The 57,136-nt window shown below is 36.0% G+C and overlaps 3 protein-coding genes across 3 annotated transcripts; all 3 read left to right on the top strand.

Annotated features, from left to right (window-relative positions):
- The first annotated feature begins 22,729 nt into the window (after positions 1-22,729).
- On the top strand, positions 22,730-25,626 carry LOC104117491 (F-box/kelch-repeat protein At3g61590). The gene is made up of 2 exons (XM_070182028.1): positions 22,730-23,092; positions 24,172-25,626. Exon 2 carries the CDS (start codon positions 24,194-24,196, stop codon positions 25,409-25,411), a length of 1,218 nt encoding a protein of 405 aa, XP_070038129.1. The 5' UTR covers positions 22,730-23,092; positions 24,172-24,193; the 3' UTR covers positions 25,412-25,626.
- A 12,359-nt stretch (positions 25,627-37,985) lies between these two features.
- Positions 37,986-42,063, top strand: LOC104117490 (uncharacterized protein At5g41620-like). Its single transcript, XM_009628551.4, has 3 exons — positions 37,986-38,732; positions 39,570-39,698; positions 40,366-42,063. The coding sequence occupies exons 1-3, from the start codon at positions 38,373-38,375 to the stop codon at positions 41,836-41,838; spliced, it is 1,962 nt and encodes a 653-aa protein (XP_009626846.1). The 5' UTR covers positions 37,986-38,372; the 3' UTR covers positions 41,839-42,063.
- A 13,211-nt stretch (positions 42,064-55,274) lies between these two features.
- LOC138906404 (uncharacterized) lies at positions 55,275-55,775 on the top strand. The gene has a single exon (XM_070195108.1). It carries the CDS (start codon positions 55,275-55,277, stop codon positions 55,773-55,775), a length of 501 nt encoding a protein of 166 aa, XP_070051209.1.
- Positions 55,776-57,136: the final 1,361 nt, after the last annotated feature.

Genomic DNA, 57,136 nt, shown 5'->3' with positions numbered 1-57,136 from the left:
GCCAGCACAGTGCACTTAAACTGATTCAAGCATCTCACACTCATTTCATCTTCCTTGCATCGCTACATCACTGGTAGGTTCAATTCATCTTCAATTTTTTCAATTTTCTTAATTTTGTTCATAGTTAGTGTAGTTATTTTTAGGCCTAATGTCAAATTCATCATCATGTGTGCTTACAATTGTTTGGGTAACTTCCTGGTTGCTAATTGGGGGATGGGTAAACTGTGCATCATGTTTAATTTGCCAATACCACGTCTAAATTGTGCAAAACCTAAGTTCAGTGCCATCTAATTTTGAATTGTGTGGCCGTACAAGAAATTGTGTGGTCAGCAGATCCTTAGGCGAGAGCAAAGTCTGTGCATTGATTGTGCGGACCACACTCAAAATTGTGCGGTCCGCAGAAACTGAACTGCGACTGCACTCAAAATTATGCGGTTAGCAGAAACTGAACTACAGCCGTAGAAAAATGTGGCCGCAGATCAAAACTTCAGAGAATTGATATTTCTCGGCCTTAAATTGTGTTGCCGCACTCAGAATTGTGCGGACCGCACTACAATTATGCGGGCGTACTTCCAAAATTATGCGGTCCACACAAGCCATTTTGCGGTCGCACTCAAAATTGTGCGGACCGCACTTCCCCCTCCTGCCCACTGTTTTATCTGCACCTATTTTATAGTCTGTGTTTGAACTTTAACTGACTCATGTTGCTATATATTGCAGAAAATGATTAGATCAAGAGGACGTGGCGATACTTCCAAAGGTAGGGGTGCCTCCCGAGGCCGAGGCAGGGGTACCTACCACTCTCCGTGCAAAAAGTGATTAGTAAGAATGCAACAATAGGCTGAGGTAGACAGCGAGAGCCCTCCGAATCAAGTTCATATGCCCCGTCTAGGGAAGCATCGGAGGGAGACTCAGTGCAAAGGCAGCCTGTTGTGCCATCATAGCAATAGCTGCCCCAGGACAGATACCGACTGAGAGATGAGCCTACCTCTTCCAAGAGTACTTCTGAGGGATCAGAATGGAACAGTCAGGCTACGGAGCCCTCCTCTACTCATTCCCCCGCCGCACCAGTCACAGTTGTTGATGATGATGATATTCCAGATGACGGTTGGGGGGTGATACCAGAGTTGCAGGCCTGGATAGGTCAAAGAAGAAGGAAGTTTGGGAAGATAGGTTTGTGAGCCTGACTGCATTCAATAGGTTCCGAGAGTGGTGGCCGCAGAGATCGCTCACTCTTGAGCGGCAGTTTGTGTTGAAAGATCTGGATAGATACAACCCGAATGTGTTAAGACAATTTCGGGAAAGAAAATGGTGGAAATGGTTCACGAAAAGCGTATTGGATGCCAAGGTGCACTTAGTCCGGGAGTTCTACGCCAATGTGGCGCACATCAAGAAAGGGACTAAGGTGACTAAGGTGTAGAATTTGAAAGTACGATTTGATCAGAGCACCTGAACACTTATTTGGGGTTCGAGGATATGGAATCAGTGCAGTATTAAGAGAAGTTCGTACTAGGTGACGCAGCTCGACCTTGGCTAGCTGAGATACTGGCAGCTCCAGGACCACCACCACCATGGATCACAACAGAGGTTCTTATTCTGCGAAACACCCTCAACTTTAAAACAAAAGGGTGGCAAATATTTGTATGCAGTCGCATAGACCCAAGCCGGAATGAAAACAATCTTCCAATCCCCCGGACAGTCTTAGTTGCATCTATCATGGTCGGGTACCCAATTAATGTGGGTGCCATCATGTTGGTCAATATGTCTCTGGTTGTCAGGCAGGGTGAAAGCTCATATCCGTATCCCAACACTATTATAGAGTATCTCACGGATGTGGGGTGGAGCCCAAGAGCTTTGATACGAAGATAAGGGCTAAGCAGCTCTTCTCCTGATACTCTCTGAAGGACCCAAGTAACCCGAAAAACAAGGGTAAGTCGACTACTACCGTAGGCCAGTCTGATGAGCCATCGGTGGTAGTTGCAAATTCTGCTGCTATGCGTTCTACAACATCCATGCCTTCCACAGCAGCCGAGCCTTCCACTGAGACAACTGTCATGCTACCACCTCCATCTTCAGGGCCATCAGCATAAGTATCAGTGCCTTCCTCCTTTACTTATCCACTCTCTGCGCTGCGAGTCTCCTAGACACTGGCGAATCTCAACAACTGGATGCAGACAGCTACTGCAAAGCTGTCTGACTTATCCAGTGCTGTTGTAGCTCAGACCTTTACCTCAGCACCCTAGATTCCTCCGTCATTGGAAGAAACTTTAAAGAAAATATTGGTGAATCAAAAGACCATCATGGGCACCTTGGTGGCACATGGGGGAGAAATTGAGGAGCTTGGGAAGCAGGTGAAGAAGATGGGTAAATCTCAAGATTCGAGAAAATCAGTTGACAAATTGAGACGAGAAGTGACCAAGATAACAACCACTGGGGATCTTCCATTTGACTTACTGATGGAGACAGATCCATCAGTACCAGCAGACCCAACAACATCAGTGGCACCGGCTGGCCAGTCTGAGGAGCCAGACCACGCTACCCACACTGCTGAGGCAGTGCTATAGATGTTCACCAACCCAGCTACTCCCCGAGCAGAGGATGATGAGATCCAGTTGGAGGAGCCTGAGGGAGGTGATGCTGCTATGGATAGCAAGACCACATAAGGAGTCCTCTCTATTCTTTCCCCTCCTTATTTTGATTTTTGTTAAGCATTGAGGACAATGCTTATTCTTATTCAGGGGGGTGGTCTATTTTGATTTGATATGATATTTGACATTGGCCTGTAATAACTATAATACTCTCTTTTAATTTTTATTTTTATTATGTATATATTCTTCTCTCTCTATTGATGTATATATTCTTTTGCCCTTTTTTCGGTTTGTATATTCATTTTTGCTTTCAGTAGTTTGTTTCATAGCTTATTTATTTTGTTTTCTTAGTAGTCTAGCTTCTTATTTACTTTAATAGCTTCTTTTTGATTTAGTAGCTTCTTTTTATGTTTTAGTGATCAATAAGCTTTTGGTTTTCTTAATGCCACGGTTCTTTCCAAAGGTGGTTTTTGTATGAATCGGGTGGCTCTTCCCAACGATGGATAGCGTGATAACTTTCTTAAGGGATTGAGTCCGTTTTTGATGTTTAGGTAAGAACAATAGTAATAATGAATAAGAGGACCTAATTGAGTCGAACTAGAAGAGTCAAGCATGCTTCACTTGGTACCAACACACTTAACTACATGCTTATGATTAAAAATAAGTTCTTGAAAAGATATAGCTCTAGTCAGTGACCTTTGACTCTTGTGTTGACTTAAGCAATCATCGAGTGGTTTAGTTGAACCATTAGTAATTTTCAATCTCGAATATGGTTGTTGTGGGCCCTCTACTCTATCCTCTTGAACAATCCAACTGTGTGAGATGTTTTGTTGCAAGTCTAATTACCCATGCGAATGGTCTAAAACTTTCCCCGAATGTGTTTCTAGGCAAAATTTTAAATTTTGCTTGGCTTGAGAAGTGATTGTAGGCTCTCCCTGACCCGTTTTGAAATTTTTCATAGCCCACCAATGATGTTATCCCTAGTCAACCCTTTTGAGCCTAAAACTTTTTTCATTTGATAATCATGTTACAAGCCTTTACCCATTTTGTAGTGACCCTCTCTTGGCACCCGAGCATTCCTTAACACTCATGAGAAGCAATTGGCTAAAACATGAGAGACGACGAGTTCGAAAGTGGTATCAAGGTACAAAAAAAGAAAAGAAATGAAGAAAAGGAAAGGCAAAGAAAAAAATAAAGAAATAAAGAACAAAAGAAAAATGGAAAAAGAAAGTGAATAAATTGAGGAGTTAAAGGGATTCAAAGAAAAGCAAAAATAAAAGGCATGGAGAAAACAAATAAGTATAAAAATGAATATCATGACCAAGAAAGAGTGATGTCAAGTCTCTCTAGTTCCCCTAAGGAAAAAGAAAATGCCTCAAAAAGTTGGCAAAGCATGACCCAAAAAGAGAAAATGGAGTGCTTAAGGAAAGATGAACATGTTCTATTCCAACATTTCCTACCTTAGTCCAAAAGCCTTCACTACATTCCGAAAAAGTCCTACGTGATTTCAAGTCGAGTGAACTTACATTAGTGGTGATTTACATGAGGTGCAAGAATATGGTACTTAGAGTCGTACTTGTGACATTCTTTTGAGAGAGATGAACGATCTTTTCACAAATTCTTGAATTGAGTGCTACATTCTTAAGTGAGATAAGCTAACGGAGAGTAGAGGAGGAGGAGGAGTTTGGGATCCATAGTGACCTACATGAAATAGCAAAGTTCCTCGATGAGTAAAGTCAACTCTTGATGCTCAAGTATCATATTATAACTGTTTGTGCTAAAAACTTTAAAACATTGCCTTGTTGATAATTCATGAGTGTGTGGGTAATTGTTGGTCCCAATTGATGTGTGTTTGATTCACCGTAGATTAGCTCTTATTTTGTGGAGGTGAGAATTACCTTATTTTCTTGAGGACAAGCAAAAGCTTAAGTTTGGGGGAGTTGATAAGTGGGGATTTTGACAACTTATTTGCGCCTTTTGACTTTTATTTTAGTTCAAAAAAATTTAAAGGTATTCCCGAAAACTGATAAAATATGCTTACTTGCAGGAGTATTGGAAAATGAGTCATTACGATGAAATCCAACTCAAGAAGGAGTGCTTTTGAACAAGGACAAAAATCAAACACATAGGCTCAAGTGCGGACCGCAGAATTCTATCTGCGGCCGCAGAATATGAAGAAGAATCAACAGAGGATTCAGTGTAAAGTGCGGACCGCACAATAATTTTGCGGATGCAGAAGTCAAAGTTCAGAGAGTTTCAAATTCAAGCCCAATAAGAATTGCGGACCGCACTATAATTGTGCGGCCGCAGAAATCAAATTTGCGGCCACACCCAAAATTATGCGGACCGCAGAACTCAAGAGATGCGGCCGCAATCCAGAATTGTACGGCCGCAGAATCCACTCCTGTCAAGAGCTAAAGAAAAGTGCGGACCGTACACAGAATTGTGCGGCCGCAGAACCTCTGAAAGGGCAATTTTGTCCAAAAATTCCAACTTTGTATAAATAGACTACTTTCACAAAATTAGGTCAAGTTTTTTAATACCAGAAAGTTTGTAGCCATTTTTCTTTACTTCTTTTGGCAACTTTAGTTTATATTGTTGGTTTTACATTGAATTTTCATCTATTAATCATTCAATATGAGTTTTATTATCTTTTCTTTTTTATTTTCTTCAATATCCACTATGAGTAGCTAATTTTCTAGCTAGGGTTGTGACCCAACCCTAGTGTGGGCTCCTAATGGGTGTTTGATTTAGGGCTTGTTTATGGTTGGGCATGTATTATTTAGCCTAGTTCTTGCTATAATGGTAGAATTAATGGTTGCAATCATTGGTTCAAGCCTATTTGACTTGGTCTCTACTTGAGAAAGAGAGACTTAGTCTAGGAAAACTTGGCTAACAAGAGTTTGGAATGAAATCAAGAGATTGATAGTCCCAATTAAAGGGTTGAACCTAGAGATAGTAAAACTCAACTTGAGCAATTTGTCAATTGTTTAGTTCAATACCCATTTGGACTTGAGAAAGCCAAATTGGGCAAAATCACTCTCTTATCGAGAGGTATTGAGTGGGTATTTGAGTGTTGATTGCTATAATACACCCCGACCAATGAAACTCGCTCTAAAGTCTACAACCTGTTAGGCAAACACCTAGGTGGAAGTCACAGTTCTAGAACTTTTACAAATTTGAAAAACAACAACAAAAACATTCTTCTCTAGTTTCATATTTTTCAATTGCAATCCTTAGCATAATTTTAGAAGTAAAAGCAAAACAAAGTTTGTGGAAGTCCAACTTAGACAATTCACGTGCTTATACCAAATACATACCACTAATCCCATCTACGCTCCATTTGGATTCAATCTCGACTCATAGTTGGTATTATTATTGCAATCGACCGCTTCACAACCCCAATTTGAGGTGTGACTTGGGCGAGATCACAGGGATCGAGCGGTGTGTGTGATCATGGTTCATTTGACCATTTGGCCCATACAATAGATCATTTCCTCGTTAAAGTCGATATCTCTGAGGATATTTCCCCACAGTGTTCGGGGCTTAATGAAGAGTGGCCTCGAATGCTGTTGTGATCATTGCCAACAGTTCGTAGCCGGACTTCAATTCTAAGTTAGTACGATTTACTTGTTACCTCGTTAAAAACCTTTCCAAAAAACCCATTTGGGACAAATCCGGTTCAAGGGAAAAAGAGTGCAACGCGTGCTTTCAGACCTAGGACCTCGTATCATCCTTTGTTGGTCACCTGCTAGTGTTAGTTTGAAATGTAAAAATAAAAGAAATAATAGGGGTCGTACCTTAGCAGTAATATCGCTTTAAATGAGTTATATTCCAGTTGTTCGGTAATTGCTCGCCGTTCATTGTTTTGAGCTTGTAGGACCCTTTTCGGGTAATCTCGATAATTTGGTACGGTCCTTCCCAGTTTGGTCCTAATTTCCCTTCGTCCAGGTTTCGGGTGTTCAGTGTAACTTTACTTAGTACTAAGTCCCTGATATTAAAGTACCGAAGGTTGGCCCTTTGATTATAATATCACTCGATTCGCTATTTTTAGGCGGCCAACCAGACAAGGGCAGCTTCGTGCCTTTCATCTAATAGTTATAGGATCGTACTCATAGCCTCGTTGTTTAACCAAAGAAAATGAGGTGGCCCCGGTCTTGGACTTCGAGGTTGTACGGTATGCCCACAGGACCTCAGGTAGCATTTCCTTCCATTTTCCTTTGGCGTCGATCAACCTCTTTCTGAGGTTTTGGATTATGGTTTTATTGGTAGATTCTGCTTGTCCGTTCCCACTATGGTGGTAAGGAGTGGATAAGATTCTTTTGATCTTATGGTTTTCGAGAAACTTGCTTACTTTTGTGCCAATAAACTATTTCCCATTTTCGCACACAATCTCGGCCAGTATTCTGAATTGACATACGTTGTGGTCCCAGATAAAATTGATGGCTTTTTTTTCTTTGACCTTTTCATATGCCTGTGCTTCCACCCATTTAGAAAAATAGATAGTCGTAAATAAAATAAATTGGGCCTTACCGGGCGCCCGTGGAAGGGGGACAACGATGTCTATCCCCCATTTCATGAATGGCCATGGTGACAAGACCGAATGTAGCGGCTCTCCTGCTCAATGAATCATTAAAGAATGGCTTTGGCATCCATCGCATTTTCGAACGAACTCCTTTGCATTTTTTTCCATGTCGATCTAGTAGTAACCGACTCTGATTATTTTTCGAACCAATGATTCGTCGCCCGGATTATTTCCACAGGTACCTTCGTGGATTTCCCTCAAAACATATTCGGTATCCCCCGATTCCAAATATATCGCGGGCCATCTAACGTTCTTCTGGCTAAGGTTTCATCCTTGGACAAACTAAATCGGGTTGCCTTTGTACGTAGGGCCCTCGATTCTTTTGGGTTCGAGGGCAGTTTTCCGGTCATGAGATATTCCACTTACTTATTCCTTCAGTCCCAAGTTAGGCACATTGAATTGATCTCGCCGTGGCCTTGTTCCACCACCGATCTCATAAGCTGCACAATTTCTTCTGAGTTGATCTCGTTGTCTTCGACCGACGATCCCAAGTTAGCGAGGGCATCAACTTCGTTGTTTTGATCCCGAGGTACATGTTGCAAAGTCCATTTTTTGAACCAACATAATGTCACCTCTAACTTGTCCAAGTATCTCTGCATTCGTTCTTCTCTGACCTCGAATATCCCATTAATTTGGTTTACCACAAGGAGTGAGTCGCACTTGGCTTCGATCACCTGTGCCCCTAAACCTTTAGCTAATTCAAGGCCTGCAATCATGGCCTCATATTCAACCTCGTTGTTAGTCAATTTCACAGTCTTAATAGATTGCCTAATTATATTACATGTCGGTGGCTTTAGTACGATGCCAAGTTCGTACCCTTTTGCGTTTGAGGTGTCGTCCGTGAAGAGTGTCCAGATTCCCGAAAAAGTCCCCGAGTTAATCGATAACTCTCTTTCGACCTTGTGTATTAAAGTCGGCGTAAAGTCGGCCACGTAATCTGCCAAAATTTGTGACTTAATGGCGGTCCGGGGCCGGTATTCAATAACGTAACCACTTACTTCCATGGCCCATTTGGCCAATCAACCTGAGAGTTCGGGCTATGCATAATGTTCCTTAACGGGTAAGTTGTTACAACACATTTGGGGCGACATTGGAAGTATGGTTTTAGTTTCCTGGAGTCGTTTAGCAAGGCGAGCGCCAGTTTTTCTAGATGAGGGTACCTAGTTTCTACCTCACCTAAGGTCTTACTAACATAATAGATCGAAAATTGCGTACCTCGTTCTTCCCGAACTAGGACTCCACATTCCGCTATCTCCGAGACCACCAAGTACAAGTATAGTTGTTTGTCTGTCTTTGGTGTGTGAAGCAGCAACGGGCTCGATAAGTACTTCTTTGGTTCCTCCAAAGCTCGTTGGCATTATGGAGTCCATGAAAAGTTATTCTTCTTTTTCAACAATGCAAAGAATCGGTGGCTCTTGTCGGACAACCTCAAGATAAATTGCTCCAAAGCGGCTATGCGTCCTGTTAGCCTTTGCACGACTTTTATGTTATCTACAACCGTGATATCTTTTATGTCTTTGATCTTGTAGGAGTTGATCTCGATTCCTCGGTTGGATACCATGAACCCGAGGAATTTACCCGATCCAACTCCGAACGCACATTTTTTTGGGTTCAGCTTCATATTGTACCTCTTCAATATGCTGAAGGTTTCCTGAAAATATTTTAAATGGTCCTCTTCTCGCATAGACTTAACCAATATATCATCAATGTAAACTTCCATTGATTTTCCTATTTGTTCTTTGAACATCCGATTTACTAAGCATTGGTACGTGGCACCAGCATTTTTTAATCCAAACGGCATTACATTATAACAGTATGTGCCGTATTTAATGATGAATGAGGTTTTTTCCTGATCATCTGGGTCCATCCGTATTTGGTTGTACCCGGAATAGGCATCGAGAAAACTGAGGATCTTGTGGTCGGCCATGGTATTGATCATACGGTCGATGTTGGGCAAAGGAAAAGAGTCTTTGGGGCATGCTTTATTCAAATCTTTGTAATCTACATACATTCTTAGTTTATTCCCTTTTTAGGGACTACCACTACGTTCGCTAACCAATCCGGGTGTTTAACCTCCCGAATGGGCCCTATTTTAAGGAGTTTAGATACCTCGTCCTTGATGAAAGCATGTTTGACCTCGAACTGGGGCCTCCTCTATTACTTGACCGGATTGATTTGCGGGTCCAGGCATAGTTTATGAGTGATTATCTCCGGTGGGATCCCTGTCATATCAAGATGGGACCAAGCAAAACAATCTATATTAGTTATAAGAAATTGAATAAAAAATTTCCTGAGCTAAGGAGTTAACCTTGTGCCCAAGTATACTTTCTGATCGGGCTGATACTCGACCAATATAACATGTTCCAGCTCTTCGACCGTTGATTTGGTTGCGTCAGATCATCGGGGATTATAAAAGATCGGGGGACCCCGTAATCATCGTCTCCATTAGTCCCCCACTTATCCGATTGGGTCGTGGCCGGTGTCGGTGACTGCTATTTGGCCTTTTGGTTTGCGCCCGAATTTGGTTCCTTCGATGTTGTGAGTACTGATATTGGAATCACTTCTTTGATAGCAAACTTCTCTTTCGCGGCTGGTTGTTCCCCGTACACTGTCTTAATCCCTTCCGGAGTTGGGAATTTTAACACTTGATGAAGAGTTGAGGGCATTACCCTCATGTTGTGGATCCACGGCATTCCGTGAAGGGCGTTGTACCTCATGTCTCCTTTGATCACATAAAACTTGGCATCTCGTATGGTTCCGGTGATATTGACTGGTAACGTTATCTCTCCCTTCGTGGTTTCACATGCCATGTTGAACCCGTTTAGAATTCGTACTGCAGGCACGGTTTTGTCTCGTAGACCGAGCTGTTCCACGACCTTTGATCGAATGATGTTGGCCGAGATACCTGAATCAATCAACACACGTTTAATTCGAGTTTTATTTACGAGTACAGATATTACCAATGCATTATTGTGAGGTTGTATGATCCCTTCTGCATCCACGTCGCTGAAAGATAAAATTCCTTCCGCTACGTAGTCTCGAGTTCGTTTCTCCCTAGTGATGGATACTTTGGTGCGTTTCAACATCGGCCCTTGTGGGATATCGACCCCATCGATGATCATATTTATGACGTGTTGAGGTTCAGTATCTTCTTGTCCTGTCTGTTAGTTAGAATCCCTGTTTCTAAAGTGGTTCTTGGATCGGTCGCTCAAGAATTCTCGAAGGTGCCCGTTGTTGAATAAATGGGCTACTTCTTCTCTCAGTTGTCGACAAAATTCTGTTCTATGACCGTGAGTGCCATGATATTTGCACATTTGGTTAGGGTCCCTTTGAGATGGATCGGATTTTAGAGGTCGAGGCCATTTGGTATCACCGATGTGCCCGATAGCAGATACGATGGCGGCAGCATTGACATTAAAGTTGTATTCCGATAGTCTCGGCGCTTCTTTAGGCCCGATGGACCTGTCGAAGATGTTTTTGGTCATGAGCCCACGGTTGCTTCAACCTTGATCATTTCTCCTGTTGTTTCTTACGGGGTTCCGTCCGGACCCACTGCTCCTCCGATCTCCATTATATGGCAGAAATCGATCCCTGTTTGATTTTGGTTCACGATCGATATCTCTCTTGACTCTGTCAAAGGTTCTGATGGGATAAACAGACTCCGAGGGGGCCCCGAGTTGGTCATCTTCGACTCTGATTTTTGATTGATACTGGTTATATACATCCACCCAGGTAACGGCGTGGTATTCTATCAGATTCTGCTTCAGTTAGTGTGAAGCCACCAAGCTCCGAATATTGAGTCCCTGTGTGAAAGCTTGAACAGCCCAATCATTAGCGACTGGCAGAAAATCTATTTGTTCCATTTGGAAACGGGACACGAATGCTCTAAGCATCTCATTATCCTTCTGTTTAACTTTGAAAAGGTCCGATTTCCTGTTTTCGATTTTGATGGCACCAGCATGTGCTTTCACGAAGGAGTCTGCAAGCATAGAAAATGAATCAATAGAATTAGGAGGTAGGTTTTCATACCATGTCATAGCTCCTTTTGACAGGGTCTCCTCGAATTTTTTTAGTAGAACAGACTCGATCTCGTCTTCTTCCAAGTCGTTCCCTTTGATGGCGCATGTGTAAGAAGTTACATGCTCGTTTGGATCGATTGTTCCGTTATACTTAGGTATTTCGGGCATACGAAATTTCTTGGGGATTGACTTTGGAGCCGCGCTCGGAGGAAAAGGTTTTTGCACGAACTTCCTGTAATCCAGTCCTTTCATTATCGGATGTGCTCCTGGATTTGATCTACCCTGGAATTGTAGGTTTTCACTTTTTTGTTATTCGCTTCGATTTTCTTTTTTCCTGATTCTATCCGCTTTGTCAGCTCCTCGAGCATCTTTATAATCTCAGAATTTGTACTATATTCTTGTTCATTTGACCTTACTATGACCGGTTCCCTTATGCGATCGGGCTCAACCCTGCTCGGCATCTGGCTTTGGCTCTGCAACTGAGCTATCACCACTTGTTGAGCTTGCAGCATTTCGAAGATCGTCCGTAGGCTGATCCCATCTTCTTCATTGTTTTGTGTGTTTCGAGTCGCCGATCGGGCCTCACCACGAATGATATTTTCGGGGTAGGTAGGCAAGTTGACGTCGATCGCCACATGTGAATTAACATCAATCGGATCTGCGATCGAAATTCCCACGGGACCAGCGGGTGGCCCTACATTACCGGGCGCTATGTTGTTATTCTCGCCCTGATGACCGGACTCATTGTCGACATGTAGGGGTGCTAATTGAGAGTTTGACATTTTTAGCCTGAAATCAAAGACAATTCAAAGAGTAAGCGTAAAGTAGTGTGTGTTACAGAGATTTGTATAATATAATCACTATTATCCCTAGCCCCACGGTGGGCGCCAAATTGTTTACTCTCAAAATCGGATAACAATTGAATTTGTTAGTGGTTATAAGGACATGTGGATTAACTTGATACAAAATGATAAATTAGATTATAATTAAAATAAATAGCGATAAAATAATTGTAAACCACAGGAATTGGATGATTCCAATTTAAGAATGCAGTCACCCTTGAGTTGAATATACTTTTATTGACAGAAAAATATCAAAAAGTAGGAGCTTGGAGAATATATTGCTTATCAGTATATGTTACAATGTCCTTAATGGATTGTCAAGTCTCCTTTATATATTGAGGGAGACCTACCATTTAGGGTATTATTTAATTGTACTATAAAAACATAAGTCCTTGATTTTGAAGACCGTTGGTTCCCTTTTTGACTAATTCCATAATTTCTGCCATAATAGTTGGTTAATGGCGAGAATTACGGACCCCTGTCGGATGAGTTGGCAAAGCTTTCTTCGAGGACGTTGGAAAAAGGACCGGTTATGCCTTCGGTAAACTCGAGGGCATATCTGATGGTTTCGATGGCTAACTTCGACAATGATGTGGGTTCGATCATAATCACCATGTGCCGATCTTGGCCGATGATGTTTAGCGTCAGATCGATCTTCGAGCTCGACTTCACCTGATCACAAATATTTTGACCCTGGCCTAATCGGGGAGTTCGAAAGCTCGATCGAATATCGAGCTTGGTTTTACCCGTATACAGTGAGGGGCGGAGGGAGAGTATAACTTACGGGTTCGGTCAAACCCAGTAGCTTTCGTTCAAACTATGTATTTGTCTTAAGAAATTCATTGAATATGTAAAAATTATTAATTTAGAATTTCGAACGCATAAGTTTCAAATCCCGGCTCCGCCTTTATTTACAGAAAGTTCACTAGCCAACTTAGCGACTGCTGTTATGACTGTACGAACTAATAATGCAACCAAGTCTGTATTAGTTGTCCTTTTCTTGTTACCTGTAAATTTAAATCATTATTGATTATAACTAATTAGAAATATTGTACATCTCTAATTTCAATTCAGCAGTCGCAGCCGAATTTTCTATAGGAAGAGAATGGCTTTATTAAGTAAACTCAGAATTAGTATTTCCAAGCAAAAGTTTTGAAAAAAAATAAAGAAGGTGCGGAAAGCCAACTTCTTTGACTTAAAATAGTTGAATCCTCTCTTTCAGTCTCTTCTCTCTTGTGATTATTGTATTTAGAGGTACTTTTAAAAGTAAATCTTTAAATGTATTATATAGATCATAGCTTCCTCTCTCATAAAAAAGTTAAGAAGAACCAAAGAAAAGATGATAGAATATCTGAACTTTTTGCTTATCAATGGCCACTTTACCAATTATCGAATCTTAATGAATTGTACAAATTTGTTCTATGAGATAACTTTGGATTTTCAGAAAAATTAAACAAGCTGAAATTTCCTCGTATCAAAATGCTGGAATACAAGTTTTTGAAATTAGTCAAAATTCAATTAGTATGATTTTCAGAGAATAAAATTGATAAATATTTTGGAAAAAAAACAAGTACTTCATTATGAAGAAACCCTACACAAGAATAATACAAAAGTTGGAGATAAAACAAGTGCTTCATTATGAAGAAACCATTAGAACAAGAACTAAAAAGAAAAGAAAAAAAAAAGAGGGAGAAAGAAATAAGATGGAGTACTATAAACGAAAAATTAAAAGAATGTGTGAAAAACAGTTTGCTTACACTGTTACACATCATGTGGAGCCTGTGAAAGTAATTAATTATATTTTATTCTTTTTAACTAATAAAAAAGTGAATGAATCTTGGTGAGACCCCGCAAATCACGACCACCATAAGGTAATTAGGTTTTTAGCCTTTGGGATATCTTGGTCTGGTCTGCTCTGGCAACCAAACATTCCCTTACACCATATAAGGATTTTATTATATACTCTGCCCCTTAATTTGTTTCCCACATGTTTCTCATCACTTGCTGCTACTTCAACACTTTAACTTTTTCTTTAATGTCAGTCCTATATTCATCAATATGTAGACTATAAGCATTTGGGTGCATTTTATGTTTTGTTCAAACAAAGAACATTCTTCATTTCTTATATTCTTTCCTATCATTCCTAAGTGGGCGTTTGGACATAAGAATTGTGAAATTTCGGGTTTACGCAATGAATTCTCTAATATTCGAAACAAGATATCTTGAATTGTGAAATTTCGGGTTTGTGTTGCACGAAATATCTTGTTTCGAATATTAGAGAATTCATTGTGTAAACAAAAAAAAAAATTTGATTTAAAATGGTATTTGAAAATTAGAGTTGTGTTTGGACATGAATACAATTTGGAGTTGTTTTTGAATTTTTGTGACTGATTTGAAGTGTAAATTTTGAATTTTTTAAAATTTTCGAAAAATTTCAAAATTCAACTTCAAGTAAATTTAAAATTTTCATGGCCAACCACTTAAAAAAAAAGTAAACTTTTTTTGAAAAAAATGTGAAATGTGTTTTAGGGCCAAACTGGCCCTAAGACTCCCCATGTGATGCACCTGTGACCTGCCTATTCCTTTATGCATACCTGGAAAAGTACACTTGAAGAAAAACCATCAACGAAGCTTCGTTTAATGGGAAGAAAAGAAAACAAAGAGGGTCATTCTGTTAGGAACATGGCTCCTTCATTCACTTGCTCATGAGCTCGCAGTTTCGTCAGAAGCGAGGGGGGGGGAGGGGGAGAGGCTCGACTACATGAGGGGAAGCTTTTGTAGAAGCTCTATTCCTTGCTTTACAGAGATAGTTATGAATTGAATAAATGACTAGATTCTCCCAGAACGTTAGCTAAGCTAATCGTTTTAGTTTCCTTCAATTAAATCAATAAGCTTTTAAAAATATTTTTTAGCAGTCATATGTATATATAATTCGAGTTGAATATAGTGATTACAGTTGTACTATTAAATAGGATGGTTAGATCCGCCCATGAGATTGTGATCAAAATCATATAAAGATAGAGATCTTGGCTACCTATTGGTAAGCTAAGTACAAGATTATAAGAATAAATATTGTTTGGCATATTATGCATGGAAAAAAATTGATGAAATTGACAAGACATTGTAACCCTCAATTGATTGCTCTGCAAGTATGATTGCTCTGCAAATATGATTGCAACATTCGACTATAGTATAAAGTCGAGTGGCTGACATTTAGAGTTGTTAAAAGGTCTACCAAGTAAATAATATTATAATTGCCTGTTCTAGATCTGTAATTATTCTTTTTAATATTCATCTTTACAAGTGTCTAAAGCACCCAATTGCATGTCTTGGCCATGAGTATTTTAGCACTTAGTCACTTGCTTAGCATAATGAGACAAATCAAGAATAGTTTTGAAAGTTTATTTAAACTATAAACTATTGAAAGTGAGACATGAGTCATGACACAGAAAGTCTTGGCTGGAAAGAGTTGTTAGTGTTACAAAATTATGGTTGTATTTACTGGGGTTCCCACTACTCACTGCTGCTACTTTCACTTCTCTCTTTTTCCACTTTTTGTTCCCTGAGTTCGTTAATCAATATAATGATATTTTTTTATTTATCATATATTGTTCGGTTCTCGCACCGAAAATTTATTATATTCGGATTCGCGTCGTGTAGGGTTTCATTCTGACTGAAGCGCTCTCTATCAAAATTTTTATACCCAGGGTTCGAATCCGAGTCCTCTGAACAAGGGAAGAGTAACTATATCCGCTGAACCAAATCCTGGTGATCTTCTTCTTCTTTTTATTGTTTGTTGAATGTCATGCGAAAGTTAATGTTTATTTAAGGTCAGTGCCATTTGCAAGGAACCAATGGTCATGTTTATATGCATTATTGTTTTTTAATAATTTTTTGTACGATTATGAGCTCAGCCTTCTTATATATATATATTAATGGACAAAAATGAAAAGGAACTTTTTTTTAATAACCATGGTATCAGTACTAATTTTGTATGTATACCCACTAATAATTCTATGAAACCTCATGTAACACATACCGAATAACTTTATCCACAATTGTCAAGATTTTCATAATATCAAGAATTCCAATATCAAAAGTTTCTGGCGATTGCTTAATTGGACCTTCCCCACACTTCTTTTTTAAGTAAGGGGAAACCCTCCAAGAAGAAAAAAAGAGAGTAGAATATTACATAGAATACAATCTTTACATAGAATACAACCTTTCTAACATTTATTTAAGTTTTCTACAACTGCTTTGATAAAATTAAATATAATACAATTTATTTTAAAATTTACAGCTTTTCATATTCCTAGTATATCTATCTTGAGATTCTATCACCTAAAATGTATCATAATATATCTCTTAAGATTCTCTCTCATCTAAAAGTATCTATCAAATTAAGTTTTCCCTAATTTCTCCATTAATGTATCATATATTGTATATTTCTTGTATAAAGTGTATGTTACATAATTAAAATATACAATAATATATTGTATAATATATAATATAATATACAATATATATATATATATATATATAAAATATACAAACACTGAACTGGAAAAAAACATCATTAATAAATATACTACGCATAGTATACAATATTATATTATAAAAGAACTTGGGGGAAGCAAATAGGGTTTTGTTGACGGAGAGATGAAGAAGAATCAAATTTGGGGAATCCTTTGAGATTTTTGGATGGCGTATAGCATAGGGGTTCTAAAAGAGAGAAAGAATTTTGTAAAAAATTTAATATTAAAAAAGGCATGTTTTTTATGGTAAGAGATACTATGATTTTATCTGATACAAGGGGATATGGTTTGATTGATGTATAATACAAGGGGATATGGTTTGATTGATGTATAATATACGGATGATTAAGGCAAGTGGGTGTTTATAGTGGTAATCAATATTAATAAATTGGAAAAATTTTAGGGACAAATAAGGATACGTTTCAAAATAGTACTCCTCATTAATAGGGAATCTACCATATTTTTAGAGTATATCTTTTATATTTTGTTGTAGAATTTGTAATTCTAATACAAGTTGTAGATTATAAAATATTTTATAAATTCATAAGTGACTACGAAAATTTCCCAATAATTAATATAACACTAGTTCGTACCAATGTATCTGATCATCTTTTTGGTTTTAATACAGATTAGCATTGGATCGCATATTCTGCAAGCTTTATGTTCTATTCCTTTCTTTTGTTTTTTCCAACGGAGGTTTCCTCGCGAACTTTAATATTAGAAAACCTTTGATAGAATTAATAAAACAATTAATTACAAAAGATAAAGAAAAAGAAGTACTAGAGTGCAGACCAAAGGAAAATGGGTCAAATAATTTTATGGGTCTTTATAAACTTATTTTTAATTTCATGACTCTTATGTTTTTTTTTCTCACCTGAGAGATTTAATCTTATACATATGATTAGAATGCCTGAAATCAACTATTAAGCGGTACTAAATTAATGGCCTATATAGTTTTAATATTTCATTTAATTGAGACACCAAAATGTCTTCTTAAATGACCTTTCAAGTATGGGCCACCGGCTTTCACTATAATGATTTTTTATGCTATTGTTACTATTATGCCTGCCGATCTCACAAGTCAGTAAACAGAAAAAAGGCAACAGGAGGAAACAGAAAGGAGATTGTTGTTATTAGCGGACAGCAGTAGCTGTTTTCATGCCTTAACCTTTGATTTAAACAGATAATAATAAAATTAGTAATACTACTACTAATAATAAGTGTTTATCTCGAAAGGATTTAAAACTCTAGATGCATACAACAAATTAACAATGGCCTCCCTCCCTCTCCCCCAACCAAAATAACGGGGTCAAAATAAGTCACCTCAATTTACATTTTAAAAGCTTTGTATCACATTAGGATAAAGTAGCGAAAATTCTAAGGATCCAAATAGCTATAATTATTAAAGATCAACAGTCCGATAAGAATTTTTCATGTAAACTAGAATCTTTTCAATTTGCAATAAAAAATGTGGTTAATGATATACAATAATAATACATTTGTCTCAATCTTAAGAAAGTTGGGATCGACTATTACATCATCATACTCTTCTGTAACAATAAATTTTGTGTGTGATATATATATTTCGGGTTTCTTTTATATACTATATAATGTATAGTCTAAGTTTAAAAAGTGAGTAACTCCTTGTAATGGACATTTATATATGGTTCGAAGTGATGTGATCCTAAATAAGTACGTAGATATATGCTAAAATAAGCTATAAATCTCTGTTGTGACTTTGGTGAGTATGTCTGGCACATAAATAAGGTTTGGATAATAGATTATGAGGAGCATGTCATAGTACTGCCTCTTACTACACATATATGCATCTTTGCTCATGTACTTGCAGAGTAAAATCGAGTTATATATTGCTATGAATAATATTTGTAGAACCATTTGATACGTCTAGTGTTTTGCCTCTCACTCTCTTTTCCTCAGATTTTTCTGTACTATTTTTTAGCACTAATATAGTAGTGCCTCAACAAGTACATAACATCACAATTCACAAACTATTAAGCGATTCCTACTACTACCCTTTAGGGTCCGTTTGGAAAGCCTCGTGTAATTACTTGGTTGTGTAATTACTAGGATAGTAATTACACAGCACATAGTATTGTAATTACAATGACTTGTTTGTTTGTCATGATATAATTATGGTGTAATTACTTGTGTCATGTTTGGTTGTACAAGTGTAATTATATAAATAAATAAATATTTTTTCAGATTAACATGTAAATAATTTTCACTATATGATAAATATTTATATGTATAATAGATATTAAATATTATTATATATTAAAAATACATTTTCTTTTATAAGAAAATATATTAAATAATTATAAAGTAATACATAATATCATAAAAAGTACCACTTTTTTTTTTTAAATATAGATCCATTTTTTCTCTTTCCAATATAATAAACTATCACAATATGAAAACTGAACATGACAAGAAATGGTATTTGTATGCATTAGTTGTGAAGTAGAAGTGATCTGCCCAAATTTATTCTTCTACCCAAATTTCACCCTTCTAAAATTGAAAGGTCAAAAATTCCAATATTATAGCTCAAGGCAGCGTGAAGTTAAGGAAATAAAATAGTTCAATAAGGAATCAACTATCAGGAAAATATGAAATACGAAAGGGAAAAAAATTACCTAGAGTGAAATTGCAGAGACGATGCTGGGAAGAAGTGAAGTAAGAAATGATCTGCTTTTTTTATCTTTTTTGTTTCCTATGAATAGCATAATATTGAAAGAAAAAAAGAAATTGGAAAGGCTCCTTGTAATTGCGCCCAATTCTTTACCCCTCTTGAGAATTGGAGAGTGTAATTACTCCCTTCTAATTATACCTAATTCCTCACTAACCAAGTAATTACTTGGTCAAACATACATGTCAAAGTGTGTAATTACACCCAATTACACCTAATTCCAATTCTCATGTGACTTTCCAAACAGACTCTTACTCCCTCCGGTCCAATTACACCTAATTCCAATTCTCATGTGACTTTCCAAACAGACTCTTACTCCCTCCGGTCCACAATAAGTAATTTTTTAGTTGTTTTCACACAGATTAAGAAATTCATCTTTTAACATTAATTAGTAATGAAATTGATCATATTAACATTTACTATCTCTTCATATAAACACTCTTAACACATACTCCAACACTATTTACTCCCAAGGCAATGTAAGAAAAAAGTAATTAATTCATTCTTGAAATCTAGAAAAATAAAATATTTTGGATTTAAAAAAAAAGCCAAAAAATCAATTATTGATCGAAGGGAGTATTGTTTTGGTGACTTCGGCTGCTAAACAACCGTAACACTTAATAGTGATGGACATTCAATGTGGAGCAAATTCCAAGAAAATCTATTTTTGCTGCTTTGTGAATGATGGGTACAAAATAATTAATCTTTTGTATTATCATAAAACCTAACTAGATTTCAAGATTTTTGTAATTTGAGCTGAAGAATGGACCAGAAAAAGAAGCGTATATGTAGTTTTTGGGTTATCATAGAAATTGTTGTTTCTTTGTAACACAAAAATAATTTAGTATATATATTTTGAATGAAGATAATGTGTGCACCTTCATCAACAACAATAATAATATACCTAACATAATTTCACAAGTGGAGTTCGGGAAGGTTAGTATGTACGCATATCTTATCCTGGAGATAGAAATATTGTTTCCGAAGACTCTCGGCTCAAGAACAAAAAGAAAGCAGTAACAATAAACGGTATCAATATCGATATATAAAAAACAGCGATATAATAAAATAACTGAAGCGAAAGAAATAACAAGTAGGAAGACAATTCTACGAAAAGAAAAAAAGGAAAAAAGACTACAAGACTAATACTACTTCCACTAGGATGACAAATGAATATACCTAGCTACCTACACATCCTCCTATCTAGGAGGATGTTCTCGATAAGATGAAGTTTTTATGTCTTGCCTAATAAATTAACCCAAATATTTCTTAGGCCTATCTCTACATCTCCCCATGCCTACCATAACCAATATTTTACAACTCTTCACGGGGCATCAACGTCTCTCATTTTCACATACCTGTACCATCTTAACCTCACTTCACGCATCTTGTCCTCCACAAGGCCACTCTTACCTTGTCCCGAATAACTCCATGCCTAATCTTATCTCTCCTAGAATGCCCGCACATTCACCTCAGCATCTATTTTCATCTTTTGGAAATAAGAGTTCTTAACTGGCCAACATTCTGCCACATATAACATAGTCGGTCCAACCACTACTTTGTAAAACTTACCATTTAAGTCTATGAGGCATATTCTTATCGCACAAAAATGTCGGATGGAGCTTGCATTTCATCCATCCCGCTCCAATACGACGTGTGACATCCTCGTCAATCTTTCAATTTCGTGGATCATTAATCCAAGGGAACTTTTTTTCTCGGGGAGGACTTAGTTGTCAAGCGACACTACCACGTATATATCACGATTCTCATCACCAAACTTGCATTCCAAGTACTTTGTTTTGATCCTGCACTTGAAATCTTTTGACTTAAGAGTATGCCTCCAAACCTCTAGTCTCACATTAACATCGCCCCGCGTCTCGTCAATCAGGATAATATCGTCTGAATATAACATACATCAAGATATTTCCCGTTGGATATGACGCGTAAATATTTCTATCGTCAAAGCAATAAAAAACGGGTTGGGTGCACCTCCATCAGTTGGCATAATTATGTCTCCATTGACTAAATCAGTAATTTCTTGTACATAATACAACAGGCAGATGTTCTTTAACAAACACTCTCTATATATATATATTTAATTGAATACAACCACACAAAAGCACTATGTAAAAAGTAAAAAAGCAAAACAAACAAGAAAAGAAAGAGAATAACGAAAAACGTATCCTAAAAGAAGTGAGAATTTGAAGATGTGACAAAAGAGTAGTAATGGGACATTAATTAGGTAAAGTAGAGCTATTGGAGGAAAACCCTATAATAAACTAAAAAACGAACCCACAATTTTCATTTTCATGCATATATACAAAAGCAAATAAGAGAAGAAAAGAAGATTGCTTAGTGGGACATAGAGACTATCCTTATGTGTGTTGGTAAAGTATATTCCATAAATATGATGCAAGTAAAATGGAAGTATATAAGAAGCTTATGTATAAGTTACTAGTTTAATACAAAGAAACAAGAAAATTCATAATGGAGAATTTGAAGATTGGAAATACAAGAAATATAAGCGTTTGATATGACACAAGGTTATTTTTTTGTGAAAGATATATTTTTTGGAATATTTTTAGTTTCATAGTGGGATTGGTAAATCTATTTTTTTATTACTGAAAAAAAAAATCCATGATTAATTAGTGAGTGAAAATTTAAAAAGAATGAGAAAATATACATCAAAACTTAATAATATTAATAAGTGTCTTGATGAAACTTTTTAGTACTAAAATTTAATATAAATATCTAAGTGTTAGTTGAAGCAAGTAATATAAAATTAAAAATTAATATAATTATAAGTAAAATAACTTCCACCAAAGGTGAATTGAAATATGGGTTGTGCCCCTCTTGTTGGAAAGTGATGAGAATTAACCTGGATTAAAAAAAAGCTAGAAGATTCAAATTAATCTTTTTATAACACGAAATATCTTATTTTTGTCATTCGTTATACTTTAAGATCATTCATATATTTGTTATTAGCATATTATTTTATATTTTCCTTCAATTTGATAGGCTCCAACGTGAACTAATTGAATTTCACGTGTGAAATTACTTCAGAAAAATAATTTGAATTTATCCCTCACTTTTGAATATGGTCTAAAATTACCCGTTATACTTTAAGTTAGGAGGTTTGTGAGGTTGAATGATAAATACAAGACTATTTGCTAATACTAAGTGTATGAATAACATTAATAACAGATAATAAAATTAAGATTTTCGTAATGAAATGGTATTTTTGATTCATTAACCTTAAAAAACATAGAAACAAGGGAAAGTAAAGAAAAATAAAGAGGGGGAATAGAAGGTTAGAAAATGACATAAAATTTTTGATGTGATGAGTAAGACAGCATTATATCCTTTTAGAGTGGTTTTCTGGATTGTGGCCAAAATCCCAATGTTTTTTCTTCCCCCATTAAAACCCCATCAAATTCCTTAAAAAAACACCTCAACTCTTCCCCCAACCCTCTCTCTTTCTCTCACTTAGTCTATGCCCTATTAAAATACCGCCTTCTGCCGGTAGTTTTTGCTACAAAACATAGGAGGAAGAGAGAAGACATCAAAAAACCCTTTTCTCTGCTTCTCTCTTTCTCTGTCCGTGCTCAAGGGTAGATGTGTTTTGTGCTGTAAAATCCAATCTTTACCATTTGAGGAATAATCTGAGATACCCATTTCGTTTTCTTTGCTGTAAATGCTGTTTTGTTTAGTGGTCATTGCTGTTTTCCTCACTGCTTTACTGGTAAATCTTGAGGATTCTACGCAATCTGGCTGGACTCACTGGTTTTGCAGCTGCTGAAAGTTTTTTTAGCAAAGGTATAATCTTTGATTTCAAGAAAATTTGGTTTCTTTAGAAAAATGGATTTTTGGGGGTAGTGAGATCTATTTATTTGTGTACTCATTTTCTTCTTGTAATTTCACTTCCCAAGGTTTATGATTTATTGTGTTCTATGAATTGTTTTGTACAATTTTGCTTTGTTTGGATTTCTTCAGGACTTCTTTTATCCCTTAGGACAACTTATTCTTGTTGTTATTTATATGCTTTAAGGTTTCAAGTCGAAATCTATGAAAGTGGTGCTGCTTTCTGGATTAGCCAAATCTATTAAGTAGTAGTAAATTGTATATTTTGGGGGATACTGTGTTTTTCTTTTCACATTTTGTCTCTCTCCTCATTAAATGCATTTTAACTTTTAGTCGGAGGTGGGGATTTTATCTTTTTGCTTCTAAGTACTAGGACAAGGATCTTGATCTGTGTATTGCTTGTGCTTTCAGATTAAGAAATGTTATTCTTCATTTATATATCTGCTTCTTTGCCTTTAAATTCCAATCATATCCTATGTATATGAGGCATAAAAAGTTGCACTTACCTGTGTTAGTTTATATAAGTGTCCTTTATTTTGCAATGAAAGATTGAACTAAAAAGAGAAGTTTATCTGTAAACTTCGGGTGAAGATTCTCTCTCTAATATTTTTGATTGGAAATATTCTCCACGTCATTGCATCTTTCTATCTCTTTACTTGTTTTTGTTGGATACAAGTAACTTGGCTGCTCGGGATTGAGGTTTCTTATGTTAAATGAGACATGGTTGAAGTAAAACATCATTGTTGATCTTTCAAAAAAGTAGGTGCATTGAATTTATTCATGCTGCTCTATTGAGCAATAGTGTTTTACCATAGTACAAATATGACATAGGTCTTGCGATACATTTCTTACTTAGCTTTACTGCTTTGCTATTGCTATTAGGTTTTGATGTCAGATAGTCTTGTTATCCTCTGATCTGATGTTAGTATATTTGATCACTTACTTATGCTAAGGATAACTGTGGTTTAGTGAATGAGATGAGGTTAAATTGTTTTAGCTACTACATAATCTCACTCAATTTCTTTTGCTTCTAGAATTTTGTCCCTTTCCATCATCATGGAAGGGGAAACTTCGTGGATCAGTCATTGCCCTGATTACGTTGCACCAGACATGGTTGAGTTTGATTCATTTTCAGAGCTAAATGATGAAGACAACAGAGAAGCTTCCGTGGTTCCTGTGGATTTGATATTGCCTGATGATCTATTGGAACGAATATTGGCCTATCTTCCCATTGCGAGCATTTTTAGGGCGGGTTGTGTGTGCAAAAGATGGTATGAGATAGTGAAGTCAACAAGGTTCTTATGGAACTTCTCTCAGGTGCTGTCCCAAAAACCGTGGTACTTTATGTTTACAAGCTCAGAGGAACCAGTTGGTTATGCCTATGATCCTTCCCTTCGGAAATGGTATGGTGTTGAACTCCCTTGCATCCAGACATCTAATTGGTTCATTGCTTCTTCATGTGGATTAGTTTGCTTCATGGACAATGACAGTAGAAGTGAGCTATATGTTTGCAACCCGATAACCAAATGCTACAAGAGCCTTGACGAGCCTCCTGGTCTCAAGTTCTCTGATTACAGTGCATTGGCTATCTCCGTAAACACGAAAACTTGCTGTTACAGTGTCACCATTATTAAATCTAAGCAAGTACCTGGTAACTTCTTTCAGTGGGATCTCTCAATCCACATATACGACTCTGGAACAATGATGTGGGTAACCCCTTTGACTGAGGTCCTAACTGGGTGGAGAGGTGGGGATGAAAGTGTCATCTGTGATGGTGTTTTGTACTTCTTGATCTACTCGACTGGAGGTGGTGGTCCAGACAATCGGCACGGCCTAATCACTTACAACCTCTCAAGCAGATCATCCCATGGTTTGTTGATAAGGAGTTTCATCCCCGTGCCATGTTCTCTAACCTGTGGTCGATTAATGAACCTCAAGGAGAAGTTAGTAATGGTGGGAGGGATCGGCAAACCAGATCGGCCTGACATAATTAAGGGGATTGGCATATGGGAACTTAATGGCAAGGAATGGCAAGAAATTGCCCGTATGCCACACAAGTATTTTCAAGGTTTTGGAGAATTCGACGATGTTTTTGCCAGCAGTGGTACAGATGATCTCATATACATTCAGAGTTACGGAGCCCCTGCTCTTCTTGTTTTTGATGTGAAGCATAAACAGTGGAGGTGGTCACAGAAATGCCCTGTGACAAAAAGGTTTCCCCTTCAGCTCTTTACTGGTTTCTGCTTCGAGCCAAGGCTTGAAATGGCTCCCTGATTCTGCACTTCAGTGAATGTAATTGGTGCTCCTTAGAATCATATCTTACCTTTTCTCTCATGTCTTTTTGATTTTGTACTCCTTTTGTTATTCTTTTCTTCCCTGCCATCCTCTCGATACAAAGATTTCTGTGTTCTTGAAAGGTTTATACAACATGTACCGGCCGATGAGGCTGCTAATTTATGAAATGAGAATATTATTAATTGTTTTTTGCAGTCTGAGATGTAGATCACACTCATTTGAGCTTCCAAAGGATATGATTATTATGAGTACGTTTGGTTGGTCTGTAGTTTCTGTGATTGCATAAGCTAGAGTTCTCTCTTCTCAGAGGGGATAATGTTTAGGCCTAGTGTGTTTCCTTCTCCTTTCCTATAGTAGCAAGCTTTCCATCACTTTCCATCTTTATGGCAGTATCAAAATAAGATTTTCTGGGATGGGGTGCCTTTCTCTTTCCCTAGACAGTGAAAAGTTGTCTTGCAATTTACAAAGTCAAAACTGGAAGATGGGCTTCCTAACTTGTGACCTCATACTCTGCTCTTCAGCAATATCTTTAGACCTCATTTTCACTTCTTTTACATCTTTCTCACATGAGTCCTCAATTAGGCAGGGTAGATTTAAGATTTGAACTCTATGGGTTTGAGTCTGAGATTCCAACATATCCCAGTTGATATAATGGGTTCGAAATTTATTACTTGTGTACTTTTTAAGTCAAATTTCTAACACATGTATAGGATCTGAGCGGAAGCTAATGGATTTTGATGTACCATATAACACATACACTGAATCGGCCTCTGATTGGAAAGCACATGATTGGCTTGTTTATGGACCATTTTTGATCTTTTAGGGTTGGGACCACATCTAGTTACCAAACTGAGTTTGATGACCATGAGAGTTGGCAGCATGCATTCCACATGGTAATGGGATAAGTGAGCTGTTGTCAAAAGCCATTGGTGATCCTGGTTTCACATGTCCTCAACTACTAAGTTTTCATTGGTTAATGGCTACTCTCTGTATTTTGGTAGTCATACCCATGCCTTGAGTGTGTTTTTGAGTTTTGGTATAGCCATTTTCTTGTTTCTTCATACCAAGAATGAAGAGCATGATTGTGGAAACCCCCTTCACTATATACTGATGGCAAAACGGACCAAATTGCATGGAAAATGAAATTTGACAGTCACATATTCGATGGAATAGTCGACGCGTATCCAAGTTTATCTGGACACTACTGTTATAAGAAAAATAGAGTAAAATTTTGTGTAACATCTTCTATTTCATCAAAAACATCTTCTATTTGTATGACATTTACAAGGTATTTTTTTTAACCTCTAATCTAGAGGATGCACTATATAACTTGAATGTCTTGACCAAACTTCTAAAATCTGCTTATTTTGAAATGTGTTTTTAACAATAGTGCTTTTCAAAAAAATATTTTTGGTGAAAATCAAGTTTATGTTTGGCTAATCAATTTGAAAAGCACTTTTGAACAGCAATTAGTGTTTGACCAAGCTTTTAAAAAGTACTTTTAAGTGTATTTTTCTCAAAATTACTTTTCAAAAAGGTATTTCTGGGAAGAAGCTACTTTTTTCTGCTTTTCAGAAACTTGTTTCTGCTTATACTCAAAAGCATTTTTTTTCCTTCAAAAAATTTGGCCAAACAACTTAGCTTTGGAAAAAAATACCTTTGACAAAAAAACACTTTTGGCCAAGAAAAAAGTTTGGCCAAACAGGCTATAAGAAGAAATTCTTGTTCAAATAATTTCAAGGGGAAGGGTAATTACCATACTATTTATATCTTTTCTGTTTCAGGATTGTTGGTGGTTCTATTTTATGAGTCCATAAGATTTTTGAGGTGCGAACAATATTAATTCTGTCATCGTTTTATATTACTTTCTCTCCAAGCCAATTTATTTTACTCTTTTAGGATCTGCCTAAATAGTTCAAATTCATCATTCAATTATTTAAATTCAGAAATGATGAAATATTTTTTCTGTAGAACCACTTTTACAATCATTGCTTAATTTGTTTTAACTATAAATATACATAAAACAAATAACACCTTATATTTGTCCAAACGAACTCTTTCATATAAAAATGGATGAAGACAGTAGCTTTTATGTTCTCGCATGCATTTGGATGACTTTGTTTAATTTAATATACGAAAAATGATTAAACTATAATAAATCTAGATTAGTTAATTATATTTTTGTAGCATTGTGTTAAAACAAAATAGAATTCCTTTGTTATTTTGTCGTCTTCACACCAAACAATTACACAAATTCCTAGGTGATGTGTCCTATTGTCCACTGAAGTTTGGAACACAACAAACTTAATAAAAACATTACAATTTTTAAATTCATGTTTAGAAAATTACTCCTATACCAAGATAAGAAGCTGGCATTTCAGATCTAAAATCCATGTCAGACGCCCATTTTTATCTTTTATTCGTCTATTCTTTCCACTGGTAGCTTGGGAAGCACCATTAGAAATTAGAATTCATTTAAATCTATATGAGAGTTGAAGAAATAGTAGTTTATGATGATGAAAGTTCTAGACCATGGAAAATTTATGTCGTCTTCTTTTTTCGCCAAGAGAATATTAGTACAATTTATTGAGTTGATAAATTTGTCTTATTCAGTCTGCTAATTGTTTTTAAATGATTTACAAATAGTTGTAACCTGACAATATCACAGGGATTGACAACAAATTGGAATTATAAGCACTTTGAAACGTAACCTTCCCTTAGGCCTAAAGCGAGGCCTCTTTATCCAAATTTTTGTTATTGATTCTGAAATTTATTGTTTATATCTTAATAATATTTACGCAGTTTAGACTGTGTAGATTGTGATAGGATAGCTGATATTCTTCGACCCTTCGCTAGAGAAGTAGATATCTTGGATTTGAACCTTAGGAATGAAAAACTTCTGGTAAGGATATTTTAACCTCTTAGTAGACCTATCTGAAATATTTAAACCAATCGGAAAAAGATGTAAAGTACATCTTTTGGTATAATTATCTGGCCATAGCACAAAAAGGGAAATATAACTAATGAATTAAAAAATTATCTAGTCGAAGAGTTGTCTTGACTTAGAGATGACACACTAGATAAATGTTTTGTCAATTAAATAGTAAGGGGAAAACGAGAACGAAATTAAGTTTGTCTTCTATTATTTTATGTCATCTTCATATATATAACATTGTTAATTAGAAATATTAATTAGAAATACTCAAAACATTAGTTCATTTTTCGGGGGAAGAAACAATTTATGCAAAGCCCAACAAGATTGTAAGACGTTTCAGTCAATCGATCTTCTCTGCTGTATTATTTAGGGTTGGCATGTGGGTAGGGCCGAGTCCTAAATGGGTCAAGTGGGTTGGTCCAAACAGTCTCGGTCCCCGGGTCGGTCCCAAATTAAACTAGCTAAATGGTCATTTTGTAGGTATCAGCCTGGGATCGGGCCCACGAACTCATAGTCCCGGGCTAAACGGTCCTGGCCTGTAGGCTAAGTGGGCCCAACGAATATTTTGTTTTTTAAAATTAAATAGAAATTAGAGACAAAAAGATGTTAAAAAAATATCTAAGGCAATGCATTGTAAATTTTATTATAGAATTGTGACCTAAATTTTTTAATTCAAATTTAAAGTCTAAAGACAAAAATATTATAAAGAGATATTCAAAGCAATGCCTTGTAATTTTATTATAGCATTAAAAAAATATGGCAATATCTTTCTTAGTCTTCCTTTCCCCTATGGAATGAGCACAACAAGGTGCTAATACCACCATTGAGAAAAAAAAGAAACTAATCAAGATGCGCCAAAAATACAAGTTACATAATACATACTAATTTTTGTTCATACAAGTTACCTGGTATCTCTTACAAACTTCATAAATCCATCAAGGTCCGGAGGAATTTTCGTTGGTGGTGGCGGAAAAGTAGCTTGGTCATCGCCGCTTCCGGGCGAAGCGGCATCCTCCGCAAGTTCAACTAGCATTTCTTCATAAGTTTCGTCTTCCTATGGTTGTGATTCAACAAATCCAAAATTTCTTCTTTCCGAACGGATCCAATCTTTGAAAAGTACTGATTTTTTCAAGCTCTCCCTCATAGACGCTCTATAATCACCGAGTTGAAGTCTTGCTTGACTGAAAGCGCTCTCCGATGCCACTGTTGAAGCTTGAATAGTTAAAATGTATCGGGTCATCCTTGAAAGAACCGAAAAGTATTTTTCTTTGTCCTTCCATCATTCCAAAAGATTAAAGGAGCCATCAGGATTCACTTCCTCAATTCCCTACGACAAATAAACTTCAAGCTCATTTAGTTGTGAAATATCACTACTACTAGAACTTGAGAACCCCTAAACCCTGCCCAAACACTAAGTGTTCTTACTACCGCAGTTCTTTTAGATGATTGAGAATGAGAAGAAGAAGGAGTTGGAATATTTGGTCTAGCATAATTTAATGCAACTTGATAAGCATTAAAAATAGTTTGCGCATTTATTCTAATTGAGGCTATTGCTTCCGAAAGTTGAGACAACTCCCCGTCTTCAAGTGCTAAACCATTATAAACAGTTTCATACCAAAATTGAGGACCTCCTAATTTCATACAAGGATTTAACAAAGCAGCAACACCATAAATAGGGAGAATAGGGAAAAAATAATTTTTAAACTTTTGTTTCATAGAATCAATAGCAAGTTTATAAATTTTCCCACCATCTGAAAAATGAGCAAACAAATTTGTAAGTTCGGCAATATAAACTAAACAGTTAGAAATAGTTGGATAATATTGCCTAGAAAATTCATTTGTAACAATATAATTTTTTTCTAAAAAATTTACAAGCATTTTAACATTAGCCCAATCCTCATTCGTAAAGTGCTCATCATCATCACTTACATGTGCATTAAACGTTGAGTTTATGGGGTTTCTAAATTCATCTGCAATAACCAAACTTTCATACATGTAATTCCATCTAGTTTGACAAGGTTTAGGAACCTTTCTTTCTCTTAGGCCAAATTCATCGCATCTTTTAAAATATTCTCTAAGTCTACTTCTACGGTTTGAATAAAAAAGCGAGTTAAGAGCCATTTTAACCTTTTCAATTTCAATATTTAAAATTCTCATACCATCACCTACAATTAAATGGTAAATTTATGGCAAAATTGACTCTCGATAAATTATAATAAACTATTGTCGCTAACAAGAATAGCAGGTATAGGACGGATATGGGGTTTGGTTCGGGGAGCGGTGGGCAGGGGAGGAGGAGCATCATGACCACTAGATTCGCCACTCTTGAAATTTCCCTTATTTTTACCAAAAAATTTTTTTAAGGAAGTCATTTTAATTAATCAAGTAATAGCAAATAAATAAAAACAAACTAAACTATAACATTAAAACTTAAGAGTTGGAACGAGTTTACCGAATTGACGATCAACTTGTTGAAAATTGATTATCGTTGAAGACTTGAAGATTTCAATTCACCAACTTCACATTTTTTTCACAAATTATAACAATAAAGTAAACAATAGTAGCAAGTATAGAAGAAAATTAGAGAGAGATTGTGATAGATTGATATTGATTTTTAAGAAAAATGAAAGAATGAGGGGGTATTTATAGTTGAAAATAGGAAAAAAGTGTAATTATAAAAAGTTTGGGGTTAAAACAAAGTTTGGGGGTAGGAGAGGAGGGAAGGGTTAAATGGCTATTTTGTAAGTAGCCAACAACGACTATTTTTGATAGCCCAACGAATATTTTTTTTAATTTTTTAATTTTTTTAAAATTTTTTACCGTTGGGACTGTTTGGCCCGCCAAGGGAATGGTCCGGTCCCGGTCCCTGGCGGTCCCAAAGCACAGGATCGGCCCACGAGACCGGCCTAGGCCCACTAATACCGGTCCTACCGGTCCTGACCCTGTGGTCCGCGGTCCCGGGCCCGGACCGGCCCACTTGCCACCCTTAGCTGTATATCAAAAGATAGGAGTATATGTTTGAGGGTTTTTTTTACTTTTAGCCTGCGCCAGAAACTATTTACATTATGAATCGAAAAAATATATAAAATTTATAATATACAGAATTTATATATATATATATATATATATATATATATATTATTATTATGAAAGCGGTTATACAATGTCATTTTTTAATTTAAATTTTTTTGTAATTAGTTGACTCCACTCTTTTTGTGTGGAGAAATGCCCAAAGTTATATGTTAATTTTTGAAATAAAAAAATATTATCAGTAGCGTTTGGGCATGAAATAGATGTTGTGTCATTTAGCACACCTTTTCGGCCTTAGGTGCAACAATGAGCTGGCAAGAAAGGGAATATCGGAGAAGAGTAAATGCATTTATATTTAGTTTTTGGGTCATCATTGAAGTTATATCCATTTTGCATAAAATTTATAAGTCTGCCCGCTTTAGCATTAACTTTAGACTTATCGTTTGAATAACAAATGACAAACCCAGTGTAATCTCATAAGTAGAGTTTGGGGAGGATAATGTATACGCGTTATCCCTACTTTAAAGTTAGAGAGGCTATTTCCGATGGACTCTCGACTCAAGAGAGTTCTGAAGTTGAAGGGAAAAAAAAATTAGTCTAAAGTGCAATGCACTTAAAGCCAATTAAGTTTAAGTATAAAAATTACACTTAAGATGCACCTACAGCCAAATAGGTTTGAAGTGCAATAAATGTTTTCATGTATTTAAGGTCAAATGGGCCCAAAGTGCAATAAATATTTTCATGCACTTAAGGCCAAATAAGTTTGAAATAAAAAAGTTACACTTAAGATACATTTAAAACCAAATATGTCTAAAGTGCTATCAATGTTCACTACTGGAAAATGGCAGAATTTCGACCGCCAAAATGGTCGAAAATCGGTCGAAAATGAGGAATTTCTGACTACTTTCCGACCAAAATTGGTCGGCCGAAAAATAATTGGTTGGGAAATAATTTTCAACCGAATCCGTCGGTAATTTCAGACCAAAGTAGTCGGAACGTTCAAACGGTCGGAGGACCAAATATTTTCAAATTTCCGACCAAAGTAGCCGGAATTTACCGACCGAATCAGTCGTAATAATACAAATAAAATTAATTATTTATTTAAATTTAAATAATATAAATATATAATTTCCAACAGAATTAGTCAGAAATTAATAATTAAAAAATAAATTTTATTTTATTTTCGACAGAATCCGTCGAAAACCTTTAAATATTATTTTTTTTAAAAATATTTCGGTCGAATTCGTCAAAAAATTGGGAAATTTTGGCAAAATATGGGCAGTTGTCCGACTGTTTCCGTCGAAAATCAGTCGGAATCATGCTGCCCAATTTTGAGCTACACCACCTATCGAACTATTACAATACAATAACGCCAACAACCAATCAACCATTAACACAATCTAAACCAACAATACCAACCATTAATATAATCTAAACGAACAATACCAACCATTAACATAATCTAAGCCAACAATATCAACCATTAACACAATCTAAATCAACAATACCAACCATTAAACCTAACAATTTTGGGCATAAAAATATCCAAATAGTAGCCCACATTCAAGTTTAAAAACAAAACATAAAGTTGTCTCTCACATTCAAGTTTACCAATCAACCAAAACACCATACCTAAACTACTACACATCAGATTCAGTTTGTTCATCCTCATCATCAGATAGATCATGTCCATGTTTTCTCATGAATTTCTGCATATTAACAAATGTTCCGAATTGGGAATCCAACTGTTGCTTCAAATCACGAATTTCCTTTCTCATATCTTCCATTTGTTCTTGATTTTGAGAAGAAGAAGAATTGGATAGGAGTGAGTTTGGATAACCTGTAGGTCGACGTACTCCAAGTTCGTAGACTCTACCTTTGTTTACTCCACTCGCTGCCTCTGTCCACAATAAAGCTATATCATCAGGTGATGGTTGAGTTGAAGGAGGCTGAGTTTGTTGCCATTCTTCCAACCTTTTATGATAATCTTCCTGAAATGAAAACATAACTATTATGTAAACAAACTAATATTAATAAACCATAAATAATTATGAAGTTAATATTTTACATATGTGTCCGACGCACGCATCTCCACCCAGTAATAAATTCAGTAACCCCTTCAATAAATTCATCCCTCAACCCCGCACGATTAGGATGATTCCTATTATACATTTATCTACGATGCACAAATTTCGTCTACACAAATAGAAATCTAGAAATGAGATATTTAAAACAATTTGATTTATTTAAACTGGTTACAAAGTTATACTCTTTCAAAGGTTCGTTTTAGATATATACATATCATTGTGTCAAAGCACTTGAATTGATATATTTTAACACTCGAAATCTCACATTAATCCCTATTCTAAATAATATAAGTCTTTAAATATAATAATTAAATTTGAATATCTTCTTAAATGTTCATATAATCCAAATGAACTAATGATTTCTCAAACAAAAGAAATAGTCATAATTAATAATTATTTAAACTATTTCAACATATAAAAATTAAAGAATTCAAATAGAATATAAAAATTAAGGCATTTAATTTAAAGAGCATAATTGTTTAATATAAAGTAAAATGAATTCAAATATTTGAGATCTACAATAACAATTATGCAAAAAAAAAAATGGACTAATCTACAACAACAATTTAATAATTTAATGGATAAAAATGATAATAGATTTCAATTAAGCTTAATTCCATGAAAGTCAAAAGATATTAAAAAAGTTAGGAGTAAGGCATATTGTCAAAAGTAGTCAACTAGCACTAAGTTTTAATAGATTCTTCATACTTTCTCCTCTTAAAATTAGTACCCTCCCCAATATAATCAAATGAGATGAATTGCTATATATGTAACAACTCTACAAATTAGTTAGCAAAATTATTTAGTAAAATCATCCCTAACTTGGTAATGTTATCCCCAAATTAATATGTAATTTACCAACATATAACTTTAACATATAACTTTAAATTACCAACATATAACTTTAACATATAAGTTTAACATATAACCCTAAATTATCAACATATAACTTTAACATATAACTCTAAATTACCAACATATAACTTTAACATATAAGTTTAACATATAACCCTAAATTATCAACATATAACTTTAACATATAACTCTAAATTACCAACATATAACTTTAATTTAGCTACTAACAAGAGTCATAGATTTACTTTAACTAACACCAATTAATTTTTACAAACCAAACTAGGAGCAATTAAACAAAATCAGTATATTTAAAAAAAATAACAAAGGAGGATGAGGGAAACCTATCTGGAAGTGGAGGGACGTCGACAGAGTTGCAACAGAGCGGTGTCGCTGGTGATGGCAACGGCGGGGGGAGAGGGGAGGTTTGAGTGTGAGAGAGAGAAGAGAGAAGGAAGAAAATAGGAAAAGAAAAAAGAAAGGCATCGAGGGGTTTAAAATTATATTCCGACCGATTCGGTCGAAAATTAGGTTAAATAGTCAAATCACGTTTTAATAAAAGATTCTGACCGAATCGGTTATAATATTTAATTTTTTTAATTGTTTCCGACCGAATTGGTCGCTAACAGTTACGGAGTATTTTTCGCCAAAATTTACGACGGATATAGACGGAATATCAATCGTAATTATTATTAAAAATTGAAAAGTATATTTTTATGCAATTTCCGACCGATTCCGTCGGAAATTTTCGACTACTTTTTTCGATCGGAATATTTCGGTCGGAAATTGGCCGTTTTTTAGTAGTGGTTTTCATTCACTTAAAGCCAAATAGGTTTGAAGTGCAAATTACCCAGAAATAGAAACTTGTTATTCGAATTTCAACAATCCAACACACGATTCGATGCCTAAATCTACTCCAAATGAGCTCAAATTTATAACATAACCTCCAAATATCATAAAGAACAAACCCAATCATCAATTTGTCAAAACAATAACAAATCTAACAAGTCCATTTTACAATTAAAAAGAAGAATAAGAAGTGTTAAGCAGTAGCAAAGAAAGGAGCGCCACAACATGTCACTATTGTAAAACACTATAAATCACCTTAAAATCTGCTCACAAATAGCATACAAATCTACCGTCACCTTTTTTTTCAGAGCGATTAAGAAGAAGAAAGAGGAGGAGGAGGAGACCTAAAGTTATTTGTATTTTAGTTACCAGTTATTTTTTCTTAAAAAAATATAGTTACAAATTAAATGGAAACGATCAAATTGGACGCACCATAAATATTTTACCAATATATTGGTCAGAACGGATTCGAATGGAATCGGAAAGAAAATTGATCTTTTGGGATCTTAAACGAAATTTCGATGTTGCACTATCATTGGTCTTAATTCCTTTTTTACTTCGAATTCCTCACATACTACTCTTTTATCACATTGCATTGTTGATGTTTTTCCAGTATAGTTCCTGAGATGAATGTCTTTCTCTTACCTCACACATGGAAGGTAAAGTCTACGTACATCACACCTTTTCTAAACTCCACTTATAAGAATACATTAAGTATGTTATTATGATGTTGTTGTTATTGTCTTTTCCAGTATAGTTCCTGAGTTGTCTTCCTCTTAGGTATTTTCCTCTTGCGGCTCATTGTCCTCCGTTCCCCAAAGAAAATTAGTGAAGCAATATTTGTTATAGTATAAAATTTGTCATTTGTTTTTTCTCGTCCCCACTACAATCCGTCCAATCCTCTATAAACTTTCTTGAAATTTGAATATTTCCCTAATTAAGAGTCGTTCAATCCTACTCCATAGCCACCCTTACGTACAAACCAACACTATTTATAGAAAGAGAGATAATACGTAAATTGATAATCATTTTTTTGTCGAAAAAAATACTATTCCCTCCGTCTCAATTAATTAGAGTACTACTTTGTGGAGCATAAGGTGCATGACTTGTCTTACATTAAGACGGGGGCCCAGTTTTAGTTGGACTAGCAACTAATGAGCCCATTAATAGGGCCCACCAATGCAAATGTGCTTATATATGGAAGTTGAGAATGTTATACTTTAGTTGGACCACATGGCCCACTTCTCCAATCTTGATCCCCTTAGTGGTCCATCAACTGTCTATCTTCCTTTAATTTTCTTTTCTTTTTTTCCCGACATTCTTCTTTCAATCAGTTTTATCTTCTCCTAATTTTTTTTTTCCGCCCGGTATCCGGTACTTATATTTGGGTCCGACTAAATTCGAATTCGCGCCAGGAAGTCTCACATTGGTAGTAAAGCGCTTCCTAACTAAGGCGACTCCAAACCTAGGGACTCAAACTCAAGACCTCTGATTAAGGATGAAAGAGTACTTACCACCCTACCATAACTTTTGTTGAAGACAGTATGACAGAGAAAACCTGACTGGACAACAGCAGAGGCGGATCCAGGATTTAAATCCTGTGGGTTCAATTTTAAGATTTTTAACATTGAACCCATTATATTTTTAAAGTTATGGGTTCATATCTACTATTTTTGCAATTTTAATAAATTTTTACATACAAATTTTTACTCCGCGTCGAAAGTTATGGGTTCAATTGAACCCGTAGCTAATACGCTACATCAGCCTCTGGACAACAGTAACTAAAACTACAGCTGCGACTTGGATTGGTAATAATTTAGTTTGAATGTCGTTCTCCTGACTATTGATTCAGAGGAACATTAGAATAATGATTTAGAAGAAGAAAAAATGTGTATAATTGCGTGGAAAAAAGATAATTCAATGGTCCAACAATTTGACAAATTTTGTCTATTAGTAATTTCTTTCAAAAACAACATATTGTTGTGTACAAATCGTGCACGACGAAGCACAGTCTAGAACTAGCGATATTGATATTATTTGGGGAGTAAAAAGAAGATTTTTTTTAACACGGTTTTTACTAATACTATTTGAATGCTTTAAATTGTTTAACTTTTATATATATATATATATATATAGACATTAAAATTTTAATGTCTGTATCGCACTGAAAATTAATTAATTAACCCTCATGCTTTCCGAATTACGTCACGTAGCATTGAACGAATAGAGTACTTAATTACTTGTAAAATGGTCCATAGTCGAACAAGATTAAATGAAGTAACAAGCGTATGTATCAATCATCACTTGACAAAGAAAGTGTTAACAGCTTTTAAACACAAGAAATAGTAGATCACTCGAAAAGGATAAACTCTTGCAATCGTAGGATCTTTTGAGCACGATTTTTGCCTAAAGATTCGTTCTTTATGTCTACTAAATGCTATGAAGAAGAAAGAGGGGAGAGGTTGCATATTAGGGTGGCAAGAATGATGTTGATCACACCATAGCTACCAAATAGCCTATGGACCACATTTATATGACATAACTAACCCTATTCTTTTAATCCTCAAATTTGGACTCTTTCTACCAAAACTTTTGGCTTTTCTTTGTATTTGCCAGTTTGCTTAAATATCTCATTGGATGGAAAATTCTTGCCTATAGAGTAGCTGCCGCTTTGCATGTGTCTGTGTCTGATTCTTGGTCCTTTGGAGAGTGTAACTTAGTACGTGTCACACTCATCAATAAATGGCATGATTAAAAGCCAAATCTAAAGATTTAAGTACCATTTTTTAATATTTCTCAAGTATACAGTAGCTATCAAATTGTATCCCTAGGTAGATAGAGCATCAACTTGACTGTATAACATGAAAGTTGATGAGAAAAATCAGAGCACAACTGCTCTGAAAGAACTACACAGACTGATGGATAGATATGGAGAGAGATAGAATGACATAAAGCAGACAAAATTTTCAATTGTGAAAAGAACAGAAATAGGTGATTAAGAGGAGTTCAAGAATTTACCTTTGTCCGCGTGGGAGAGAGAGAGGGGGTGGTAAAGGTGAGTCTAAAGTAAGAGACATGGGGAGGTGGACAATATCAAACAGTTTGAAAATTTTGTTGAAAAAAGAGGATCTTTGAGTAAGACAAGCACCAACAATTTTGAAAAATTTGCAACAAGAGTGAGAAAAAGATGGAGAGAGAGGAAAAGGTAGAAAAAGAGAGAAGGAATAAGAAAAAGCAAGAAGAGGAATTGTTGGTAGTAAAGTTGAAACAAGGTGTTTTAGTGGGGAAAAGAGGGGGTAATTGTACTACTCCTTCACCTACATGGAAAATTGGGTTGGCTCAAGCTGATGGTTCTCTACTTCAAGATTTGCCTTTTTCTTCCAATTCTGCTTCAATCTCTGTCAGAAAACTTGGTGCCAATCTCTGGGAATTTCAACCCCAAGTCCATAAGATGAGCAAGATTGGCCCTCTTCCTCAAAATCACAAAGACAAACGTTCTAAGCTTCCCAGCCAACCAGCTGACTCACTAGATAGCCCACCACAACAGGTCAAGTACTAGGAACTTTTCTATTTTTTTTAAAGTCCAAACTGCATATTTTATGCCGAGCGTGTATCGAAAATAACCTATCTAATGTCTAGTTATACACTACCTCTCAGACGACCCGACACCCACTTGTGGGATTATACTTGGTTGTTGTTCTGCTCCAAACTGCATATTTTAGTTACTAAACAGAGGCGGATTTAAGACGAGTTTTGTAGTTCAACTAAACCTATTGCTTTCAGTTCGAACTATGTTCAAGTATGTCTTTTGGTGTCTCAAGTTTATATCATAGTACACAGGTTAGAAAGGCTATCTGGTAGAGGTGGATTCCTAAGGCAGTTCACAAACCTATTGCTTTCAGTTACTAAACAGAGGCGGATTTAAGACGAGTTTTGTAGTTCAACTAAACCTATTGCTTTCAGTTCGAACTATGTTAAAGTATGTCTTTTGGTGCCTCAAGTTTATATCATAGTACACAGGTTAGAAAGGCTATCTGGTAGAGGTGGATTCCTAAGGCAGTTCACAAACAGAACATATATGTTAGAATGCCTTTAGTACAATGGCATGTTGCCACATAGAATTGCTCTATAGAGAGTCTTGTTTCTCCAAGTCAATTGTGTAGGTTGTTGTGTTAATCTTGAGAATGCTTAGTACATGAGAAAACTTTCTACACAAGTGAAAATCATTACAACGAAATTACCTGTCTTTCAACTTGATTGAAGAGTCAAGAGGATGTCTATTTGTTTCTTTTCTGCTAAAGGAGAAAGTGTTTTGAACTTTTTATCTTGACATACTTCCAGAGGTTATAACCTGATTATTGATGGTTCTTTTATTTTGTGGCAGCCAACAAGCACCAGTAGTCTAGGACGGGACATTGCAGCATCACTTAGACAGCATCATCATCATTTACTTGCGAAGAATGGGGGCGCTCAATCGCTTGAATCTCCTGCAAGTTACTGTAGCTCAATGGAGGTAACTTATTGGCACTAGAAGTTTTAACTTGAGATCCTAGCTCAGGAATGAATCTGTACTACACAATACAAATCAATTTGGAAAATCACTGCAAAGAACAATCAGCATCGTCTTTTGTAGATACATATGCATGTTTCAATTGTTCTCTGGCCATACCCCCCCCCCCCTCTCCCCCCGCGCAAAAAAAAAAAAGAACAGGTTTTTATGTCAAAATTTGTATCTACATGAAAGCTTCCTGGATTTACAAATGTTTAAGAAAATTGAACCATGATGCCTTCAGTAACACGCAATGTTTCCCATATGACTCAGGGATCATGAAATATTGGGCATTTGATCTTAGAGGGGGCTAATATAGAAGATAGATGTGCTTCTTCAACTGAGTTCTAACAAATATTCTGGTGATTAAAGTCAGGATATTGGATGTGTATTTTGTGAAATCCACATAGTGTTCTCTGAATGTTACTTGATTGAGTCTGTTATAGACCTGCTTTTGCCACATGAGAAATTCCCCATCTATAAATGAGAAGATTAATGCAAGCACGTGTTGCCTTGTTTAACTGTGTACTGGAATCCGTCTTCCACGCGCTATATTCAAATTTTTCAGCATATTTCATGTAACCAAATTCATTGGTGCATTAATGTTTAAATTCCTCGTGTTCCCTGACAGATGGCTCCTTATAAACCTGTTGAGACTCCGCCCAGCTCAAAGGACCTTAAAGGTAGAAGTGGAAAGTCAAGCTACAGCCTTAAAACATCAACGGAGTTACTTAAGATACTTAATAGGATTTGGAGTCTTGAAGAAAAACATGTATCAAACATGTCGTTGGTGAAAGCATTGAGAAAAGAACTCGATCACTCTCAAAGACGTGTAAAGGAACTACAAGAAGAAAAAAAAAGAGACAGAGAAGAAATAGATGACTTGACGATGCTAGTTGCTGATTACAGAATTGGAAGAAAGAACAAGCAGCATAACAGAACCGAAGATGCAGTCAAGACACTGACTGTTGAGTTACAAGATGAAAGAAAGTTGAGGAAACACTCAGTAAATCTTCACCGTAAGCTTGCTCGAGAGCTTGCCGAAGTCAAATCCTCTTTCTCTAATGCTTTAAAAGAACTTGAAAGAGAACGGGAGGCACGGATTATGCTAGAAGAATTATGTGATGAGTTTGCCAATGGAACTAAGGAGTATGAACAAGAAGTGCGGTTCTTGAAAAGCAAACTGAAAAAGGATCACACATTGACCGAAGAGAAGGATGGATTGATCATCCATATTTGTGAAGCCTGGTTAGATGAGAGGATGCAAATGAAGCAAGCCCAAAATCGTCATGGTCTTGCAGAAAAGAAAACAACTGTGGACAAGTTGAGGTCCGAAATACAAACTTTTCTTAAAGCTAGACATTCTAGTGATTACAAGAATAATGTCTTAAACCTAAAAGGAGCAAAGGAAAGCTGCTTACGCAGGCATTCTTTGGAATCCTTTCACTTGAACAATATTGCAAGTGCACCCAGAATAGAGAATGAAGATGGTCATTCATTTGCTAACACTATCCATGCTTCTGAATCAAATAGAGGTTTGCATGGAAAGCATGATGACAGTAGCTGCATCAACCAACATGAGAAAAACATAACTGAATCCAATCCACCACAGAAAAAGATTGAAACTCCAGTTTCAAAGGACCCTGATGTGACTAGCTCAAGAATCCAACCTGAAGAGAAACTCTTTGAGTCAATGGTGGTTAAAGAGACTCCTGTTGAAGGTAATGATTCATGTGTGCTTGATATAAGTGTCACTAAACAAAGAAAATCCCAGAAAAGAAAGAATGATCGAATGAAAACTGGAAGTTCGTTGCTGAACAACTTGCTTAGGGATCATTCATTGCCTTCAGAAGCTAAGTCACTTAAAAATGATGATAAGCATATGGAACATTCTTTTGATCCAACGACGTTTACTGGCCCTACAAGTCCAGTGCAGAAGTGGACATCAAAATTAACAGCCCCGGATCTTGAGGTGGTTGAATCTTCTTCAAAATTACCGCTAGGTGTAAAAGAGAATACACTGAAGGCAAAGCTGCTAGAAGCCAGGCTGGAAAGACAGCAGTTGCGGCCAAGAACTACAAAAGGTTTGTCTGAGGTTTCTTGAACAGTAAAAGGGCCAGGTATGAACCATAAGATGGAATATGTCAAAAAGTGTTAATATCTTGCGAGGTGTTAGTTGCAAATGCTGGTTTTGTAAGTCGAAAATTTTGGTTCAGATGGTGCTTCAATTTCTTTGTAGTAGGCGAATACCAATCTGTAAATGAGAAATGTATGCTGTTGTAATTTTGTAAACATGGTTTAGTTATGAACTTTTTTTGTAGTTTCTGAACTGTATCTGTAAATGAGAGGTGTGTACTGGCTATTCACACAGTTTCTCATTTCACATGGAAATTTAGGCATCTAATATGTGTTGTGAGCTTGACAGATCACTTGCTAGATTTTTGAGGAATGTTAAAGTCAGATAAACAACTCTAAAATTTCTCAGGCTCAGTATAATTTTAGTCAAACTTAAGCCTTAAACAATGTAAATGTAAGAAAGTTACAAATAAATCCTTATAGTAATAGTTTTTTAGTCATGCCAAAGGTTAAACTTATTCTTTGCTGCTATTAAACCACATTCGTCCAATGGAGGACACAATCCCCGAGCGTAGTTGTTCCTTTTAACTCGGTCTATAAATGTGTATACATGAATTGAAGAAAAAAAACATCTAATATATTGAAGACGACGACAGAACAACTCAAACATCGGGCTGACCAGGGGCAGAGTTATCTTTATTCAGGGGAATCAATTGATATCTATCTCTTCCTCGGGCTGTATAGATAGGTAAATTTTTATTATATATATATATATATATATATATATATATATATATATATATATATATGCTATTATTTCTTCATGTGTTAGCTTATTTATATTCCGAATCCCCCTACTAAAATCCTGACTCTGATATCGAAGCTAGGTGGCCCTTGAGTGAGTTTTTCCATGCATTTTTTGCTAGTTTTTCCAAAAAACTGGAAAAAAAAGTTCCAAACTGTTTTTTCAATCCAAACGCCATTAGAAGGAGAAAAACTGAAACTATCCTAAAAATGGTGTTTCGTTTTGAATATTTTCTAGAAAAACTGAACATAATATAGAAGGTCCTACTTCCTAGTTGGGGTTGAAGCCATGACAATTCAAATATTGACCGCAGCCAGTATCCTATGAAGTATGAACTTCTCTAGTTGACTAGTTTTCTTCTTTTCTTATTTCATTGTTTGTGAATTCTTTTTCGTCTTTCATTTTAAAATTTTCTATTTGAAGTATTCTATTTCTCCATTTGTTTTATGACTCTTGGAATCTCCCAAGAATCAAAACGCATAACTTAAAAAATCAGCTTATATCATCCGTACATATATAAACTGTATTTGAAGAATTACTATTTTCGCAAATGGAATAAGATATGATTTTGCACTAAATCATATTCGTCAAAAAGTTTGTTGCTTAAGCAATATAGAAGTATAAATTTCACATACCAAAAAAGAAGACAAATAACTTTGCAAAATATGTTGAAGGGCTTTTTGACAAGTTCAATAGAAAAAGCACAATAGCTATCACACTTTTCTTTCCTAATGTTCCAAAGCTAACTTTCAAGTTTCAACCAAAAGGAAAAAAGGGGGTAACGTTCAGCGTGTTTGACCATTCAATCCTTTTGTGACTATCTTATTGGAAATGTTCTTCTCCTTTATTTAATCCTGCACATTTTCTATAACTTAATCATAGGTTATAGCTAATAAAATAGTGAATCTTTTTCAGATTTATTTTATATTCCGATTAATTGTCTCATTGGATCAATGGCATTTCTTTACCCAAACAACGGTTCTCTGAAAAGGACCTTTTCTTTTCTTTTGTTAAAATAGTGTTGGGAACTTGGGATGCAGGGAGTCGTGGAGTATTGAACATTTATCTTTTTATGATAAAAGATAATAACAACTCTTTGTTATAAAATAAAAGTAATTTAGTAAAATATGAACAAGATATGTTATTATGAAATAAAAGCAATTTAGTAAAATATAAACAAGAAATGGAGATAGAGAGAAGGAAGAGATTTTCTTCTTCAATTGTGTGTATTTTCTTATCTATTACAAGGCCTTTATATAGGCATAAAAAGTGAAGAAAAATATGTCATTGAATATGTCATTAAACATAGAAATATGTCATTGAATATGTCATTAAGCATTTGAGAAGATCATGGAGGAAGAGTAGACATCCACCATAACTTGATTTTTCTTATAACACTCCCCATTGGATGTCCATAGATAATGTGCCTCGTTAAAACCTTATTAGGAAAAAACCCTATGGGAAAAAAATCCTAGTGAAGGAAAAAGAGTACACATGTTTAAAAATACGCATTTTGGTTGTCTCGTTAAAAACCTTGCAAGGAAAACCCAGTGGGACAAAACCCTGTAAGAAAAAAACAGTACAACGCGTATTAACTCCCCCTGATGAGAGCATCAATTCACATCATTGAGCCTTCGTATCCCAATCTTGCATACTAGTTTCTTGAAGGTTGACGTCGGTAGAGATTTGGTGAACAGATCAGCCATATTATCACTTGAACGGATCTGTTGCACATTGATATCACCATTCTTTTGAAGATCATGTGTGAAAAATAACTTTGATGAAATTTGCTTTGTCCTATCTCCTTTATGAATCCTCCATTCAATTGGGTTATACATGCTCCATTGTCTTCATACAAAATTATGGGTAATTTGTTACACTTCAAACCACATTTGTCTCGAATAAGGTGTATTATAGACCTCAACCATACACATTCTCGACTTACTTCATGAATAGCAATTATCTCAGCTGATTAAATGAAGTAGCCACGATTGATTACTTAGTCGATCGCCAAGATATGGTAATGCCTCCATATGTAAATACATAGCCTATTTGAGATCGAGCCTTGTGTGGGTCATATAAATACCTAGCATCATTCCAATGTCTCCTTGTAGGAGCAGAGCTATATCTTGTTAAGACATTAACTGAAAAAGTTATGTAAGATCTTGTAATGCTAGAAAGATTCATTAGTGCACCAATTGCACTAAGATATGATACTTCAGGACCATTCATGAGGTCGGAATAGATGTGCTTTATCCATATATAATCGCTTTAAAATTATTTTAAGTGTATGCTGATTGATGGACAAAAATTTCATCTTTCATATACTCAATTTTTAGACTAATACAAAATTTTGTCTTACCAAAATCTTTCATTTCAAATTCTTTCTTTAAATAGTCTACTGCTTTAGGAAGCTTCCTAGGAGTTCCAATGATATTTAAATCATCAACATACACGGTGATTATAACAAATTTAGATCCAGATCTTTTTATAAAGACACAAGGACAAATTGAATCATTCTTGTACTCTTCTTTCAACAGGTACTCACTCAGGCAATTATACCACATGCGCCCTGATTGTTTCAATCCGTATAAGAATTTTTGAAGCTTTATTTAATAAATTTCTTGGAAACCTTAATATGCTTCAGAACAATTTAAATCTTTCAATGATTTTCATTATACGCATATCACGTTTTTCTTGTATTGCCAGATTAAAACCTGAAATGGCGACATCCACCACAGGAGAACATGTCTCTATATAATCAATGCCAGAATATTTGTAAATTTTCGTGTGACACAAGTCATATTTATGTTTATCGACTTGACCTTTTTTTCGCACAAGAACACATTTATACATCCACTGGCTTTATACTTTCAGGTGTTGGGACTATCCGTCCAACTTCATATTTTTCAGGTGAAATCAATTTTCATTGCGTATTTTTCATTTGACCAATCATTTATCTGTCCAAATTTTATGACAGATTTGAGCTCAAGATCCTCGTCAATATTAATAATATTGAGCGCTACATTATATTAACAATATCGTCAACGATCGTTTTATATCGGCTCTACTATTACCCAATAAAGACATAATTTAGTGAGATCTCTTTATCTTATTATTTTCAGGTACCTGAGCCTCTCCCATAAGGTCTTATGAAGTGTTATGTCGTGGTGCTCTTCTAGAGCACTTGCCTCCTTATTATGACCATCTTGAACATTTGCTCCTCTCCTTATTCAAGGAGTTTTATCTTTGGAACCGATTAGTCTATTATGCTTCATGCATGCCATAGACTCTATTCATTATGAACTTTATTTTATTTGGAGCATTAACAGCTGAATATGACATTTAGTTTTGGGTCAACAAATACGCCTGGCAATATTTTGCAAATGAATTATCACTTGAACTTCAAGTTCACATTTTTTCGTACGAGGATCTAGATGTACTCATAATAATTCATTATTTTCATTACTTTTTCAGCTGCCCATTTTTCTCCCTATTGTTGGGATCACCAACACATATCCCTAGATTTATTTGGGAATCCATCTTTGTGCATTGTGGTAGAACAATTAAATTATATAGCACATTCATATTTCTAGATGAAAATTATTTGGTTCCTGACCCTGAACCGATCGTGATAGGGAGAACTTATCATAACTTGGCTAGATGCGTACAAGTGCTGTTGTATATTAAATAATACATCACATACCAAATTTTATTTTGGCAATTTTGTTCTCATAACCAATGGTTTAGATATAATTGGAGGCATACAATTTTTGCTAAACCAACTTGGATTTAAACCAGTATTATCAAGATAAATCATCATAATTTATATTCTGGAACTGTGCTCTAATAATTTGAGTAATCAATCTTGCAAAAGTCAAACTGCAAGTTGATAACAAATACACATGTGACTATATAATAGATGCATCTATTAAAATCATATAATAGTAAACGGTCCACATGGAAGGTGACTGGGCTCATATATTTATCACCTTTTATTCGTTCCATAAATCAAGGGATTCAATCCCAACCTTAACTGGTATGTCATTAGAATAAGCAACAGAAGAGAATTCTTGAAGAATCTTATATTTCTTCAATATATGCCAATGTAATTCTCAATTAATTTTTCGCATCATAATTGAACCGAGATGGTCAACTGATCATGCCAACTAATATTTATTTCAGTAAACCTCTAGTTTACTTATGGCTTGTGATTGCATCATCATGCTTATACTTATGTAATATAAATAAAAGAAAAGTCAAGTAACCTTTCATATTTACCCGGTATGATTATAGTAATATAAAGATATTCAATCTTCTTTTCATTTATAGTCTCAATATGCCAACCACTTTGGCTAATATATTTGTAAATCAAAATATTTTTTTTGAGACTTACTACAAGATTAATGTCATGAACAATTTCATTCATCCGGGTAGTAACAAATTATTTCTTTCAGAGCTATTAACTGCTTTTGTACTACAAGATTTTTTGTCACACCATCCATATAATGAATGTCTCCTTCACAAAGAGAATCATATCATAATAATTGTCATGTTCAAAATCATCATAAGCAAAATAATTTCTTGCTTTAATTTTGCTTTTAATAACTTTCATAAGGCTTGACAAAATATTTGGCGTATCACATGTATGCGACCAATGATATATTCATGTAACTACACAATAATATTCATTATCTTTCTTTGTCTCAAACCTCCCTTAGAGGTGAGTTGTAGTATTTATCCAACCATGCACAAGTACATTATTATGCATAATCTTTATCACATATATATTTTTACATTCACTTTCAGGAATGAGTATGCATTCTCAATGTTTATCACAAGTCACATTCTCTTCAAAGAATGGAGTATAATCATACAATGTGCTTTATTTTATTTTTTTCATACCAATTTGATGGTAAACATTATCTTGTTCTCCCTTTTTTATAATTACCATAGTGATAACTATTATTATTTTGGTCTTTCGCACGCCCACACTCATTGGTCAACCACTTGTCTTTATTTAGACTTATCATGCACTGCTATCACATTCACTTCAAGAATGGAGCAAATCAAGTGGGACAAGCTTCATGCTTTTTCATAAAAATATATTATTATTTTTTTAGTTATTATTATTATCAATATGGTGCATTAGGACTCAAACCCAATGTCTTACCCATATAAAGGTATGCTAAGCCATAATGCGTTGGAACTTGAATCCAATGTCTTTTCATCAACATAGTGCGTTGGAACTTGAACCCATCGTCTTACCCTCAATCTTTGGCATAATAGGCCAAAATTCATTAGGACTCGCATTCGAGCCTTTAAAATATTATTACTTCATAATTATAGGCATAAGTAAATTAACTTTCAAGAAGACATATATAACTATTTCAATCTTGAAACAGTTCCTCTGCAACCAAAATGCTAGTTAGGATATATGCCTCTCTTTTTTTAAAAATAATACAATCACTTTTACATTTTAAAATTAATTAGGGGAAAGATGCAGATAACCTATAATCACTTATATTTCAAAGACTATAAGAACTTCACCCAAAAAATCCAATATGGAGGAATGAGCCTTATGTTTCTAGCAAAAATATTTAAGGCTTAATGCATAACCGTGACTATTATAAATTATAACTATAATGAGTTTATATTGATTGTATATTCGAATGCCAAATTTGCAAGGTACTGTAAAATCGCCTACATATTTGATAATTTTGCTTTCAATGAAATACATCATGTGATGGTAAAAATATTATTACTAAATTACCTTAATAATTATCTATCATAGTATGTAAGAGGTCAGAACATATATATACGTTGGAATATTATCTTTGTCCTATAAGAGATGTAGCAAATAAAGACATACCTTTTCAGTTCTTTATTTTAGTGGATACAATTGAAAAAAATATATTAACTAAATACTGCACATAAAGTTAATACAAATATATGAAAGTATGAATGGATTTAGATTGATATAAAACTTATCTTTGTATTATCATCCAAAAAATAATTCATTGTACTTGATCTCATTGTCTGCTTATAATTTACATAGTCTTGACGTAAGATCATGAAATGAGCAATTCGTGCTGATAACGTGTTATAAAATAAAAGCAATTTAGTAAAACATGAACAAGATATGTTGTTATGAAATAAAAGTAATTTAGTAAAACATGAATAAGAAATGGAGATAGAGAGAAGGAAGAAATTTTCTTCTTTAATTGTGTGTATTTTCTTATCTATTATAGGGCCTTTATATAGGCATGAAAAGTGAAGAAAAATATGTCATTGAATATGTCATTAAGCATAGAAATATGTCATTGAATATGTCATTAAGCATTTGAGAAAATCATGGAGGATGAGTAGACATCCACCATAATTTGATTTTTCTTATAACACTCTTTAAATAAATTAACAACTCAATTACTAAATAACTATGTTTCACATCATCAAATTAAGTCCTTTTTTCTTTCTTGAAGAAAACAAAATTGATCAACACATTTTATGTCGAAAAAGGGAAAATTAAAAACGAGGAACTAGCTGTCACATGTTAAGGATAACGAAATAATCACTCTATAAATTGAATACAAAATCGTAATATAATTTTAACCGAATCCCCGTCTTAACTGGATTTATTTTTTTACCTATGAAATAAGTTACATTATCAATATCATTTTTGTGTAAAATTTTCATATAAAATTTAAAATGTCTAAATACTACGCATTAGCTTAAAAAGTTAATTGTTATTTGGCCAAAATGCTATATTTTATTTTTACATTACTCGTCTTACATATTGTTAGTTTAGTGGTTAATTGTGCAACGTTTGAGCTAAATTATGTTATTTTATGTGTAGGAGTATCGGGAGACAAATACGAGTGAAAGTTGCACAAAAAGAGGACAAAAATACGAGAAAAGAGCACAAAAACACGAAGTACCCAAGTCTGGCTACAGGCCAAGCATAGCAAGCTTGACCGTGCTACAGGCCAGGCGTAGCCAGCTCTGTAGCCAGGCCGACAGCGCTATAAGCCTGTCCTCGCGAGGTCTGTAGCCAGGCTGACCGCACTATAAGCCTGGCCTCGCAAGGTCTATAGCCCGGTGATCAGAAGTGGGTGAATTAAAAGACTCCGACCCGAATTTGGACTCAAGGACCCCAATCCTAACCTATAAATACTCCCTAAACATGTCTAAGAGGAGGGGCATTTCTTAGAGCAGATTCGACCAAAAAGGAGGACGTTTGGAGAGGGGATTTCGACCTAAGGAGGCAAGAACACACTAGGAGCAAGGCGATGAATTTTAGTATTATAGTTTTACATATTATTATGAATAACTAATTTGTTATCTAGGGTTTTGATGGAACCTTTTGTAGGATGAATTCTTATTACGTTTTTATATAATTTTGTCGTTGATCTTTCTCTTTTTGTTCAACTATATTTCCGTTGTTGTTGATTGGAGAGCTCTCAATTAACTGTACCTATTTAGTGTGTATATTGCTCGAGAGAGAGTATACATTTAGGTAGTTGTTGAACAACATCACTCCTAACGTATGTGAGAGATCAATACGGAGGGTTTAAAGGTGGGATTAGAGATACCGAAATCTTAGTGCGGTCGTAGTGAACGGTGAATTAGTGCCAGCTAGCGTAGTTCGAGAGAATACGTCTAGTAAATTGTGATAGTTACTCGAGAGAGAGCTATGACACCCAAAGTACTCACGATCGGTAGAGAATATTTAGGCGAAATTGTAGAAGACGTAGCGGGAAGGATTCCGACAATTGGAAAAATCATAACTCTAGACCTCCTTAATATTTTCTCCAACCCCTAGTATCTTTAGTTGTTAATCTACTACTTTAATTTGTTAGTTAATTAGATATAAGAATCTTAATATTTATAACTTAGGACTTGTTCGAGCTTGTCTTCTTAGTGATAGTGAACAGTTGTAGCTAAACCTTAGTTCTCTGTGGGATTCGACTCCGGACTCTTAGACCGGATTATATTTGCAGCGACCGCTTATCCTTTTTAGGACTAGAGTTGGGCGTGATCAAATTTTGGCGCCGTTGCCAGGGAACTAACGATGTAGCTGTAGGTGTACATATTGATAGGTTTCAAGTTTGAACTTTTATTTTGTTTTATAGTATTTAATTTTTTTTAATTTTTATTTTCTATTTGAGAGACATGGCATCTTGGAATTATGATAGTTTTGATGTTGGTAATTATACTTTTGATCCTCCTTATGCATATAGTGGAAGAAATCACTCATGCCAAAATTATCAAAATATTCCCGAGAGCGAGTTATGTGCACCAACTCAATCTTATGTATGGAATGTATGTGATATTTGTGGTAGTCAAGATAGTCACTTTTATGGTTGTGCTTATATTTCTTATCCTCCCCCAACTCCTTATTATGACAGTTCTACTTTTTCTTGTGAGGTTAACAGCAACAAAGAACCCGAAAAAGCTGACCTGAAGGAGATCAAAGATATGCTAAAGTGCCTCCTGGAACGAAGTAATGAGAAACAACTGAAAATTCAAAGGCAATGCGAGACTATCCAAAGAACAAGGGAAAACTATTCATAATCTGGAGGCACAAGTGAGTCAATTGGTTGAAGCATTTAATGCTCAACGAGCTGATATTGTGGATAGTAGGAAAAACGATCATGCGTTAGATGCAGAAATTGAGGTGCTAATGGAGGAGGTTAGAGTAGAACACCAACAATCTATCAGACTAGAATTTGAGGATGCCGATGTTGTAGAAGAGATACTAGAGTCAACCAAAGACATTGAGGATACATATTTAGTTGACTCTAGTGTCACTGGTGTTGAGGATATTGGCAGTCCCAAAGTTTATGTAGTTGAGCGCATTGGTCCACACTGTAAGTATTTTTTCACATTATGTTTGGATGATGATATGGAAATAGAGTCATCCGAGCCAATTGAGGAGTCAAGGAATGAGGAACAATGTACCTACATTCTGGAATTCTTCTTGCCAGAAAGTCAGGATTACACACCTTATCTAAAGGCCAAGAAGTGCAGAATACTACATTGTTTCCTTGGGCCAGTTAGAGTCGTTCCACCAACCCAAGAGCATATTGATAAGTGGGAATTTTGACTACTTATTAGTGCCTTTTAGCTTTCGTTTTAGTCCAAAAGTGTCTAATTGTATTTCCGAAAACTGATGAAATATGCTTACCTGCAGGAGTATTGAAAAATGAGCCACTACGATAAAATCCAACTCAAGTAGAAGTGATCTGAACAAGGACAAAAATCAGGCACAGAAGCTCAAGTGCGGACCGCAGATTTCTATCTGCGCCGCAGAATGTGAAGGAAAATCAACAGATCCCCAGTGCAAAGTGCGGACCATACAATTATTGTGCGGCCGCAGAAGCTACGTAAGAGCCAGAGTTCATAGAGTTTCATTTCAATCTCAAGAAGAAATGTGGACCGCACAATAATTGTGCAGCCGCAGAAATAGCTATGCGACCGCACTCAAGAAATGTGTGGTCCGCAGAAGAGCCTAGTGCGGCCGCACCCAGAATTGTGCGGACCGCAGAACATAAGAGATGTGGCTGCAATCCAGAATTGTGCGGCTGCAGAGTCAACTCCTGTTAAGATCTGAAGAGAAGTTCGGACCGCACATATAATTGTGCGACCGCAGAACCTCCGAAAGGACAATTTTGTTCGAAAATTCCAGCTTTGTGTAAATAGACTACTTTCACGAAATTAGATCAAGTTTTGAATATTGAAAGTACTGTAGCTGTTTTTCTTTAACCCTTTAGGCAACTTTAGCTTGCTTTGGTGATTTAACATTGGATTTTTATCTTTTAATCTTGCAATATGAGTTTTATCATCTTTTCTTATTTATTTTCCTCTATACTCATTATGAGTAGCTAGATTTTTAGCTAGGGTTGTGACCCAACCCTAGTGTGTGAATATGGGGTTATGACCCAACCCTAGTGTGTGAACCTAATGGGTGTTTGATTTATGGCTTGTTTATGGTTGGGTGTTTATTATTTAGCCTTGTTCTTGCCTTTAATTATAGAATTAATGGTTCCAAATATTAGTTCATGCCTATTTGACTTGGTCTCTACTTGAGAAAGAGAGACTTAGTCTAGGAAAACTTGGCTAACAAGAATTTGGGATAAAATCAAGAGATTGATAGTCCCAATTAAATGGTTGAACCTAGAGATAGTAAAACCCGACTTGAGCATTTTATCAACTGTTTTGTTCAATACCCATTTGGACTTGAGAAAGCCAAATCGGGCAAAATCACTCTCTTACCGAGAGGTATTGAGTGGGTATTTGAGTATTGATTGCTATAATACACCCCGACCAACAAAACAAGCTTTAAAGTTTACAACCCGTTAGGCAAACACCTAGGTGAAGGTCATACCCCTAGGACTTTTTATATATTTAAAAACCATCCAAAAATAATATTCTCTAGTTTTATATCTTAGAATTGTAATCCTTAACGTAATTTTAGAAGTAAAAACAAAATCATATTTTTGGAAGTGCAACCAAGATACTTCACGTGCTTTATCCAAATATATACCACTAATCCCATCTCATCTCCCCGTGGATTCGATCCCGACTCCTTGTTAGGTATTATTATTGCAATCGACCATTTCACAACCCCGAATAGAGGTGTGACTTGGATGAGATCAATTTTTGGCGCCGTTGCCGGGGAGCATAAAAACGGATTTAGCTATATATTTGATTTTGTGTGTGAATTGTCTTATTTTCCTTCCGTGTTACTAATCTTTTTGGTGAAACAATTGTAGGTGAAACAATGGCTCTCAACAATAATGATCCTCTCGGAAACATGCCTTTGGGGGATGTGGACGTGGAAGATGACCAAGTTGAAGAGGTTCCTCTTGAACCTTAAGTAAATAGACGAGGCCGACCGCCTCAAGATAACGTTCCCATTCCACCCCCAAATCCACCAAGAGCGACTCCATACTGGGTGTTACCGAATGAAAGGTATGCAAGTGCCATAGTCCTGCCCCGCATTAGGGCGAGCAACTTTCAAATCATAAATGTTATGCTCACATTGCTAGAGCAACGGTGATTCTTCACTGGGGTTCCGAATCAAAATGCGTACAAACACTTGAAAGGGTTTGTGGACACTTGTTGGGGGAGTAAACAGACAAACGTCTCCGAGGATGCTTTAAGGTTGAGGCTATTTCCTTTCTCTCTACGGGGGAAAGCCTTGGATTGGTTAGAAAGGTTGCCAAACTATTCCATCCATACATGGGATGAATTGGCGGAGAAATTTATTTCCAAGTTCTTTTCTCCCGGGCATATGGCTACTCTTAGAGACGAGATTCTAGCATTCAAACAAGAACCCAATGAGTCATTGCATAAAATATGGGAGAGGTACCGAACTATGGTGAAAGAGTGCCCAAACAATGACATGACGGAGGCTATGATTCAACAAACTTTCTACAGGGGGATCAATACTACCAATCAATGCGTGGTCAACCAACTTGCCGGTGGAAATTTCATGACATCGCCATATGCGGAAGCTTGTGAGATCTTAGATGAAATGGCAGATACTTCATCAACATGACAAAGTAGAGCAAATGTTCCTCAAGGTGATCCAAATGTGATTCACCTACATAAAGAATTGCATGATCATGGGCAAGCAATTGCCGAGTTTACCACCACAATAAATCAATTATCCAAGGCTCAACTTTAACAAGTGCAAGGTCCTAAGAAAGTCAATGCAATAGAGAGAGTTAATATGATGGTAAACAGGAGAAGGCAAAAGGGTCCTCAAGTGCAAAACTGTGCGGGACATTATGTACAAGAAGATAGTGGGTTTGATCAAGATGAATCTTACAATTACCAAGAGGAGGAAGTACAATATGTGAACAACTTCCAATGGTAAAGAAATAACTCTCAAGGCCCGAATCAATAACAATAGCGACCTCATGGTAATCAAGGGAATTGGAACAATCAAAACAACCAAGGGAATTGGAACAATCAAAACAACCAAGGGAATTGGAACAATCAAAACAATCAAGAAAATTGGAATGGTCAAAATAACCAAGGAAATTGGAGTGGCAATAGTCAAGGATATTGGGTAGGCAACAACCAAGGGGGATGGAACAATAACCAAGGAAATCGGGGTTGGGCTTTCAAAGGCCCCCCGATGTATCAATAACCGAGCAACCTGCCTCCTTATCCTTCCCATGGTCCAAGCTCCTCCAACAATGAGATGGGACGAATTGAAAATATGTTCAAACAAATTATGGAGAAGAATGCCGGCTCTAATGCTCAACTAGCCTCTCACAACACTTTAATTCGCAATTTGGAAGTTCAATTGGGACAAATTTCGCAAGCTTTAAACACTCGTCCTAAGAGGGAACTACCAAGTGACAGGGTGGTGAACCCAAAGTGGTGGGAACAACACGGGACATGACATGGCCATGACTACAAGGAGTGGAAAAGGTGGGGATGCACCCACCTCAAGTCAAAGGAAAATTGTGGATGATGAGCAAGTGGTACAAGAAGATGAGATCCCGAACAATGTGGTGCAAGCAAATGATGAAGTAAGAATTGATATTGATGACAATGTGGAGGAGACTCAAGAGGAAGTGAACCCGTCTAGGGAGCACATTGTTGACATACCGGAACCGGTAGTGCCAAAGGCTAAGGCACTAATGCCAAGGCCTCCTCCTCCATACCGTCAAAGGTTTGCCAAGCAAAATGGTGAGAATCAATTCAAAAAGTTCATTGACATGATGAAGAGTCTATCTATTAATGTTCCATTAGTTGAGGCTTTGGAGCAAATGCCTGGTTATGCAAAGTTCATGAAGGACTCAGTGACAAAGAATCGGTCGATGAATTGTGAAACTATAAAGATGACTCATCAAGTGAGTGCAATTGTGCACTCAATGGCTCCTAAATTGGAAGACCCCGACGCTTTCACATTCCCTTGTACCATTGGAAGTGCCGACTTTGCTAAAACTCTTTGTGATCTTGGGGCAAGTATCAATTTGAAGCCCTATTCGATTTTCAAGACTTTGGGAATTGGGCAACCAAGACCCACATATATGAGATTACAAATGGCATATCGTACCATAAAGAAATCGTTGGGTATAATTGATGATGTGTTGGTTCGTGTTGATAAATTCATTCTCCCGAAAATTTATGATTCTTGATTGTGAAGTGGATTATGAGGTACCGATTATTATGGGTAGACCTTTTCTTGCTACGAGGAAGGCTCTTGTTGATAAAGAAGCCGGTGAACTCACTTTTCGGGTGGGTGATGAAAATGTGGTTTACCATGTGTACAAATCTATAAGGCAACCGAATAGCAATGAAGTGTGTTCATTTGTGGACTTGGTGACCGATGTGATTATTGGTGATACTAGTGCCACGATGAATGTTGATGATACTTTGGAGGCAGTTTTGCTTAACCTTGATGATGACGAGATGGATGGCTATGTGGAATGCGTGAAATCATTGCAAGGAATGAGGTCGTACACTTATGAACCCCGCAAATTGTCCTTGGATCTTGAAAATCGGAAGACTCCTCCAACAAAGCCCTCAATCGATGAGCCTTCCACTTTGTAGTTAAAGTCATTGCCTCCGGATCTCAGGTATGAATTTATTGGCCCTTGTTCTACTTTACCGGTTATTCGTTCCTCTTATTTGACTAACGTGCAGCTAAACTCCACATTGACGGTGCTACAAAAGAGGAAGAAAGCTATTGGATGGACATTGGCGGATATTCGGGGAATAAGCCCCACATTTTGCATGCACAAGATTAATTTGGAGGAAGATTCCAAACCCTCCATTGAATATCAAAGGAGGCTAAATGAAGCAATGTAAGAGATGGTCAAAAAGGAGATCATCAAGTGGTTAGATGCAGGGGTTGTTTACTCCATTTCCGATAGTTCGTGGACCTCTCTGGTGCAATGTGTCCCAAAGAAAGGGGGCATGACGGTGGTTACCAATGACAAGAACGAGTTGATTCCTACAAGAACGGTGACCGGGTGGAGAGTGTGTATGGACTATCGCAAGCTAAACAAAGTCACAAGGAAGGATCATTTCCTACTTCCCTTCCTTTCCTAGATCAAATTCTTGATAGGTAGGCCGGCCGTGCTTTCTATTATTTCCTTGATGGGTATTCCGGCTACAATCAAATTCTTATTGCTCCGGAGGATCAAGAGAAGACTACTTTCACATGTCCTTATGGTACTTTCGCATTCTCGCGGATGCCATTTGGGTTATGCAATGCACCGATAACTTTTCAAAGGTTTATGATGGCTATCTTCACGGACATGGTGGAAGATTTCCTTGAAGTCTTCATGGATGACTTTTCGGTGGTTGGGAATTCTTTTGATGATTGCTTGAAAATTTTGGATAAGGTCTTGGCAAGATATGAAGAGACGGACTTGATGTTGAATTGGGAGAAATGTCATTTCATGGTTGAGGAAGGCATTGTCCTTGGACACAAAATTTCGAAGAATGGCATTGAGGTCGACAAGGCGAAAATAGAGGTGATTTCTAAACTTCC

This window comes from Nicotiana tomentosiformis, chromosome 1 (assembly GCF_000390325.3).
Source record: "Nicotiana tomentosiformis chromosome 1, ASM39032v3, whole genome shotgun sequence".
NCBI lineage: Eukaryota > Viridiplantae > Streptophyta > Magnoliopsida > Solanales > Solanaceae > Nicotiana > Nicotiana tomentosiformis.
The sequence above is the reverse complement of the archived record's forward strand: the minus strand, read 5'-3'. Positions and strand labels throughout refer to the sequence as shown.

Coding starts and splice junctions, on each gene's coding strand:
- LOC104117491 (XM_070182028.1), top strand. CDS start 24,194: ATGGAAGGGGAAACTTCGTGGATCAGTCATTGCCCTGATTACGTTGCA.
- LOC138906404 (XM_070195108.1), top strand. CDS start 55,275: ATGCCAAGGCCTCCTCCTCCATACCGTCAAAGGTTTGCCAAGCAAAAT.
- LOC104117490 (XM_009628551.4), top strand. CDS start 38,373: ATGGAGAGAGAGGAAAAGGTAGAAAAAGAGAGAAGGAATAAGAAAAAG. Junction 38,733..39,569: donor TAGATAGCCCACCACAACAG/GTCAAGTACTAG, acceptor ATTTTGTGGCAG/CCAACAAGCACCAGTAGTCT. Junction 39,699..40,365: donor GTTACTGTAGCTCAATGGAG/GTAACTTATTGG, acceptor GTTCCCTGACAG/ATGGCTCCTTATAAACCTGT.